This window comes from Oncorhynchus gorbuscha, linkage group LG16 (assembly GCF_021184085.1).
Source record: "Oncorhynchus gorbuscha isolate QuinsamMale2020 ecotype Even-year linkage group LG16, OgorEven_v1.0, whole genome shotgun sequence".
NCBI classification, from domain to species: domain Eukaryota; kingdom Metazoa; phylum Chordata; class Actinopteri; order Salmoniformes; family Salmonidae; genus Oncorhynchus; species Oncorhynchus gorbuscha.
Window position 1 is genome coordinate 1,748,439 of NC_060188.1, and position 72,089 is coordinate 1,820,527.

The following is a 72,089-nucleotide window of genomic DNA, read 5'->3' on the forward strand; positions in this document are numbered from 1 at the left end:
ACAACTAATGCTAATAAGCATTTTAGGACCAAAAATAAAAGACCTCCCTTTACCCCTTTCAGTATGTTTTAAATGTCATGTCCAGATCATCTCTTAAATTGATTGTCACTCAATGACTTGGTTTTACATTATTTTGCAATGATTATGGCATGATTTAATGGGATACTAGGCATTTTGGCAATGAGGCCCTTTATCTACTTCCCCAGAGTCAGATGAACTTGGAGATATAGTGTTTATGTCTCTGTGTCCATCTAGTATGAAGGAAGTTAGAGGTTGTTTCGCCAACTGGAAGTCTATGGGTATCGACTAGCATGGTAGTCGATAACCATGAGAGGTTGACTTGAAAGTAGTGCCAACTGTCATTTGTTAGCAGTGGCTAGTTAATTGAAACCAAATTGTGGATTACAGTTAGTTCTTATTCACATATTGCATTCAAGCTAAGAAAACAAACTATCTAAAAATGTAATTACGCTGAACAATCCCTTTAAGGTGTTCAGAAGTAGTTAACATTCAGATTTATTTCCAGAGTAAAAAGCACATTTTTTAGGTTATTTTATGCTGTAGAATTTAGTATTTCATTTGTGTTAAACTGTTTTACAAATTTTACAACAAACTTTATTGTAATAAAGGTAAATTGTTAATTACCTAGTGTCGTAGTTGATCAGAGTTGTTAAATTGCTTAACTAGTGAAATTGCACAGCTATAACAAACTATGCCAATATGTGTGCTGAAGAGAACAAAGAAGACAGTGTGAAATAAAGAAACACAACTTGCCTTCTCATTATGAGGGGAAATGGGATAACAGCTCAAACGGAGTAGGGCTGCTTGAATTGGGTTTGAACAGCATTTAAAATACAATCATTACTTACTGTATGTGATCTTTATTAAACTTTACAATACCACTTTTAGGGACCTAACAGCTACATATCTGAAACGGAAGAAAAAAATGAAGAAAGCTTAAAGTCATCAGGAACAGCATTTATTGGACAGGTTATAAAGTTTTGGAATAGCTCCTGTGGGTGGGAGTTGACAGAATAGAAGATTACGTGGAAAAGGTACACATCGCCTAATTAAATACACTAATCAAACGCCTAAAATACATTCTCACACATTTAGCACATTTTTGGTTTACTATACATTTCATCAGGTTACAAATGAATTGTTTCCAGAAAAAACATTATTAATTGATCTTGTTATGTTATACATTGTTCATTAATTATGTTATTAATTATTAATGTCTGTTAAAAGTTGCTTCACAGCATCTTTTTCTTAGGTCACATTAATGATGTCCGTCTTCTTCCAACTGACTTCTTTGAGTCTCAAGAGGTGATGGACTATTTAGAAAAACGTTTTCCTAAGACATTCGACAATTACATGTCTCCACCCTGTCAGACTCCATTTTCCATTATTCTGACTTTGGTAAGTGTGTAAATGGAATGTACAGTTGAAGTCGGAAGTTTACATACACTTAGGTTGGAGTCATTAAAACTCGTTTTTCAACCACTCCATACATTTGTTGTTAACAAACTATAGTTTTGGCAAGTCGGTTAGGACATCTACTGTGTGCATGACACAAGTAATTGTTCCAAACATTGTTTACAGACAGATTATTTAACTTATAATTCACTGTATCACAAATCCAGTGGGACAGAAGTTTACATGCACTAAGTTGACTGTGCCTTTAAACAGCTTGGAAAATTCCAGAAAATTATGTCATGGCTTTAGAAGTGTACCTGTGGATGTATTTCAAGGCCTACCTTCAAGCTCAGTGCCTCTTTGCTTGACATCATGGGAAAATCAAAAGAAATCAGCCAAGACCTCCGAAAAAATGTTGAGACCTCCACAAGTCTGGTTCATCCTTGGGAGCAATTTCCAAATGCCTGAAGGTACCACGTTCATTTGTACAAACAATAGTATGCAAGTATAAACACCATGGGACCACGCAGCCATCATACTGCTCAGGAAGGAGATGCGTTCTGACTCCTAGAGATGAAATTTATTTGGTGCGAAAAGTGGAAATCAATCCCAGAACAGCAGCAAAGGACCTTGTGAAGATTCTGGAGGAATCAGGTAGAAAAGTATCTATATCCACAGTAAAACCAGTCCAATATTGACATAACCTGAAAGGCCGCTCACCACTGCTCCAAAACCGGCATAAAAAAAGCCTGACTATGGTTTGCAACTGCACATGGGGACAAAGATCATACTTTTTGGAGAAATGTCCTCTGGTCTGATGAAATAAAAATAGAACTGTTTGGCCATAATGACCATCGTTATGTTTGAAGGAAAAAGGGGGAGGCTTGCAAGAAGAACACCATCCCAACCGTGAAGCACAGGGGTGGCAGCATCATGTTGTGTGGGGGATTTGCTGCAGGAGGGACTGGGATTGGCATCATGAGGAAAGAAAATTATGTGGATATATTGAAGCAACATCTCAAGACATCGGTCAGGAAGTTAAAGCTTGGTCGCAAATGGATCTTCCAAATGGACAATGACCACAATCTTGCTTCCGAAGTTGTGGTCAAATGGCTGAAAGACAACAAAGTCAAGGTATTGGAGTAGCCGTCACAAAGCCCTGACCTTAATCTCATAGAAAATTTGTGGGCAGAACTGAAAAAAGGTGTGCGAGCAAGGAGGCCTACAAACCTGACTCAGTTACATCAGCTCTGTCAGGAGGAATGGGCCAAAATTCACCCAACATATTGTGGGAAAGCTTGTGAAGGCTACCCAAAACGTTTGACCCAAGTTAAACAATTTAAAGGAATGCTACCAAATACTAATTGAGTGTATGTGAACTTCTGACCCACTGGGAATGTGATGAAAGAAATCAAGCTGAAAGAAATAATCCTCTTTACTATTACTCTGACATTTCACATTCTTAAAATGGTGTCTGATCCTAACTGACCTAAAACAGAGAATTTTTACTAGGATTAAATGTTGGGAATTGTGAACTGAGTTTAAATGTATTTGGCTAAGGTGTGTGTAAACCTCCGACTTCAACTGTATTTAACCTGAAGCTTTTGTCCTTGACCAATTTCCACATAATTGTTTTTAGCAATAAACAATGACAATAAAACACATTATATAAAACATGTATTGTCCATGTAGCTTATAATTTGTAGAATATTGCATGTTTCACTTTGTTTGTCTTCAGGCTGTCAGGATTTGTGGTCATGAGAACGAAGATAAAATACAAGAAAATCTTCTAAGTTTCATGGAAGCATTGAAATTGCCCCCCAAAATAAAAGGCGAGAGTAACTACACCAACTACTACACTCTGGAGGCTACTGTCATAGCTGTGTGCTACAACGAAACCCCTGGAGCCCTCAGACCAGTGAAGTACTATGGAGCATCCCTGTCCTGCAGAGGGGAGAGAGCAAGGAGAATTATGATCAATCAGTCATGTCTAAACGTGTGGCATAACTATGTGTCTTATGCAGTGTTGTCATTCAGACATGAACAGGGAAACGGTATCAGCTTCCCTGGCACCGTAAAATGTAGAGCATTCTACAGGAATCACAAGAACAATTGTTATGAAGCCCGAAGGCCGTGCAAGAACTGTGGGGATCTTTTCTCTCTCTCAAACCCTGAGACGGACAGAAATGACTTTCCCTACGGAAAATGTGCCGAAACGGAGTGCCTGAGTAAACTAATTTTAAAAGATAAGGATGTCAGGAGAAAAATGATTTTGGGAATCTACTACACAAGGGAAAACCTGAGAGGTCTTAGAAAAATGGCAGAAATAGCTTTGGGACAGAGTCTTATGGCATAAGTCTACTTAGCACCTCTGAACAGTGTGCATTTGGCCGTCATTTTCAAACCAACTGCAAACTGTGACTGTGTAAACTTCTATTATGTGATCAGGATGTCTGCAGCAATATGAGTTTTGTACACTACACAAGAGAAAATGTCTTAGAAAAATGACAGAAAATGCTTTTGAACATTTAGGTTTTGTTTCACACAGGATTTATACATGGTGTTTTTGCTGTGTTTGACTTGGAAGTTTCCTCTGAAACTACAAGAACAATGGTGTTCTTTAATCACTCAACTGTGATTAAGGCAACTGTGCCATAGTCATAATGCACAAGTAAATGGTTTCTGTCACTGAGAGTTGTGAATTACAGCTCGGATAAACAATACAATTATTACCACTAATAAATAACAGACATAAAAGAAGCCACCTTGAGAATACAGTTGTTTTACTTTTTGGTTTGGTCTTTGTGTTTGGTTGTTTAATTTTAATTTTTTTATTTTGGGGGATGTTTAAGTTTAATTGTAATAAGCTATCAACTTTGTCCCTTGTTAAATAGTCTGCCATGTGCTTTGTGTCACAGTGGAAAATGAATGAAATGAAAATGAACACATTTCTGATGTGACAGGAAACTGCAGAAAGGATGTGACACTGAACTTGTTTGAATGTATTCAGTGAAACCCCAGCTAAAAGAGTGGACTACAACAACAGACAGCACCATGAATATCTAACCTTGTTTGAATGTATTCAGTGAAACCCCAGCTAAAAGAGTGGACTACAACAACAGACAGCACCATGAATATCTAACCTTGTTTGAATGTATTCAGTGAAACCCCATCTGAAAGAGTGGACTACAACAACAGACAGCACCATGAATATCTAACCTTGTTTGAATGTATTCAGTGAAACCCCAGCTGAAAAGAGTGGACTACAACAACAGACAGCACCATGAATATCTAACCTTGTTTGAATGTATTCAGTGAAACCCCAGCTGAAAGAGTGGACTACAACAACAGACAGCACCATGAATATCTAACCTTGTTTGAATGTATTCAGTGAAACCCCAGCTGAAAGAGTGGACTACAACAACAGACAGCACCATGAATATCTAACCTTGTTTGAATGTATTCAGTGAAACCCCAGCTAAAAGAGTGGACTACAACAACAGACAGCACCATGAATATCTAACCTTGTTTGAATGTATTCAGTGAAACCCCAGCTGAAAGAGTGGACTACAACAACAGACAGCACCATGAATATCTAACCTTGTTTGAATGTATTCAGTGAAACCCCAGCTGAAAGAGTGGACTACAACAACAGACAGCACCATGAATATCTAACCTTGTTTGAATGTATTCAGTGAAACCCCAGCTGAAAGAGTGGACTACAACAACAGACAGCACCATGAATATCTAACCTTGTTTGAATGTATTCAGTGAAACCCCAGCTGAAAGAGTGGACTACAACAACAGACAGCACCATGAATATCTAACCTGGTTTGAATGTATTCAGTGAAACCCCAGCTAAAAGAGTGGACTACAACAACAGACAGCACCATGAATATCTAACCTTGTTTGAATGTATTCAGTGAAACCCCAGCTAAAAGAGTGGACTACAACAACAGACAGCACCATGAATATCTAACCTTGTTTGAATGTATTCAGTGAAACCCCAGCTGAATAAAGAGTGGACTACAACAACAGACAGCACCATGAATATGTAACATTGTGTTTCTTTATGACACAAACTTATCTTGTAAATATTTTGAATCCATCAATAAATGAGAATTGTTAAAAGTTGGTTGGATGTTTTAGTTTCTTTCCAGTTTTCTGCTATAACTTGGACCAGATCTCTCTGGCAAAATACATTTGATCTCAAAGTGAAATAAAACCGGTTTTGGGGCGAACTCAAACTCCCACCACCAGTAACAACTACTTGGGTGATGCATTACAGCCATGCTGTAACAGAGAGGACTCACTACTCACTCATTTATTTATTGTAAGTTTAAGTGGTCATCTTTACAAGTGAAGAATGGAGGGCCAAGATAAAATGTCAGTGTGAGTTGATCCCTAACAGCAAAAAATAATAATTGTAGAGTACTCCTACTGTTTCCACAACAAAACAGGAAATGTGGAACGTTTTGATCTGATGTTAGTTAACCTTAAACCGGTTTGGAAAGGCCAACCTAACACAATCAAGAACACCTCTTCTGTCACTGGTCCAGTTTGTACGTTTCCAGATTTTGAACAGGATAAATGCATGTTAATATTTCAAATGTTGTTCAAAGCAAAATAATAAAACAATAACTAAATCCCATGATGTCTTTGTATCAGTGATGACACCATGCACATCAGGGAATAATATTATACCCTTCACCTTTTGGAAGAGAGAGAATGCTGTTTAGTCAGTAACACATTAGTAATAGTTACAACATAATGCATCAGTCGGGAGGAACTCAGGGCATCAGCGGAGCACCAGGTGTTTTGTCATCTGACTACCTTTCCCAGAGAAGTACACACATGCATGACTCAACCTGTTGAGAGGAAAATTACCAAGATGTGTCAGACAGAAACTCAAGGGCAGTTTTGTATTACACATTTTCAGCATATTGGACGATGACTGTATTCATGTTTACCTAATAGTTATTGAGCACTGTGGAACAAATAAATAGACAATATTAACATCAAGTAGAGTTGTTTTTGGTTATAAGAGGACATTTCAGATATATTATATTGACTCAAACAAGAGAGAAGATTGAACCAGTTAGACTCGTCTTAAATGTTATGTTATTGTGTCCATTAGGCCACCAGTTAATGTATTTCAAACATAGTTAGTCTAGTCAGATAAATGTTTTGTGTTATATCTGGATTGTCTGAGATGCCTCAACCATAAAGGGGAAGGTTTAGGCTAAGGCTTTGTAGTCGGCACTCTACAGCACAGTGATAACAACCGGCAACACCCTCATGTTCTCTGCAGTCTGCTGGAGAAACGAAACCTCAGAGCAACAAGCCTCACGTCCTACAGTTAAACACTAGCAGTAAAACAGTGGTAAAATAATAAAAAGCACAGAGATGAGTGATAAAAGGCTGTGTTTGTGTTTGTAATGTAAATGTACTCCCACCTAAAGGTCCATATGAGGGAATTCATCTTTATTGACTCATCATATGAATTTACCAATATCCTGTAATGTACTGTAATCTCTTTCTAAGACCAAACAGGAAGTAGGAAAATAGCCATTGTGGATTTTCAAAAACAAGCTTTTCCATCCATTTATTCTAGGGAAAACCAGGACATAGAGATGCAATTAATTGAAACAAATGCAGTACTATAACATGCTTGATTATTGTTATACTGTACAATGCCAAACACATTTGATACCATTCCTTTTACTCCATTCCATCCATTACACTCCATTCCATCCATTACACTCCATTCCATCCATTACACTCCATTCCATCCATTACACTCCATTCCATCCATTATACTCCATTCCATCCATTACACTCCATTCCATCCATTATACTCCATTCCATCCATTACACTCCATTCCATCCATTACACTCCATTCCATCCATTACACTCCATTCCATCCATCCATTCCATCCATTACACTCCATTCCATCCATTACACTCCATTCCATCCATTACACTCCATTCCATCCATTATCCACTCCATTCCATCCATTCCATTCCACTCCATTCCATCCATTACACTCCATTCCATCCATTATACTCCATTCCATCCATTACTCCATTCCATCCATTTCCATTCCATTACACTCCATTCCATCCATTACACTCCATTCCATCCATCCTCCATTCCATCCATTACACTCCATTCCATCCATTATACTCCATTCCACTCCATTCCATCCATTTCCATTCCATCCATTACACTCCATTCCATCCATTATACTCCATTCCATCCATTACACTCCATTCCATCCATTACACTCCATTCCAGACATTACACTCCATTCCATCCATTATACTCCATTCCAGACATTATACTCCATTCCAGACATTACACTCCATTCCATCCATTACACTCCATTCCAGACATTACACTCCATTCCATCCATTATACTCCATTCCAGACATTACACTCCATTCCATCCATTACACTCCATTCCAGACATTACACTCCATTCCATCCATTACACTCCATTCCAGACATTACACTCCATTCCAGACATTACACTCCATTCCATCCATTACACTCCATTCCATCCATTACACTCCATTCCATCCATTACACATCCATTCCAGACATTACACTCCATTCCATCCATTACACTCCAGTCCATCCATTACACTCCATTCCAGACATTATTATAACTCCATTCCGTCCTCCTCAGCAGCCTCCACTGCTTTAGATGTGTTAATGTCAGAGCTTTAGATAGATGTGTTTGCAACTTAGCCTGTTATCTTCCTCCCAGAATATAGGGCTGTAAAATAGATGAAGATCCCCAACATTGGTTAAATGATCTGTTTATCATGACTAGTTCAGTTATCACACATTACTATCAGTAGTAGTTAGCTCTACAGTACCATGAGGACATCTAGTAGGTATTGTGGTGTGGCTCATTTCAAAAGGTGCCCTGAACACAGCAATACAACAGAACAATGCCACAGTACAAAAGGATCACTCTAACAAAGATAAAACAACCTAAATAAAACACTACAAGTTTCAACTTTCAACATTACAACCACAAAAATCTCTTAATTTAAATCAAAATAACTGCAACTTACTGTATATTCAACACACCTAATAATAGACTGTTAAACTGCCCTGACAACACCAGGGAATCAAGGTGCAATGAGTTCTGCAGGCTATTCCAAGAAAGGGGGGCATCAAAACTGATAGAGGATCTACCTAGATTGGTATGAACTAGTAGAACTTGGAGAGTTAACCATCCCTGTGAAACGGGTTTGGTGTCTCATATTTAAACATCTTACCCGGGAAGTGAGGTAGGTTCAAAGCCTTTTCAGCAGAGATTTGTAAACAAGAAGGGAGTAATGAAGAGATCTAGGGGACTTTAGTGAGGACCAGCCGACCTTCTGATACAGGATGCAGTGACAAGTATTAAACCTGTCACCTGTGATAAAGTGAAGTGCTCTATGGTAGACTGCATCCAGAGGTTTTAGAGTGGTGTCTGCTGCACTACTTTTTATTTAACTAGGCAAGTCAGTTATTTATTTACAATGACGGCCTACCCCGGCCAAACCTGGATGACGCTGGGCCAATTGAGCACCGCCCTATAGAACTCCCAACCACGGCCGGATGTGATACAGCCTTAATTTGAACCAGGGACTGTAGTGACACCTCTAGCACTGAGAGCAGTGCCTTAGACTGCTATGCCACACAGGAGCCCCTTCATTTTTGCCTTAAGTACCCATCTGTTTTATGTAACCATACCAAACGTAACATGTACTAATTTGGGTGTCCCGAACTTACTGTTACTATGATACCAGGCTGGAAGAAAAGGTGTCACTGAACTTATGTAACACAGGACAAATACAGACAGCATGATGAATTATCACATCAGAATTCCTGAAAGTTGGTTACTTTTAGTTTCCTCCTGCTGCTATATCTTGGACCAGATCTCTCTTGCAAAATACATTTTTATCTCAATGGGAGTAAAATAAAGATTTTAAAAAAGCAGATTTTGGGGCTTCCCAGCAGTACGGGGGGGCTAAAGGGGGCTTAGCCCTCCTCAGTTCAAAATGTACTGCCCTCAGTTTTAGTTTTATGTCCCTATAAAAAAAAAAGCAAAAAGTGAAAAATGATTGAGTGCCAGGTTGGCGCAAAAACAATCTGTATCTCTGATGAGCTGTGTCTGTAGAATGGACAAGGAGCCCGCGGAGATATGTGTACGGGGGCTATGGAAAGCCACTGGGCGGTTAGGTGTGACTCCTTCGGGTTTCCGTAAAAATCCTAGAAAAACGCATGAGTTCCTACAACACAGAAGTCAGTCTACAGGGCCATAGCGGCAGGAAGCATTTTTGGGGTGGGGGTGCTGCATTTTTATTTGCATTAGGATTTTTTAGCAGCATAATGTTTTTTTTGCACTACAGATTACATATAAGTCCGCTAATGCAGCACTATTAAACAAACTATGGTCGATCTCCGCACCCCCAAATAAATCTAATTAGCATAATGAAACAATTCCTAATAGAAATCTGTCTGTTTAAGTTAGAGATACCTGTTTTTGCATTGGATGTGTCTCAATCCACCGCATCCGCCTATGTCACACATCCAAATCTACAGTGAAAGGTGACAGAGCTAAAGCGGTGCTTGTCAGACCATGAGACATCCCAAAAATCGGTCTTCTCACAAAATCATCTGTAGCGTCCGAACGGTTTGGCATACACACTATTATGGAAAGATGAGACTCTCCCGACCACAATGGTATTCTCCATTTTGCTCTACGATCCCCTCAAGAGTCTTAGGACTCATCTGAATTGGTTAGAGCCGACCTGTCTCTAGCGTCTGAACAGTGTGGGCTAAACCACACTAATCTGACCCCTCTGGGGAACACGTCGCTTGTCTTGCTCTAGGACGCCCACACGCCTCACAAGACTCGTCTGATGGTGCCCCTGTATCAGTTGACAAAATGAACGGAGGTACAGTATATACAGTGCTTTCAGAAAGTATTCAGACCCCTTGACTACTTTTCCCACAATTTGTTACGTTAAACACTTATTCTAAAATTGATTACATTATTATTTTCCCAATACAATACCCCATAATGACAAAGCAAAAACAGGTTTTTGGAAATGTTTGCAAATGTATTAAAAGTTAAAAACAGAAATACCTTCTATGCATAAGTATTCAGAACCTTTGCTATGAGACTCAAAATTGAGCTAAGGTGCATCCTGTTTCCGTTGATCATCCTTGAGATGGTTCTACAACTTAATTGGAGTCCACCTGTGGTAAATTAAATTGATTGGAGATGATTTGAAAGGCACACACCTGTCTACACTGCATTGGGAAAGTATTCAGACCCCTTGACTTTTTCCACATTTTTCTACATTACAGCTTTATTCTAAAATGGAATAATAATTTTTAAAATCCTCAACAAACTACACACAATGACGCTCTGGATAAGAGCGTCTGCTAAATGACTTAAATGTAAATGTAAAGCGAAAAAAGGTTTTTAGAAATGCTTGGGAAAGGGTAACAAAAAATATCTGCAGCATTGAAGGTCCCTCAAGAACACAGTAGCCTCCATAATTCTTAAATGGAAGAAGTTTGGAACCACCAAGACTCTTCCTAAAGATAGCCGCCTGGCCAAAGTGAGCTATCGGGGTGAAGGGCCTTGGTCAGGGAGGTGAACAAGAAACCGATGGTCACTCTGACAGAGCTCCAGTGTTTCTCTGTGGAGATGGGAGGACCTTCCAGGAGGACAACGATCTCTGCAGCACTCCATCAATTAGGCCTTTATGGTAGAGTGGCCAGACGGAAGCCACTCCTCGGTGAAAGACACATGACAGCCCGCTTGGAGTTTGCCAAAAGGCACCCAAAGGACTCTCAGGACATGAGAGACAGGATTCTCTGGTCCGATGAAACCAAGATTTAACTCTTTGGACTGAATGCCAAGTGTCACGTCTGGAAGAAACCTGACACCATCCCTTCGGTGAAGCATGCTGGTGGCTGCATCATGCTTTGGGGACGTTTTTCAGCGGCAGGGATTGGGAGACTAGTCAGGTTTGAGGGAAAGATGAACAGAGCAAAGTATAGAGAGATCCTTGATGAAAACATGCTCCAAAATACTCAGGACCTCAGGCTGGGGCGAAGATTCCTCTTCCAACAGGACAACGACCATAAGCACACAGCCAATACAATGCAGGAGTGGCGTCAGGGCAAGTCTCTGAATGTCCTTAAGAGTCAGAGCCCAGACTTGAGACAGATCTAACATCTCTGGAGAAACCTGAAAATAGCTGTGCAGTGACGCTCCCTATCCAACATGATAGAGCTTGAGAGGATCTGTACGGAAGAATGGGAGAACCTCCCCAAATACAAGTGTGCCAAGCTTGTAGCGTCATACCCAAGAAGATTCAAGGCTGTATTTGCTGCCTCAGGTGCTTCAACAAAGTACTGAGTAAAGGGTCAGAAATACTTACGTAAATGTGATATTTTAGTTTGTATAAAAAAGAAATTGCATAAATCTCAATAAACCTGTTTTTACTTTGTCACTGTGGGGTATTGTGTGTAGATTCATGAGTAAAAAAAACATTTCATACATTTTAGAATAAGGCTGTAATGTAACAAAATGTGTAAAAGGTCAAGGGGTCTGAATACTTTCCAAATGCACTCTTTATTGGCAAAAATTTGGGGTACATAAAAATCTAAATGTTTCCTTAGCTTCCTTATATCTCTCAGATATAGGACAGACACTTCAGAACAAACTTCCTATAGATTCATTGGGGCGACTATCTGTTCTTCCATGTTGTGAATTTGTTATTCAATGTATGGGCAGTAAATCCAAATAAAAATATTCATCAAATACATTAGTATATATTTTTTCATGTGTCCCACTTGTTGTTGATTCTTCACAAAAAAATACAGTTTTATATCTTTATGTTTGAAGCCTGAAATGTGGCAAAAGGACGCAAAGTTCAAGGGGGCCGAATACTTTCGCAAGGCACTGTATATATATATATATATATATATATATATATATATATATATATATATATATATATATATATATACTGTGGGGAGAACAAGTATTTGATACACTGCCGATCCATCCTCCCCTCAATACGGTGCAGACGTCCTGTTCCCTTTGCAGAAAAGCATTCCCAACTAATGCTTCACAGTTGGGATGGTGTTCTTGGGGTTGTACTCATCCTTCTTCTTCCTTCTCATCCTCCTTCTTCTTCCTCCAAACACAGCGAGTGGAGTTTAGACCAAAAAGCTCTATTTTTGTCTCATCAGACCACATGACCGTCCCCCATTCCTCCTCTGGATCATTCAGATGGTCATTGGCAAACTTCAGACGGGCCTGGACATGCGCTGGCTTGAGCAGGGGGACCTTGCGTGCGCTGCAGGATAGTTAATCCATGACGGCGTAGTGTGTTACTAATGGTTTTCTTTGAGACTGTGGTCCCAGCTCTCGTCAGGTCATTGACCAGGTCCTGCCGTGTAGTTTTGGGCTGATCCCTCACCTTTCTCATGATCATTGATGCCCCACGGGGTGAGATCTTGCATGGAGCCCCAGACCGAGGGTGATTGACCGTCATCTTGAACTTCTTCCATTTTCTAATAATTGCGCCAACAGTTGTTGCCTTCTCACCAAGCTGCTTGCCTATTGTCCTGTAGCCCATCCCAGCCTTGTGCAGGTCTACAATTTTATCCCAGATGTCCTTACATAGCTATCTGGTCTTGGCTATTGTGGAGAGGTTGGAGTCTGGACAGGACACCTGATTGAGTGTGTGGACAGGTGTCTTCTATACAGGTAACGAGTTCAAACAGGTGCAGTTAATACAGGTAATGAGTAGAGAACAGGAGGGCTTCTTAAAACCTGTTAAGTCTACCCCCTACTTTTTCGAACATTCTGTTAAAAATTGTGCAACATTTCAGCGTCCTGCTACTCATGCCAGGAATATAGTATATGCATATGATTAGTATGTGTGGATAGAAAACACTCTGGTGTTTCTAAAACTGGTTAAATCACGGCTATGACTATAACAGAGCCTGCGTTTTATCGAAAAGCGCAAGAAAAACTGATCACTGAAAACTGGAAAAAGTATCAATGCGCCACTTGCATGTATTGTTTATGGGAAACCAAATTACATGGGGCTGAGATTGCAAGTCCTACAGCTTCCACACGATGCCGCCAGTCTTGTCAATTGCCTGGCCTTTGTTTCTTGGTCAAACGAGTGAGAGAGAGCCCATTCCTTCCGGTCTCCGACAGGATGTTTTGGATGAGAAATTTCCGAACATGATTTCAAGACGTGGAGCTATTGAATACAGATCGCCCCGTGATCAATTTGATAGATTATTAACGTTTACTAATACCTAAAGTATTTCGAAGTGTTTTTTGAAAGTTTATCGTCGACTTTTTTAATTAAAAAAAATGATGTTGCGTTTTAAAACGGTCTTTTTTCCTGTATCACACAGTTTATTTTTATTTGATTTATTTCACCTTTATTTAACCAGGTAGGCTAGTTGAGAACAAGTTCTCATTTGCAACTGCGACCTGGCCAAGATAAAGCACAGCAGTGTGAACAGACAACACAGAGTTACACATGGAGTAAACAATTAACGAGTCAATAACACAGGGGAGTCTTGCACTTTTCATAGATCGATATTTAGGGTATATATGGACCGATTTAATCGAAAAAAAGACCCAATAGTGATGTTTATGGGACATCTAGGAGTGCCAACAAAGAAGATAGATCAAAGGTAATGGTAATGAATGTTTTATATTTTATTTCTGTGTTTTGTGTTTTATATTTTAGCGCCGGCTATGCTAATTATTTTGTTTACGTCCCCTTCAGGTATTTCAGGGTGTTGCATGCTATCAGATAATAGCTTCTCATGCTTTCACCGAAAAGCATTTTAAGAATCTGGCTGGATTCACAATGAGTGTAGCTTTAATTCAGTACCCTGCATGTGTGTTTTAATGAACGTTTGAGTTTTAACGAGTGCTATTAGCATTTAGCGTAGCGCATTTGCATTTCCAAATGGCTAGATGGGACGCATGCGTCGTGTCGGGTCGACTTAAGAGGTTAAAGAAAAACGAACAGGTCTGTGAGAGCCGGAATTCTTACTGGTGAGTAGGTGATCAAATACTTATGTCATGCAATAAAATGCAAATTAATTACTTAAAAATCATACAATGTGATTTTCTGGATTTTTGTTTTAGATTCCGCCTCTCACAGTTGAAGTGTACTTATGATAAAAATGACAGACCTCTACATGCTTTGTAAGTAGGAAAACCTGCAAAACCTGTATTCTGTATACTTCTGGCCCTTCTTTGGACACTGTGTTAACCACCCTCCAGGCAAGCTTCAATGCTATACAACTCTCCTTCCGTGGCCTCCAATTGCTCTTAAATACAAGTAAAACTAAATGCATGCTCTTCAACCGATCGCTACCCGCACCTGCCCGCCTGTCCAACATCACTACTCTGGACGGCTCTGATTTAGAATACGTGGACAACTACAAATACTTAGGTGTCTGGTTAGACTGTAAACTCTCCTTCCAGACCCATATCAAATATCTCCAATCCAAAGTTAAATCTAGAATTGGCTTCCTATTTCGCAACAAAGCATCCTTCACTCATGCTGCCAAACATACCCTTGTAAAACTGACCATCCTACCAATCCTCGACTTTGGCGATGACATTTACAAAATAGCCTCCAATACCCTACTCAACAAATTGGATGCAGTCTATCACAGTGCAATCCGTTTTGTCACCAAAGCCCCATATACTACCCACCATTGCGACCTGTACGCTCTCGTTGGCTGGCCCTCGCTTCATACTCGTCGCCAAACCCACTGGCTCCATGTCATCTACAAGACCCTGCTAGGTAAAGTCTCCCCCTTATCTCAGCTCGCTGGTCACCATAGCATCTCCCACTTGTAGCACACGCTCCAGCAGGTATATCTCTCTAGTCACCCCCAAAACCAATTCTTTCTTTGGCCGCCTCTCCTTCCAGTTTTCTGCTGCCAATGACTGGAATGAACTACAAAAAGCACTGAAACTGGAAACACTTATCTCCCTCACTAGCTTTAAGCACCAACTGTCAGAGCAGCTCACAGATTACTGCACCTGTACATAGCCCACCTATATTTTAGCCCAAACAACTACCTCTTTCCCTACTGTATTTAATTAATGTATTTATTTTGCTCCTTTGCACCCCATTATTTTTATTTCTACGTTGCACATTCTTCCATTGCAAATCTACCATTCCAGTGTTTTACTCGCTATATTGTATTTACTTTGCCACCATGGCCTTTTTTTGCCTTTACCTCCCTTATCTCACCTCATTTGCTCACATCGTATATAGACTTGTTTATACTGTATTATTGACTGTATGTTTGTTTTACTCCATGTGTAACTCTGTGTTGTTGTATCTGTCGAACTGCTTTGCTTTATCTTGGCCAGGTCGCAATTGTAAATGAGAACTTGTTCTCAACTTGCCTACCTGGTTAAATAAAGTGAAATAAATAAAAGTATCAAATACTTGTTCTCCCCACTGTGTGTGTGTATATATATATATATAAATAAAAAAAGATTTCTAGAGACTTTAATTTGTGTTAAACTGTTTTTCAAAATATTGTATTAAAGTTTAGTTGTTAACTTAACTTGCTTAATTTTTTAACTTAGCTTAAATTTTCCCGGCATGCAGGGAAATGGGTAGGGCTGCTTGAAAATATATCATTATTTACTGTACATGAACTTTATTCCACTTTATAATACCACTTTTCAGAAGACCACAGCTACTTATCTGAAATGAGAATATGAGAATATATGGAAGCTTAAAGCCATCGGGAACAGCATTCATTAGACAGGTGAGGCTATGGAGTAGAGGTTGACACGGGAACAGCATTCATTAGACAGGCATTCATTAGACAGGTGAGGCTATGGAGTAGAGGTTGACACGGGAACAGCATTCATTAGACAGGTTGTGAGGCTATGGAGTAGAGGTTGTGAGGCTATGGAGTAGAGGTTGACACGGGATCAGGACTCCGGCGGATCTTGTGGGTACCGTGGGATTCTGTCAGGAATGGAGTGAGTTTCTAGAGTCCGGGACAGAACAACAGTCCACAGGAAAAAAGTTGAAATAAAATAAAATAAGAATTTGTTCTTAACTGACTTGCCTAGTAAAATACAGGTTAAAAAATACCTAATAGTTATTGAGCAATGTGGAACAAAAAAGAGACATTATTAACATCAGGTTGATATGGTTATAAGAGGATATATTATATTAACACAAACAAGTGAGAAGATTGAAACAGTTAAGCTACAACATTGATGTTGTAAATGTTATATTGTTGCATCCAATATGCCATCAGTTAATGTAATATAGTTAGTCTTGACAGGATAATTGTTGGTGTTATACCTTGATTTTCTGAGATGCCTCAACCATAAGGTCGTTACAAATCCTTGGTGTTTAATGTCTTCTGTGGTCAGCACTCTGCAGCACAACAATAATGATTGGCAACACCATCATGTTCTGTCCAGTCTGTTGCAGAAACGAAACCTCAGAGCAGCTTCACATCCTGTTGCTAAACCCTGTAATAGCAGCCTTGTCAGTAACAGAAACTGTCAGCACAATAAACAACATGACAAAATTAAACATAACAAAAAGTATGTTTGAATGACACTGAGGGGCAGTGGTTACAGATAATACAGGCATGCCTGAGGCTGATGCTATGCAGGTGTTTGTACACATGCAGTATACACACTCTCATTCAAATGCACACATACACGGACACACACACATGTAAATATTGCCATACAAAACTCAAACATATTCAGTTTGCCTTGCTGTTATGATGTTTGTTGTCCTTTGATGTTTTCTGTTTTCCTTCGTCTTTGTCTTTTTCTCTTTTGTCCATATTGTTGGTTGTTGGTGCATTGAGGAAATGTCTTGAGGGTGGGGAATGGAATTATTATTATTATTTTTTAAATTCTCGGTGGTGGGATTGTCGGGGGCGGGGTATTGGATGGTTACGGGGTAGTTCTTGGAGAATTGTGGGGGTGGGGGTCTTGGAAGGCTGGTGGGAGATCTGTCGACGTGTCATAGGCTACCTGTGCACCACCAAGTCAGAACAGTCGGCTAAGTTCTGAGGGTGAAAGGTTTCGCTGATGGCCAGGTGTAGCGGTGGTAAGGATTCACTCCATGGTGCTGAAAAAGAAATCTCTGCTGTTGGGACAGCTTTATGTAGGCCCTAACAGTTTGGGACAATTTGGGCTTAATCTAGGCCCTAACAATTTGGGACAGCTTAATGTAGGCCCTAACAGTTTGGGACAGCTTAATGTAGGCCCTAACAGTTTGGGACAGCTTATTGTAGGCCCTAACAGTTTGGGGATAAACGTTTGTCACCTTGTAGTGACATGCATCTAAAAAAAAAAGTTGAGTTTGCCCAACTAAGATTTATCTGCTAAAATCGCCATTGAACACAGCGATAATGATTGGCAACACCCTCATGTTCTCTAGTCTCTTGCAGAAACTAAACCTCAGAGCAACAAGCCTCACGTCCAATAGTTAAACACTAGCAGCAAAAACAGTGGTAAAATAATAAAAAAACGCAGCAACGAGTGATAAAAGGCTGTGTTTGTGATGTAAGTCTGGCCTAGAGGTCCATGTTTATCATATCAATGTATCAATAGCCTGCAATGTACTGTGCCATGTGCACCATACATACATTGGACAGTAGATGTGTTCATGTCAGAATAAATAGAGGTTTTCAAAATAACCTGTTTTATGTTGTTGCAGAGCATGAGGAGGGCTTTTCCCCAATAACAATAACGGACAGTTCTGAACGATCAGTTGAAGAACGATGTGATTATATAGCCCAGAGGGCGATTTAGTATGACATGCTGCATACGTTTTGAGATTCCAATGGTCACACCCATATCGAACAGGTCACATCCGGTCACACCCACTGAACAAGAGCAAACATACCAGTAAGACTGTTGAATGGTACAAACCGTTCTGCGCTCGACTGAATACCCAGCTGGCATAAAATAAACCACTTGTATATTTATTTACATTTTATTTAACTAGGCAAGTCAGTTAAGAACAAATTATTTTCAATGACGGCCTAGGAACTGCCTTGTTCAGGGGGAGAACGACAGATTTCTACCATGTCAGCTCAGGGATTCGATCTTGAAACATTTGTTACTCGTCCAACGCTCTAACCACTAGGCTACCTGCCACCCGTATGTGAAGATAGTGCCCTCTGCTGGAGAAGTTTAAACTTTACTACACTAACGATGGGAAAATCTCAATGAGATATTCTCCCTTCCTCATGTCCTCTACTCTCCTCCTTTTGAAAAAGGTCAAAGGCAATTGAGGATCGGAGGCGAGGAACTGTAGAAACAAGTGCGCTTGTATGAAATGACACTGCTCCTACACTAGTGTCATCCAAAAATGTGTAAAGTGTTCAAAAGAAACACGGCTACTTGTGCTAGACTTTTTTATTCATAAAAGGACAAGTAGAGTACTGTTTTTAAATGTGTGCATGTTTTTCTTATATGGCGAAATATAGAAATGTGTCTCTAGCTAGTCAATAAACTTAGGCTGGCATATAGATTTAAAGAAGCCACAGAAATTGACAAACAGTTTGAGGTTGAAGTTTCTTCCTTTTTATTTTCAAAGCATGTACAAAATCAGTACACGGTGGTAAAAAGACAGGCTACACATCTTGAGCAAATCATTAGTACTAAAACAAAGCCTGAGCTCTGATTGGATAACAAAGGACATGACGATCAACAAGTAATCTGAACGACTGTTTGGGAACCTTAAAATGAAAACTGGAAAAGCGTAATGAGACAAACAAAACAACGACTGTTCACTTCAGAAAAATTGTATTTCCTTGATTCCTTTCATCCTCTCTTCTCGCCACCTCAAAGCACATTGGATGAGAAGGAACATTCCGATTTTGTCCTCCAATGCATTTTAAGGTAGAGACAGGATGCAAGAAATCATGGAAAATACATTCACCCTGGGTTGTTGGGGTGGGCGGGCAGGGGGGTAGCGTTGTTCCTCTACCGTGAGGAGTTGGAACTGGAGCGGGAACGATGACGTCTGCGCCCCGGGGACCTGGAGCGTCGGCGCACCGGGGACCGTCTCCTTGGTGACCGAGACCTGCAGGTAAACAAAGCATCACTTGTGTGTCAGTAAAGTACCTATATATTGCGTCATTTGAAGAAACTATCAACAGGTCAACATATTACACGACAAGGAGCTAGAGAGGCACTAGGAGTAGAGAATTAAACACTACAGTAATGTTCTCAGGACAGTAGGTCAGATTGGGGGATTCAAATTACTGTTGAAATTGGTGATTGAACCAAGTATTTGTTACCAGTATTGTACTATAAATCCAGGACGTCCAGGTCACCATAACATGGGCTAGGGCCATCAGACCCAACAGGGCCATCAGACCCAACAGGGCCATCAGACCCAACAGGGCCACCAGGGCTCGGGCCATCAGGGCTCGGGCCATCAGGGCTCGGGCCATCAGGGCTCGGGCCATCAGACCAGGGCCAACACTGACCTTCTCCTCATGCGAGGTGGGGTGCGGCGCCACATGGGGGGAGGTGGGGGCATTCTGCGTGGGGGTGACTGTCTACGAGGGGGAGGGCGTATCCTTGGAGCCAACACGGCAGAGGTGGTGATCTCCTGACCATCAATCTGACCTGGGAACAACAGAAAGACGCACAAACCTCAAAGTCATACTAGAAACACCTCTGTTAAAATGTATATAAACTCCAGGACATTGAGATTTCAGACTGACACAAAGCAGTACAAGGGGTTAGCCAGCAGTACAAGGGGTTAGCCAGCAGTACAAGGGGTTAGCCAGCAGTACAAGGGGTTAGCCAGCAGTACAAGGGGTTAGCCAGCAGTACAAGGGGTTAGCCAGCAGTACAAGGGGTTAGCCAGCAGTACAAGGGGTTAGCCAGCAGTACAAGGGGTTAGCCAGCAGTACAAGGGGTTAGCCAGCAGTACAAGGGGTTAGCCAGCAGTACAAGGGGTTCAGCCAGCAGTACAAGGGGTTAGCCAGCAGTACAAGGGGTTAGCCAGCAGTACAAGGGGTTAGCCAGCAGTACAAGGGGTTAGCCAGCAGTACAAGGGGTTAGCCAGCAGTACAAGGGGTTAGCCAGCCAGCAGTACAAGGGGTTAGCCAGCCGTACAAGGGGTTTACAAGGGGTTAGCCAGCCGTACAAGGGGTTAGCCAGCCGTACAAGGGGTTAGCCAGCCGTACAAGGGGTTAGCCAGCCAGTACAAGGGGTTAGCCAGCAGTACAAGGGGTTAGCCAGCAGTACAAGGGGTTAGCCAGCAGTACAAGGGGTTAGCCAGCAGTACAAGGGGTTAGCCAGCAGTACAAGGGGTTAGCCAGCAGTACAAGGGGTTAGCCAGCAGTACAAGGGGTTAGCCAGCAGTACAAGGGGTTAGCCAGCAGTACAAGGGGTTAGCCAGCAGTACAAGGGGTTAGGCAGCAGTACAAGGGGTTACAAGTACAAGGGGTTAGGCAGCAGTACAAGGGGTTAGGCAGCAGTACAAGGGGTTAGGCAGCAGTACAAGGGGTTAGGCAGCAGTACAAGGGGTTAGCCAGCAGTACAAGGGGTTAGCCAGCAGTACAAGGGGTTAGCCAGCAGTACAAGGGGTTAGCCAGCAGTACAAGGGGTTAGCCAGCAGTACAAGGGGTTAGCCAGCAGTACAAGGGGTTAGCCAGCAGTACAAGGGGTTAGCCAGCAGTACAAGGGGTTAGCCAGCAGTACAAGGGGTTAGCCAGCAGTACAAGGGGTTAGCCAGCAGTACAAGAGGTTAGGCTCTGCACTGAGATGATACATTGGGGACGTAGTGTTCGCATGAAACAACGCCATCATTGTAGGTTTTTAGCTGCTCCACCGGAAGATGACATCACAGACGAAGCACAAACCACTTTCAGCGTTTACCCTTCGTGAGTCATGCATCGACTGGGAGAAAATTAAACAGCCCCTCACAGCTAATCTCCAGGCACGTGCTGTTTGTGCAACAGCCAGGTTTAATTGGCTACAATGGGAATGTATTACTTGTAGCTCAAAAAAGTATGTACCGGGTCTGTTATTGTTACAGTCTACAAGATTGTGTTCAGTAGGCACAAAACGACCAGAAACCAAGAGGAACCATCTGAACATGTCCAATAAGAATTGCTCATTTTCATTTGCAAAACATTATACTACGCTGTGGCCTAATGAACATGCCCAAGATGCCCTCGTACCACCATCCATGTGTTTCAGGGCCTTCTGGGCCTCCTCTGGAGTCTCGAACTCCACATAGGCGTAGCCCCGGGACAGGTTTGGGTGGAGCCTCTCCACTGGCATGTCAATCATCTTGATCTTGCCGTAGGTGGCAAAGATCTCCTGGATGTGGTCCTGTTCAACAGAAGATAAAAATGGACTTCCAACATGTATCTCTGATGGCATGGTCTCGACATACAACCCATTCAAAGAGAATAAGTACACTTTTACTTTAAGGCTCAATATGTAGAAATCACTCCGCTATACATAGTTGCTAAAATACTAAAATGATCAACTAATTTCAGTTTGTGACAAAACAAGCAATGTAGGCTATAGTGTAGAGAATCAGGGTACCATCTAAACCGCTGTGAAATAGATTTTACATATCCCAAAATATCAATATATAAAGTTTTAGAACACCTACTCATTCATGGCTTCTTATTTATTTTTACTATTTGTCATTGTAGAATAATAGTGAAGACATCAAAACTATGAAATAACATATGGAATCATGTAGTAACCAAAAACAAAAAAAAGTAACAAAAAAAAGTAAAAAAATAAATATATAGATATATATTTTTTTTTTCTTTGCACACCCATGGCATTCTCTCAACCAGCTTCATGAAGTAGTCAACTGGAATGCACTTCAAATAACAGGTGTGCCTTGTTAAAAGTTAATTTGCAGAATTTCTTTCCTTCTTAATGTGTTTGAGCCAATCAGCTGTGTTGTGACAAGGTAGATATATATTGACAAGAAGATATATATTTGGTAAAAGACCAAGTCCATATTATGTCAAGAACAGCTCATAAAAGCAAAGAGAAACAACAGTCCATCATTATGTTAAGGCATGAGGGTCAGTCAATACGGAACATTTCAAGAACTTTGAACGTTTCTTCAAGCGCAGTCGTAAACCATCATGCACTGTGATGAAACTGGCTCTCATGAGAACCGCCACAGGAAAGGAAGACCCAGAGTTACCTCTGCTGCAGAGGATAAGTTCATTAGAGTTAACTGCACTTCAGGTTGCAGCCCAAATAACTGCTTCAGAGTTCAAGTAACAGACATCTCGACATCAACTGTTCAGAGGAGACTGTGTGAATCAGGCCTTCATGGTCGAAATTGCTGCAAAGAAACCACTACTAAAGGACACCAATAAGAAGATACTTGCTTGGGCCAAGAAACACAAGCAATGGACATTAAACCGATGGAAATTTGTCTTTTGGTCTGGAGTCCAAATTTGAGAATTTTGGTTCCAACCGCCGTGTCTTTGTGAGATGCGGTGTGGGTGAACGGATGATCTCTGCATGTGTATTTCCCACCGTGAAGCATGGAGGAGGTGGTGTGATGGTGCTTTGCTGGTTACACTGTCAGTGATTTATTTATAATTCAAGGCACACTTAACCAGCATGGCTACCACAGCATTCTGCAGCGATATGCCATGCCATCTGGTTTGGACTAAGTGATACTATCATTAATTTTTCAACAGGATAATGACCCAACACACCTCCAGGCTGTGTAAGGGCTATTTTACCAAGGAGAGTGGAGTGCTGCATCAGATGACCTGGCCTCCACAATCACACGACCTCAAAAAAGTTGAAATGGTTTAGGATGAGCCCGACCGCAGAGTGAAGGAAAAGCAGCCAACAAGTGCTCAGCATATGTGGGAACTCCTTCAAGACTGTTGGAAAAGCATTCCAGGTGAAGCTGGTTGAGAGAACGCCAAGCGTATGCAAAGCTGTCATCAAGGTAGGGTGGCTATTTGAAGAATCTAAAATATATTTTGCTTTGTTTAACACTTTTTTTGTTACTACATGATTCCATGTGTTATTTCATCGTTTTGATGTCTTCACTATTATTCTACAATGTAGAAAACTGTAAAAATAAAGAACACATGCATTAGTAGGTGTTCTAAACTTTTTGACCGGTAATGTGTGTGTGCATACATCTTTATTTATCCACTGTACAACAATAATATGTATTTTTACAGCCACAGTACCTAACCCCCTAATGTTCCTGGCTTATTTTGTAAAAGAACATGTTGTAAGCCTAACATACAATTGGTGCTTCAGAATTCACTCTAGGCCAGTTACTCTGTTAACTCCAGAACTGCCTTCTCCCGGATATCTTCAAAGAGTTCATAATTCAATACAATAATATTGACAATTCCAAGCACCCTGCAAAATTGTGAGATCATGAGAGGATACACAACTGCTACTAACCGCTAACACTGTTAGCCTGTTATTTTTTTTTTTTTTAACTAGGCAAGTCAGTTAAGAACAAATTCTTATTTTCAATGACGGCCTAGGAACAGTGGGTTAACTGCCCGTTCAGGGGCAGAACGACAGGTCAGCTCGGGGACTTGAACTTGCAACCTTTCAGTTACTAGTCCAACGCTCTAACCACTAGGCTACCCTGCCGCCCCCCGCCCCATGTCAACAGCCGTGTCGTGTAGTCCCTCACCTTGGTCACATTTCTGGTCAGTCTTCCTAAGTGAACTTTGGTGGGCTTGGGGCTCGGGCTCCTTCTCCTTCGCTCCTTGTCATCTCCCTTCTTCTGTGTTTTGGACCTGTAGCACAATGGACAGTCATTACAAAACCATGAGAGTTTACGAAGTGAAGAGATACTATTTAAAGCGGGACAAACTTGTAGTTTTTCCCACAACTGAACCATTTTGATCATGATAAAATGGCATTCTCAACCAGACCTAGGGTTCAAATAGTATTTGACATATTTCAACTATGTTCAGTGTGTGCCACTGGTTCCATTGTCCTAGACGAAGATAAAACATTTGGACGATTTCAAATACTATGTGAACCCAGGGAATTTCCCAATGAACATACACTGTTTAGGACCACAATCACAATGTATCAGCTGGTACTCACGCGGAGCGGGAGCGGCGGCGGTTGTCGTGGCGGCGGCGGCTGGGGTCAGGTGACCCAGAGGAACTAGATGAGCTGGAGGAGCTGGACCGGGAAGACCCAGAGCGGCTGGTGCCAGAGGAACTAGAACCGCTGGAGGAACCAGAGCTGGAGCCAGAGCTGCTGCTGGAGCTGGGTAGTAAGATATACATACACAAACAGGCCAGCAACAAGGGTTGTGTTCATTAGGAACACAATCGAAGGAAACTGAGTAAAACAGGGAAGTACCATCTGAAATTCATGTCCAATTAAACTCTTGGCCCACTTTGGAACATAGGGCATTCCAGCAAGGCTTAGCGTGAAAAGACCTAGCTAGTGTGTCATAAAGCACTGTTTGAGGTAGTTAAAGACTGTACAGAGTCTGAAAGAGCAATTGGGGGCATCTCACCTGCTGCTGCTCCCAGTGGATGCACTGCGTCGTTTGTGGCCCTTCTCCCTGCCTCTCTCCTTGTCCCCCCCTTCCTTTGTGGCAGTCTTCTCTTTTCCCCTGTCCTTTGACTTTTCCTCCTCCTTACGCTTTGTGGGTGACGGTGCCCTAAGTAAGTGAAAAAAATATGGAAGTTAAGAACAGCATTATTATTAAGTTCCTCATCTTCAAACTAACTGTTTATATGTTGCGTTTATGCTACCGCCATTGCCTTCCTCCATTCATAGAACAAGCGAGGCCAGAAACGATAGCTAATTAGCAACGTTGTGCCCTGCTCTGTTTATGTAGCTCAAGCATTAAAATGTATCTAATGTAATGCCAAAATGGTCAACATTGAGAAGATCATAACATGGAATAGAAATAGTTGTATAAACCCATAATACGTACATTTCGTTCGAGTCAGATGCAGGCTCAACCACTCGTTCCGCTGTGCTAAATCTGACGCGTAATGATGACGTGGTCGCCTAAATGACGTTTTACACTGTTTCTCTTTGGTCAACATTCATACGAAAATCTTTAGCTAGCTATCAACCCTCGACCACTGGTTCTACCAGTAAGGTTAGTTAATAGTTACTTGTTAAAAATGTATGTTTTCCCCTAGCGATTTAGCTTGCACACTAAAGGAAACGATATGGGTCATTTTCAAATGAGCTGAAAACGTGCAGAATCGTATTGAGGTGAGTTGGCACCGCGATCAAATATTCTTAGCTAGAACTAGCTCACGTTAGTTATCTATTTAGATCAAATAATTTCATTTTTTCAACGTTGAGGTAGGGCCGTTAGGCTATGTGTTCACATTGTGGGACAGGTTTGATGCTATCTAGCTAAAATATTTACTTGCTAGACAATGGACAGTACACTGTCCCAACGTTGATGCTAGACTGTTGGTTCCGGTGGAGTAATGAAGATAGACTACGCTACGGCATCCAAGCTTAGTTCAGGTGGAAGTCTGTGGCAGAGGTTAGGATACACTGCCAGCCATGTTCTATTGGCTTATTTATTATGGTTATTTAGCTTACTAAATCTAGCTAATCATTTATGTATTTTGCCAAAAATAATCAGTCAATTTTGTCTGGAGTCCTGTCCTTCACAAGTTAAATTGCTTTTAATGTCAGTCTAGCTATCAATGTGAGGTTTCATGTGAATACGATTATGTGATAGAATTGGTGCCATCTGTGTGATTTCTGATCAATTTAACTACACTAGCTTAATGTATTTATGTTTGAAAGTATAATTCCAAATGCCCTATTTAGTACAGTTAGTAGTGAATTCTCTGTCTCTCAACAGATAGACTACTTCTAAGTCCCGATTGGAGAAGGGCTCTTCCAGTGGAGCAGCCTGGAGTGAGTGACCACCATGGGCCGTCTGGACGATGCTGCCAAGCGCAAGGTGGTGGAGCTGCGGCAGGCGGGTCTGAGCTTCCGCAAGATCAAGGCGGTGCTGGAGCTGGAGAACATCCGGGTGTCTGCCCAAGCCATTTACCTGTACCTCAAGGAGTTCCAGAGGAAGAAGGTTCAGAGGGGTGGTGAAAGTGCTGCAGCCACAGACCCACAGACCACACCTGGGGTTGGAGCAGGGAGGGGAGATGGTGGAAGCCGGGAGGGCTGGAACGACCAGCAAATACGGAATCTACTGAGGGAGGCGTCACGCCACGCAGGCTATGTTGCAGCGTCAGAGTTCGCCAAGCAGTGTCCTGGCTCCAATCCTCCTGAGGTCAGGGGTCAGGGGCCGTCTGGGACAGGAAGCGAAGGCGCCAGCAGAGGACAGAGCAACAGGACAGAGAAACCGGAGGAAGGGAACAAGAAGGAGGATGAGGATAAGGACATCCAGATTGTCAGTGTCACATCATTGGCTCAGAACTCTCAACAGAGAGGTCTTCCACCCGCAGGAGCAGCGGCTGTGACTGTGACAGGCGCCTACATGCGTAAGAGAGCCACGCCCTCGCCAGCTACTAACCCCATACTGGCAGCACGCAAAAGGCTTCTGGATAAGGCTTTGTCTCATAGAGCAAAGGTAGGCACGTCTCATAGTCGTGTGATTCACTAAGACCAAAAAGGGTGCAGAGACATCAAGTTTGAGTAGATATATACAGAAAGGGTTGGTAACAGGCGACTGGTGGGCCAAATTGAGGCCGCAAGCAATTGTATTTGGCCTACAGTTTTTTATATTAAAAAAATATAAATTTCAGAAAAATATAAGAAAATTTGCTCCCAAATATTCAGACCAATAAATAGAGATGTGATAGTGTCTCAATGTAATGGAGGTATTTCATTCTGATATTGTCAAATACAATATCGGTTTGGGATTACTTCAGGTCATTTTGCAGTGTACAAATGGATATTATTAGGCCTATGTTCCTGTACAGAGTACAGCATATTGAGTTCATCAACGAGCCTCGGCATTTATGCGCTCTGCACAATTAGCCTGGGGATAGCTTCGGAAGCCCTAATACTCCAAAGTGTGATCAATGAGTTAGCCAGCTAGCTTTGATAAACCAGAACTGACATTCTGGTTCATTAAGAAATCTAAAGGTAGATGTTTTTGTTTGTCAATTAGACCATGCCCATTTCAAGCTTATCTGTCTAAAAAAATACGTTATTTCAAGTTGCTGACTAAGTCATTAATCCTGCTTTGTAGTATACCGCTCAGGCTTCTCACGCTCTGTTTGAAAGCCTGGGGAAGATCTCATAAGCGAAGACGATAAAGGGCTGTAGTATGGTGGAGTCTACATGCTTGTGTAAATCTTTCAGAACAGTTTCATTTACATAAACATCCAGAACCTGTTTTTCTAACATTCCACTCCTTGTACACTTCTTATTTTGCATGTCAATGATTGGCAAGGAGTAGAGTGTAGCAGAAACAGACTGGTAACCAGGCTCTAATTTTATAATCCTTTTCAAATGTTTCAGTAAAAGAAATGGCATTTTTTGTTGTACATGTTCAGGTCTGGGGCGGCAGCGTAGCCTAGTGGTTAGAGTGTTGGACTAGTAACCGGAAGGTTGCGAGTTCAAACCCCCGAGCTGACAAGGTACAAATCTGTCGTTCTGCACCTTAACCCACTGTTCCCAGGCCGTCATTGAAAATAAGAATGTGTTCTTAACTGACTTGCCTGGTTAAATAAAGGTAAAAAAAAAAAAAAAAAAATTAAAAAATTAAAAGGTAGTACCCACACGGTACACTCAGTTTCAAAATGTTTCCACTTTCTGAACAACCCTGGGTTGAAACAAATGATCACATGAGAGGTGTTATTACTGTGGTCATGTAATGTCTAGGCTTTGATTGGATCTTTATTTTTCCCCAGATAAGAGACTCTTCTTATCAGTCCTACCAGCAAGTAGCAGCTCTGCTGAGAAGAGAACAGTCTAATGCTTCTGGTTCTGATGTTCAGAGACCTGTGGCAGCAGATCAACCACAGTCCTATGACCCAGTCACTCAGAGGCTTACTCAAGTGGTGAGTACAAGGCGAAGGAAACTCACCATAATATACACAATTATTATAAATAGTGCCGATTCAATGTCACAAACCGGCTCGAAGTTCCTAACAAAAAGGGAGACAGCGTGGAGATAAGGAATAACAAAATATATTTATTAATTGAACTAAATACAATTAACAATGGTGTGTGTAGTCGGTAGTGTGAGTGGTTGCGTGCATAAATGTGATGAGGTGTGTTGAAAGGTGCCAAAGCAAACAAAACCGCCACAACCAAAGTCTAACTGTCTGCATGGAGAGAGTCTCAATGAATGGGGAAGAGGCGTATTTATCCCGGGACACACCTGAGCCCAGGTGTGTCCCATTTCGCTTAAGACCCTCCCGGGCTCCCACCGACATCCTATTAAGGAAAACAAGAGCAAAGAATTTGGCAGACAGAGTGGGAGGGTGGTCGTCACCCCCCATAAAACCGGGGACCAACAAGGACGGTTAGAATCAGGCCAACTCCTAGCATCAGCAACACGTTCAAACAATGAAAAGAACTAAGTTTCCAACAATATCAAATGTGTCCGGGGCACGACCAAAAGAGGAACAACCCCTAGGTAAATCTAGGTCAACTTCCCAGAGCAAACTCTCTCCTGAGATCTTTCCTTCCCTAACCAACTCAAGCCGCTCTTGTTGCAGCTTTATTTTTGCACGCTCCAAATCCTGTTTAAATTGCAACTCCTTTTCATACTTTAGCTGTAACAGAAGCAGTTCTTTCTGCTGTTCAAAAAGAATACTAGGGCTAACAGATGGTGCCGCCATCGTAATGAAATGGGGAGATGGCGAGTCCTCGGCAGAAGCTGCCCCAGTGGTAACTTCAAGAATACCACTCCAGAGTGGCCTTCAATATCAACCTAAGAATTTGACATTTATCACCAATTTCAACCTTGTAGTGTTAAGCAATCTTCAACAGCTGTTCCTTAGGACATAACTCTAACAGTTCCTCTGATGGAAAGCGAATGAACGTGAGATGCCATAGTCACAAGTAAATACAAAAAAAATAATCTCGCTCTTCCCCTCTGCTGAGAACACCAGACCACAAGAGAAATGAATCACACTGGGCACCACAGAAGAGAGATGATATATGGAGCTTCCCCAAAACCTACAATAACTCAACCCTAGTCTTAGTGAAACCAGAAACTGAATAGCTGACTATATATAAAACTAAATTTAGTATTAACGTTCAAATAAAATATATATTGTTTTTTCATTTTTTTCAAAGGTTTTATCATAGTTTGTTGCATTGCCAAAGTTGTTGTAAAGAAGTGACATTTGATATAAATATGTTAATGTGTTTAAAAGCTATATAATTTTAGGTAAAGGGGTAAGTTGTAACAATGAGTTACAACAACTAACCCCAGTCATGGGAGCCTTGTGAAAAAACATGATTATTGTCATCAACTATACCAATCAAAAGGCCTGATCTTACTGATAAAATATGTGTCGATACATAGAGAATGTTCCAAAGGTCAATAATGAAAATAGAGGGGCAGCAAAAATATATTTTAAAACATGGCCTCAAAACAAATCTGTCAATGAAACCAAAGATTGATGGATAAATTTGTTTTTAAATTAAACTTCATAGTTATGTAAAGACTAACCAATCATTGGCACATGGAACATCTTTCTAAGTAGGTTTTAATTTTATATATTTAGCCTGTTACAACTGACCCATGTTACAATGGACTTGTACTCTGCAGAGGAATTTGGATGGCCAGCAAGGAGGCAGTGTTCCCAGACAGATGTTCCAGCAGAGAGTCGGTGGCCAAGCTGTCCGCTCCCCACACCCTGCTCCTCCCCGTGTGGGCATCCGGCTCCCCAACCCCCCACCACCACCCACCTCCCAGGGTAGTAGCCCTGTCATCCGCCTCCAAAGCCCTGGGAGCCAGGGCATGAACCAGGGCCTTCTCAGGAGAGACAGGAACCCCAGCCCTCAGCAGGCAGCTCACCAGGAGGCTGGAGGGAGAAGCGGGGGAGGGGGTGGTGGAGGTGGGGGTCTCCAGGAGCAGGTCCAGACCCTGGGCTCTGAGATCCACAGCCTGAGCCTGGCGGTGCGCATGCTGGTGGAGCAGCAGTACCGGCTGGAGAGGGAGCAGGTCCAGCAGACCCAGGTCCAGAAGCAGATTCTCAGCACCCTGCAGACCCTAGCCTCCAGACTGGAGGCACCCTGTACCAGCCTTCACCAGCAGCGACAGCATCCCAAAACTCCCCCACCCCCGGTCTTACCTGCCTCAGGCTCTGCCTCCTACTGCCAGGACACATTCCCCTTCAGCCAAGGAGGGTATGCTCAGTGCAGCCAGGCCCAGCCCAGCTACAACGGGATGGACAGCTCCAGTCTGGAGACCATAGAGACCTTCAAACTGTCCAGACAGAGCCCCCATGGCATCAACGGCTTCCAGACGGGCAGCAGCAGTAGTACCACCGATAGCCTCCTGCTCACACACACCCCTACATACACGCTGGCGCACACACAGCCTTACTCGTCAGCCTACACACAGCAGCCACACACTCAAACACACATGCCCTCATGCACACAGTCTTACGCCACCACTTACACACAGTCCTATAGAGGAACAGACAGTACAGACGGTCCCAGCACCAGCACAGAGGGAGCTCTCCAGGACTGCATGGTCCCCACCCAGGCCTCTGTTGACCTGGACTCAGACATCACAGTCTCCCCACAAGAAACCCAGCTCAACATCATTAAAGTGGAGGCACTCTAACATGCTGACCAGACCGTGCGTGCGCCATCGTGGGCATGTTGATTTTGTCCACCCACACCAGACGCAATCAGGGCACGCAGGTTGAAATATGAAAACAAACTCTGAACCAACTATATTCACTATATTCAGACTTATAGGGACAGTTTTCTAGACACAGATTAAGCCTAGTCCGAGACTTAAAAGCATGTTCAATGTATAATGGAAATTCTGGAAAAGGTGCTTTAGTCCAGAACTATGCTTAAATTGGTGTCTAGGAAACCAACCCATATAGGGTTCAGTTCCATAGTTTAAATCCAAAGTAGCTTCTGCTCTGTTCACATTTGTACATTTAATTATCCACTACCTCTCCTTTAGCCAAATGTTTCAGTACATGTTATGTCTTGGGTTTTTAAGGGATTTCTTATGTTTTTGAAGTATGTGTCATTATTTTTAGAACCGTGAATATCCCCATAGAAATGAATACCACTTCATTGTCCATTCTGAAAGGAACATTTGTCCTCGAGTCTATCTACCATTTTTACATGAAACACTTATTATCAAATCACAAAGAGCAATACAGAAGAAGCATGTCTTATCGTTTTAATAATGCCTTTGGATTATGTTGCCATCAGTCTTTACAGAGCATCAAACTCTTCACCAATGCAAGGTCTCTGCTGCCTTCTGCTAGATCAGCCTTAAAGTGCAGAATGTCCTGTCTGTACATAACTAAATGTACTTGAATAAAGTGCTACATAATATCCAACAAATTAGGAAGTTATTAATATTTATGGCAGTGTTACAGTGGAACTGATAGCCTTTTAACTACTTTGCAAATATGAAACAAACGGACAATCACATCAGTCAAAAATATCAAATTCCCAGTCATGCTTCATAACCAACTTTACAAGACCTTTTAAAAATAGGTTATATTTTACTAAAAAATACATGACCTAAGGCATTGTTTGCAGAATATATGAATGCAGTTCAATGCATAATTAATATAATTCACCAATACATTTTTTGGTAGTCCAAAATATATTGCTATCAGGTTGTAAATGACAGCTGGTCTGGTACATCGTTTGCTACCGCCACCCATTCGGGATGCACCGTTTCAGTTTCAATGACTCAATAGGCTGGGAATGTCAATACAAGGGCAATGATCCCAATTCAGTCATAACGTGGCTAATAGCCTATCGTACATGTGGCAAACACAAGGCCCCCTAGAACACACAAGCGAGTAAATGAGTCGAGCTGTCATTTACTTTATGAAATTATAGCCGGCTGTGCTCACATTGGTGTGTCCGGTTTACAGTGCGCAGCGTGGGGGGGAAGTGACAGACATGCCACAGTCCAGGCTAGGCTTCTCAAATGTTGCAGTCTGGCTTCGGGTTTTTAAAGCTTGACAATGATTAACTAAAAAACTAAACCTTCAACAAAACACAACACGAAAGAGTTACATGTATGCCTATTACAGCAACATTTGAGCAGTAACCTGGCTACTCAACTACAATATACAGTATTTTGAGTGCTGCAGTCAACTGCACCGGTGATCCATGCAGTGCAAAAAAAGGAATAACATGTTTTAAGTTGAAATGTTACAACAATCCAAAGCTAAGTTGTCATTTGGAGTTAATACTTTTTGATATTGGTTGCAGCATATTGTGCACATCTGCAATCATAGTACCACGGCTAGAATAATATGATTTATCTCTGGTTTTAATATGCTAAATTGCGACAGCATCCTATGTACATAAGTGGACATTATAAAAGGCCATATTTCAGTTTGGGTTGCAGATGCACGAAGAAAACTAAAAACAAATAGGCAATGTCTGGTCCGTGATTTCATTGGAGGAGTGGGCGAGTGACCGGCTTTCCCTCCTCATGTTGTTTTTCTTTGGCGACAGCTAGAGATGCTGCAGCTGTTATTTGGTTAGCTAGCTATGCTGAACTTCAACGACTGTTATCCACAGTTAGCATATCTCTTAGTTGTCAAATGTATTTGGCATCGATCAAAAGGGTGGACAGGCCAGTTCCCATTCCGTAGTCAAAACGTGGGTAGGGACATGCTTGGATTGACAGGTAAGCTGCAGAAGGACAAGCAGGCTACTATTCCCCAACTTTTATCTGGGCAATTTTGACGGCCAACTAGCTGAAAAAGTTTGAGAGCGTTTATCTAATGTTCCCTCATTAGATTAGAGCTCATCTTACTATGGCTAGTATTAGTTGTTGATGTGCATAGGTAATTGAGGGAGAGCGAAAATACAGTTTCATGGCTGTTTGATCAAAATTATTGTTTAGTTCCCTAATGTAAGAGGACTCCTGTGCTATTTACATTTTTGCAGAAATCCATTCAGTGGCTTTTGGCGAATGTGTTCAAATGATCTAAAGTCGTGCTGTTGCTACACGCTGTGGGAGAGATAAAAAGTGAGTAAAAAACACCCTAAATATGTTTAGAACTACAAATGAACTTTCCTCTGTCTATTCTTTTTTTTAACGTCACAATTCCAACCCTCATCCTTTATCCGGGCTTGGGACCGGCAAGTGACCCAAAAAAGACACTCTGGCAGAGTTACTTATTTATTTTTTAAAATCTTAATTTAATTTGGTTTGGTTTGGTTTTGAACCTTATGGTCCACTTAGGAGCCTACAACAAGTCACAGTAACATTTTTAACCATCAGTTTTTAAACATTTTTTTGTATACAATCTGGACCAAAAAGAGACAATAGAATAAAATGTCAATGGCAATTTGAGAAAACGCTGGTAACTCGTCTGGCCCTATATTTCAGGTTAATTGTTTTTTAAATGTAAGCCAGGGCGGGATCAACCAGCTGGGGCATTCAGCACGCGCGATTCATTTGCAGTCTGGACGCAGAGGGTTGAGCATCTCCTGCTCTGACTGCAGCGCGAGGACTGGACTGCCTGTGAGTGCTTTGGGACAGCACCCGCTGCTCGTTGAGAAGAGTAAGAACGAATCATGCTTTCGCGTCAGTCTCCAATAACACCATAAAAAGTCACTAGATTCGTCGCTAGAGGGTTCTGAATACTCGCTAAATATAGTGACAAAGTCGCTAAGTTGGAAACACGGGCCTTGTGGCAACTGGCTTATTTGCATATAGGCCTACTGTAGCTCTGGTTGGCTATGGAGCACCATTCTGTAGTATCCGATCCTGGACAGGACAGACGTTTTTATTCGGTTTTATTTAATGCCGTGTCTATTCATTGTCCAAACGCACGGCCGCTTTCTGACTATTGCTATATTATTTTCACAAATGCCTTACTATGCGTCATTCCCAAACATTGTATACATTTATGCTAATGTGAAAATGACCATATCTAAGTACTCGCTTGTCAGAATATTTAAAAAAGGTGTTACAAATATTTCATGTTGCTAAATGCTTTTAACAGTTTTGATAATCTTCTAGTTGAATGTTCTACATAGTGATTGCTTTCCACTGAGCGCAGACAGCAATTGAACATCTATTGCACGTTGGTTCAATGTAATTTATCAATGGACAAGGAGAAGATTAAATTAGCCACCAGCCAGCCAGCTAGAGAACCGTTAGTAAACTATTTTACTTCAAGCAAGACTTATTGGCTGCGTTTACACAGGCCGCCCAAATCTGGTCTTTCAAAAGAGCTGATCTGATTGCTCAAAAGACCAAATAGTGGAAAAATATCGGAATAGGGCTGCCTGTGTAAATGCAGTCTTTGTTTCAAGTGTCCTTTCATAACTGGTACCGCTCACGGAGAGAAAGTAGGCAGCCATACTTCCACTCCTGCTGGTTCTAGCTAGTTAGTGTTAACCATATTTGCTACCTAAAACTAAGAAGTACGCTTGCTAGTCATATATACATATACACTGCTCAAAAAAATAAAGGGAACACTAAAATAACACATCCTAGATCTGAATGAATTAAATATTCTTATTAAATACTTTTTTCTTTACATAGTTGAATGTGCTGACAACAAAATCACACAAAAATTATCAATGGAAATCAAATTGATCAACCCACGGAGGTCTAGATTTGGAGTCACACTCAAAATTAAAGTGGAAAACCACACTACAGGCTGATCCAACTTTGATGTAATGTCCTTAAAACAAGTCAAAATGAGGCTCAGTAGTGTGTGTGGCCTCCACGTGCCTGTATGACCACCCTACAATGCCTGGGCTTGCTCCTGATGAGGTGGCGGATGGTCTCCTGAGGGATCTCCTCCCCTACCTGGACTAAAGCATCCGCCAACTCCTGGACAGTCTGTGGTGCAACGTGGCGTTGGTGGATGGAGCAAGACATGATGTCCCAGATGTGCTCAATTGGATTCAGGTCTGGAGAACCGGCGGGCCAGTCCATAGCATCAATGCCTTCCTCTTGCAGGAACTGTTGACACACTCCAGCCACATGAGGTCTAGCATTGTCTTGCATTAGGAGGAACCCAGGGCCAACCGCACCAGCATATGGTCTCACAAGGGGTCTGAGGATCTCATCTCGGTACCTAATGGCAGTCAGGCTACCTCTGGCGAGCACATGGAGGGCTGTGCGGCTCCCGGTCATGCTGGAGGATGTTGCAGGCAGCAGAACGTTCTCCACGGCGTCTCCAGACTCTGTCACGTCTGTCACATGTGCTCAGTGTGAACCTGCTTTCATCTGTGAAGAGCACAGGGCGCCAGTGGCGAATTTGTCAATCTTGGTGTTCTCTGGCAAATGCCAAACGTCTTGCACGGTGTTGGGCTGTAAGCACAACCCCCACCTCTGGACGTCGGGCCCTCATACCACCCTCATGGAGTCTGTTTCTGACCGTTTGAGCAGACACATGCACATTTGTGGCCTGCTGGAGGTCATTTTGCAGGGCTCTGGCAGTGCTCCTCCTGCTCCTTCTTGTACAAAGGCGGAGGTAGCAGTCCTGCTGCTGGGTTGTTGCCCTCCTACGGCCTCCTCCGCGTTGTTAGAGTTGCGTCAATTCGAATCTGGTATCAGGATAAATATGACAATGAGTCACCGATTTGTATACTATGTATTTTTTATTAGCTAAGCAATACGTGGTAAATGCAATTTTCGTATATACGGCTCTCTGTCCCACCTCGCAGGGCAAAACAGAGAACTGACAAGATGTATGTAAACAGTATTCTTTATACTGTGATAGGCCAACAGACGGGTTGGAAATGTCTTATCACAGTAGAGACTGGGCGTGGTTTAAACTTGCTCAGCCTATTGCAGACACTCAGGCGGGTCCCCGCCTCTTGGCGCTTCTGTTGATAGATGTAACTGTTGCTGCGAAGAACATCCATGCAGTCATACCGTTATCTCGCACCTGGCTCCTGTTATCTAACAAAAGACCGCTTGTTCTCGCAACACACCGCTCTGAATGTGCCCCCCTCCCAACTCATTGAACAGTTCCTGTCTTCATGCTACTTTTCCATCATGAGAAAGGCCCATGGCCTTGAACTATTAACAATGTTTCAAGTCAGCTATGTTGCATAACACATACATGCATCCACACAAGCCAACAGCAGATAATATTCAATCACATATATGGTAACGGGCTATAGTGCATAACACAGAAACCTCATAACGTCTCCTGATGTACTGGCCTGTCTCCTGGTAGCGCCTTCATGCTCTGCACACTACGCTGACAGACACAGCAAACCTTCTTGCCACAGCTCGCATTGATGTGCCATCCTGGATGAGCTGCACTACCTGAGCCACTTGGGTGGGTTGTAGACTCAGTCTCATGCTACCACTAGAGTGAAAGCACCGCCAGCATTCAAAAGTGACCAAAACATCAGCCAGGAAGCATAGGAACTGAGAAGTGGTCTGTGGTCACCACCTGCAGAACCACTCCTTTATTGGGGGTGTCTTGCTAATTGCCTATGATTTCCACCTGTTATCTATTCCATTTGCACAACAGCATGTGAAATTTATTGTCAATCAGTGTTGCTTCCTAAGTAGACAGTTTGATTTCACAGAAGTGTGATTGACTTGGAGTTACATTGTGTTGTTTAAGTGTTCCCTTTATTTTTTGAGCAGTGTATTTCAAGGCCTACCTTCAAACTCAGTGCCTCTTTGCTTGACATCATGGGAAAATTCTAATAAATCAGCCAAGACCTCAGAAAAAAAATTGTAGACCTCCACAAGTCTGGTTCCTCCACAAGTCAGCAATTTCCAAATGCCTGAAGGTACCACATTCATCTGTACAAACAATAGTACGCAAGTATAAACACCATGTGACCACGCAGCCATCATACCGCTCAGGAAGAAGATGTGTTCTGTCTCCTAGAGATGAACGTACTTTGGTGTGAAAAGTGCAAATCAATCTCAGAACAACAGTAAAGGACCTTGTGAGGATGCTAGAGGAAACAGGTACAAAAGTATCTCAATCCACAGTAAAAACGAGTCCTATATCGACATAACCTGAAAGGCCGCCCAGCAAGGAAGAAGCCACTGCTCCAAAACCGCCATAAAAAAAGCCAGACTACGGTTTGCAACTGCATATTGTACTTTTTGAAGAAATGTCCTCTGGTCTGATGAAACAAAAATAGAACTGTTTGCCCATAATGACCATTGTTATGTTTGGAGGAAAAAGGGGGAGACTTGCAAGCCGAAGAACACCATCCCAACCGTGAAGCAAGGGGGTGGCAGCATCATGTTGTGGAGGTGCTTTGCTGCAGGAGGGACTGGTGCACTTCACAAAATAGATGGCTGCATGAGGAAGGAAAAGGATGTGGATATATTGAAGCAACATCTCAGGACATCAGTCAGAAAGTTAAAGCTTGGTCGCAAATGGGTCTTCCAAATGGACAATGACCCCAAGCATACTTCCAAAGTTGTGGCAAAATTGCTTAAGGACAACAAAGTCAAGGTATTGGAGTGGCCATCACAAAGCTCTGACCTCAATCCTATATAATTTCTTTGGGCAGAAGTGAAAAAGCGTGGGTGAGCAAGGAGGCTAACAACCCTGACTCAGTTTCACCAGCTGTCAGGAGGAATGGGCCAAAATTCACCCAATTAATTGTGGGAAGCTTGTGAAAGGCTACCCGACAGAAAGAGGAGTGAGAGGCCCCGGTGCACAACTGGGCAAGGGACAAGTACATTAGTGTCTAGTTTGAGAAACAGACGCCTCAAAAGTCCTCAACTGGCAGCTTCATTAAATAGTACCCACAAAACACCAGTCTCAACGTCAACAGCGAAGAGGCGACAACGGGATGCGTCCTTCTAGCCAGAGTTCCTCTTTCCAGTGTCTGTTCTTTTGCCCATCTTAATCTTTTCTTTTTATTGGCCAGTCTGAGATATGGCTTTTTCTTTGCAACTCTGCCTAGAAGGCCAGCATCCCGTGGTCACCTCTTCACTGTTGACGTTGAGACCGGGTGTTTAGTGGGTACTATTTAATGAAGCTGCCAGTTGAGTACTTTTGAGGCATCTTTCTCAAACTAGACAATAATGTACTTGTCTTCTTGCTCAGTTGTGCACCGGGGGCCTCCCACTCCTTTCTATTCTGGTTAGAGCCAGTTTGCACTGTTCTGTGAAGGGAGAAGTACTCAGTGTTGTACGAGATATTCAATTTCTCGCATGGAATAGCCTTCATTTCTCAGGACAAGAATAGACTGACAAGTTTCAGAAGAAAGGTCTTTGTTTCTGTCCATTTTGAGCCTGTAATCGAACCGACAAATGCTGATGCTCCAGATACAACTAGTCTAAAGAAGGCCAGTTCTATTGCTTCTTTAATCAGTACAGCAGTTTTCAGTTGTGCTAACAATTGCAAAAGGGTTTTCTAATGATCAATTAGCCTTTTAAAATGATAAACTTTAATTAGCTAACACATGGCATTGGATCACAGGAGTGATGGTTGCTGATAATGGGCCTACGTAGATATTCCATTTAAAATCAGACGTTTCCAGCTGCAACAGTCATTTACAACATTAACAATGTTACACTGTATTTCTGATTAATTTGATGTTATTTTAATGGACAAAAATGTGCTTTTCCTTCCAAAACAAGGATTTCTAAGTGACCCCAAACGTTTGAACGGTAGTGTATATATTTATTTATTGAGGGGACCTTTTCTAGAGCAAACTCAGGGTCAGGAATACAGGAGACAGTGGTTTTATCAGAGTAGAACATGTTATGTAAAAACCCTTCAGCAGAAACATTTTAAAAAAGTCTTAATTAAACCATGATTAGTGTTTTGCAGTGTCATATCTCTAATACATCCTATAGGACAATTATCACTGAGATCATATGCAAATACTCCAATACACAAATATTTATGGGGGTTATTAGTAAGAATGAACTCAATCAATGAAGAGTTAACAGGGCCATGTGGGTTTTGAGATCAATTGAGTAAGATAAAAATCTATGCATATAAACTTAAATTGATCTGCATCCAGGGATAGCTAATCCAGATTCAAATCCCCTAAAATGACCCAGTCCGAGGACAGAACAGGTGTTAAACATTCAAAATATAGCACCAATAGCATCCGTTATGGCAGCAGGGTGGCAGTACATACCAGCAACAAATACATTTGTATTTTGGTTTATCGACAACCAGGTCGTCAAATTTGTTGGGAATAAAAATATGTATTTAATAAGTCACTTTCTGAGCACTTTTACAATTGGCAAATATGTATGGCAGGTTTCGTTCAAATCAAAAGGGGTGTTGTCAAAAAAGCATTTGAATTCTAGTGATTTATCCTGTTTTAATAGGCACTGTTAGAACAGGATAACACCCTGTTTTAATAGGCACTGTTAGAACAGGATAACACCCTGTTTTATTAGGCACTGTTAGAACAGGATAACACCCTGTTTTATTAGGCACTGTTAGAACAGGATAACACCCTGTTTTATTAGGCACTGTTAGAACAGGATAACACCCTGTTTTATTAGGCACTGTTAGAACAGGATAACACCCTGTTTTATTAGGCACTGTTAGAACAGGATAACACCCTGTTTTAATAGGCACTGTTTGAACAGGATAACACCCTGTTTTATTAGGCACTGTTAGAACAGGACAACACCCTGTTTTATTAGGCACTGTTAGAACAGGATAAGACCCTGTTTTATTAGGCACTGTTTGAACAGGATAACACCCTGTTTTAATAGGCACTGTTAGAACAGGATAACACCCTGTTTTATTAGGCACTGTTAGAACAGGATAAGACCCTGTTTTAATAGGCACTGTTTGAACAGGATAACACCCTGTTTTAATAGGCACTGTTAGAACAGGATAACACCCTGTTTTAATAGGCACTGTTTGAACAGGATAACACCCTGTTTTAATAGGCACTGTTTGAACAGGATAACACCCTGTTTTAATAGGCACTGTTAGAACAGGATAACACCCTGTTTTAATAGGCACTGTTAGAACAGGATAACACCCTGTTTTAATAGGCACTGTTAGAACAGGATAACACCCTGTTTTATTAGGCACTGTTTGAACAGGATAAGACCCTGTTTTAATAGGCACTGTTAGAACAGGATAAGACCCTGTTTTAATAACCCATGGAATTTACGATGCAATGATTGAAACGAAGGAGAAGCTTTATAAACTTTGTTGCTTTATTATTAACAGGAATATCTTATTAACAGACAGGTGGATGCAACTACCCTCAGAACGTGTTGGACTGCGTCGCAATACTTAGCAATTTAGCAATACTGCAGACCGATGATGAAAATAGACTTCACTCTATAAAAATATGTTCCACAACCATAGTCTTCAGTGTTATTAAATGTAAAAGATATTGGAAGTAGCCTATGAACCGATCATAAACTAAATATAATAATGTTTGTGTGTCGCGCAAGCTCATTTCTGTGATAATTTTTTATAATTGTACATTTAATGTGTAGTGATTTTGCGGCATTTTAGCTTTTTTGATTGAGTTTTTGCCCCACCAATATTTTCATGTTCAAATCTCAGTCCCGGCTCACAGCACACAGCTGGTGAGGTGAAGGGTGGAGGGTGAACCCCGGTAATGGTGTGAGATCCAGATCATCCTCTGTTACTCCAGGAGGAGGAGAGAAACGAAAGCGCTGCAGGAGGGAGGTGAAGAAGAGGAAGAGCTCAATCCTGGCCAGACCCTCCCCCAGACACACTCTACGACCTGCGAGAGAGACCAAAGATACAGAAAATAGCATGAAGTCTGTCCAAAAGGCAACATGAATTGATCTACTTCTTACAATGAAACAATTTGTTATATAATGAAGTTAATCTACCTGCAGAAAAGGCCATGAAGGCGTCCCTCTTGACAAATCCTCCCTGCTCATCCAGAAAGTGTGAGGGGTTAAAGGTGTGGGGGCTCTCCCATTCGCTATCGTCCTGTAGGACCGACGTCAGTAGAGGAATCACAGACGTCCCCTGCAGTAAGGGTGAAGCATAGGACCCCTTATTTTCAGAGTAAAAGTGATGAAATTTTGTTTAACCTCTTGCTCCTACCTGGCACGCAGGTGTCCCATCTAGAGCTCTGGAAATGCAAATGTGCTACGCTAAATGCTAATAGTATTAGTTAAAACTCAAACGTTCATTAAAATACACATGCAGGGTATTGAATTAAAGCTACACTCGTTGTGAATCCAGGCAACAAGTCAGATTTTTAAAATGCTTTTCGGCGAAAGCATGAGAAGCTATTATCTGATAGCATGTAACACCCCAAAAGACCCGCAGGGGACGTAAACAAAATAATTAGCATAGTTGGCGCTACACAAACCACACAAATAAAATATAAAACATTCATTACCTTTGACCATCTTCTTTGTTGGCACTCCTAGATGTCCCATAATCACTATTGGGTCTTTTTTTTCGATTAAATCGGTCCATATATAGCCTAGATATCGATCTATGAAGACTGTGTGATAAACGGAGAAAAAAATAGCGTCTTATAACGTAACGTCATTTTTTTAATTAAAAAAGTTGACGATAAACTTTCACAAAACACTTCGAAATACTTTTGTAATGCAACTTTAGGTATTAGTAAACGTTAATAAGCGATCAAATTAATCACGAGACGAAGTGTTTTCTATAGGGGTCCGTCTTGAAATACTGTCCGTGTATTTCTCAACCAAAATATCCGGTCGGAGACCTGAAGAAAAAGCCTGTCTCTTGTTCGTTTGACCAAGAAACAAAGAATTGGCAAATGACAATATATATATTAAGACTGTTGACATCGTGTGGAAGCTGTAGGTACTGCAACCTCAGCCCTAATTTAATGTCGTTCGCCCATAACAATGGGTTGAAGCGGTGGATGGATATATTTTTCCAATTTCAGTGATCAGATTTTCCTGCACTTTTCGATGAAACGCACGTTCTGTTATAGTCACAGCCGTGATTTAACCAGTTTTATAAACGTCTGAGTGTTTTCTATCCACACATACTAATCATATGCATATACTATATTCCTGGCCTGAGTAACAGGGCGCTGAAATGTTGCGCGATTTTTTTAACAGAATGTTCGAAAAAGTCGGGGGTAGGAGTAACAGGTTAATAGGAATGGATTGCAACTTCAGGCAGAAATATACACTTATGGCATGCCCATACTCCAATATTTCACAATAATGTGTTGTGATCTGGATGCCATCTTTTTGCATCCCCCAAATGTGGAATCCTTACCGATATCATGGACAGAAATGGTTTGAGAACAGAAATGGTTTGAGAACATTCCAAGATTTGAAAGATACATACAACTCCTTTTTTCTATATTTACTACTGAAGTCAGCTATGCTGCTACAGAGTCCCTTGGGAAACCCAACTACCAAACCTTTTATTGTTTTTGAATCGGTAACTTCCCTTCAGAAAAAAATAAGACAATTTGAAGCTGGTCACAAAATAAACACAGAGATTTGGATATCCAGGTATCTGACCTTTTTAATGAAATATCCCTGGAAGGTGACATCTCGGCTGGTGGTGTGAGGGACGGACATGGGTGCAATGCTGGCCAGTCTCTGGGTCTCATGGATCACTGCATCAGTGTAGGGCAGGTTCTTCCTGTCCTCTACCAAGGGCTGACGACTTCCTATGACCCTGCTGATCTCCTCCTGGACCCGGTCTGAGACAGAAAGGAGGGAGGGTTGGAGTTAATACAGTGAAATGTACACTGAGTATACAAACATTAACAACCCCTGCTCTTCGTTCCATGACAGACTGACCAGGTGAAAGCTATGATCTCTTACTGTCTCTTGTTAAATCCACTTCAAATCAGTGTAAATGAAGGGGAGGAGACAGGTTAACAATGGAGTTTTAAGCCTGAATACAATTGAGACTTTATTTAACCAGTTAAGAACAAATTCTTATTTACAATGACGGCCTACCAAAAGGCCTCCTGAAGGGACAGGGACTGGGATTAAAAATAAGTTAAATATAAATATAGGACAACACACACCACGACGAGAGAACACAACACTACATAAAGAGAGACCTAAGACAACACAGCATGGTAGCAGCACATAACATAGTACAAACATTATTGGGCAGACAACAGCACAAAGGGCAAGGTAGAGACAATAACACATCACGCAGAGCAGCCACTGTCAGTAAGACTGTCCATGATTGAGTCTTTGAATGAAGAGATTGAGATAAAACTGTCCAGTTTGAGTGTTTGATGCAGCCCATTCCAGTCGCAGCCCGTTCCAGTCGCAGCCCGTTCCAGTCGCAGCCCGTTCCAGTCGCAGCCCGTTCCAGTCGCAGCCCGTTCCAGTCGCAGCCCGTTCCAGTCGCAGCCCGTTCCAGTCGCAGCCCGTTCCAGTCGCAGCCCGTTCCAGTCGCAGCCCGTTCCAGTCGCAGCCCGTTCCAGTCGCAGCTCGTTCCAGTCGCAGCTCGTTCCAGTCGCAGCTCGTTCCAGTCGCTAGCTGCAGCGAACTGAAAAGATGATCGACCCAGGAATGTATGCGCTTTGGGGACCTTTAACAGAATGTGACTAGCAGAATGCGTGTTGTATGTGGAGGATGACGGCTGCAGTAGTTATCTCAGATAGGGGGGAGTGAGGCTTAAGAGGGTTTTATAAATAAGCGTCAACCAGTGGGTCTTGCGACATGGATTGTGTATGTGTGCCATTCAGAGGGTGAATGGGCAAGACAAAAGATTTAAGTGCCTTTGAACGGGGTATGGTGAAGGTGCCAAGCGCATCGGTATGTGTCAAGAACTGCAACGCAGCTGGGTTTTTCACACTCAACAGTTTCCAGTATGTATCAAGAATAGTCCACCGCCCAAAGGACATCCAGCCAATTTGACAACTGTCAAAAGCATTGGATTCAACATGGGCCAGCATCTCTGGAATGCTTTCGAAACCTTCTAGAGTCCATGCACCAACAATTTGAGACTATTCCGAGGAAGATGTTCCTCAGTTAACGTTTAACCTTCATTAACCAAGCCATCCTTGTCTAGTTTCATAATATGTTCTTTAATCTGGCTCTTGTTTATAACTTGTAACACCCTGAGTGCTTTACTGTTTAATGTCTGTGTGTCACAGGTGGCACCTTAACCTCTTCAACCTATGGGGGCGCTATGTCATTATTGGATAAAAAAACGTGCCCGTTTTAAGCTCAATATTTTGTCACGAAAAGATGCTCGACTATGCATATAATTGGCCGCTTTAGAAAGAAAACACTCTGACGTTTCCAAAACTGCAAAGATATTATCTGTGAGTGCCCCAGAACTGATGCAACAGGCGAAACCAAGATGAAACTTCAAACAGGAAATGAGCAGGATTTGACGCTCTGTTTTTCATTGTCTCCTTATATGGCTGTGAAAGCTCCACGAATTAGCCTGCCCTTTCTATCGTTTCTCCAAGTTGTCTGCAGCATTGTGACGTATTTGTAGGTATATCATTGGAAGATTGGCCATAAGAGACTACATTTACCAGGGGTCCGCCCAGTGTCCTTTGTTGAAATTGTTGCGTAATCTCCAAGCTGCTCGCATTCATCCATGTGATTGAGACAGAGAGGAGACTTCCAGGAATGATATATCATGAAGAGATATGTGAAAAACACCTTGAGGATTGATTCTAAACAACGTTTACCATGTTTCAGTCGATATTATGGAGTTAATGTGGAAGAAAGTTTGGATGAATGAATTTTCGTTTTTTTTTGGTAGCCAAACATGACGCAGAAATCGGACCGTAAATGATTTATTGAATGTTTTTGCTGGTTTTTGTGAAAATGTTGCCTGCTAATGCTAATGATAAATGCTAATGCTAATGCTAAATGCTAGTTTGCTATGGTTGAGAAGCATATTTTTGAAAATCTGAGATGACAGTGTTGTTAACAAAAGGCTAAGCTTGAGAGCTAGCATATTGATTTCATTTCATTTGCGATTTTCATGAATAGTTAACGTTGTGTTATGGTAATGGGCTTGAGGCTGTAGTCATGATCCCGGATCCGGGTTGGCTCGACGCAAGAAGTTAATTGGGGAGGACGGGCTCATAATAATGGCTGGAATGGAATCGAACACATGGTTTCCATATTTTTGATACCACTCCACTCCACAGCAGCCTCCTGTGGTGTGTGTGCGTTCATGTGTTTGTGTTTATAACAATCCTTACCCTGTATATGGGGGTACTTGGCCATTAGCAGCAGACCCCAGCGCAGGGTTGTCCCGGTGGTGTCGGTCCCAGCACCAAACAGGTTACCAACACTAAATACCAGGTTGTCGTCATGGTAGAAAGATTCCATATTGCCAGATTCCTAACAGAAACAAACCCTCAGATGACATGAGTTATGTACAGTCAGTCTTTCCTCAACTCTTAGCCAAGAGAAACTGACATGCATATTATTGATATTAGCCCTCTGATTACAATGAAGAGGTAAATGTGTCATGCTGTTCTGGGCAGCTTAAGTTGGCCCTTCATTTATCTGGACAATAATTAAGATAAGATAAAACTAGAGCTTGCTTTGTGGAGAGTGGTGCTTCTCCACCTGCATTGCTTGCTGTTTTAGGCTGGGTTTCGTTACAGCACTTTGACATCAGCTGATGTAAGAAGGGCTTTATAAATACATTTGATTGAAAAAAGCAGAGCATCTATTTATCACGGACAGTCCTCTTCAAATCTTTACAATCATTGAATCAATATGTTCTGACCATGAGAGTTTACAATCTAAAGTAACACCAAGTAATGTAATATCCTCAGCCACACCATTGATTACCAGATTCAGCTGAGGTCCAGAACTTAGGGAATGATTTTTATCAATACAATGCTTCATTTTGGAGATGTTCAGGACCAGTTTATTACTGGCCACCCATTCTCAAACTGACTGCAACTCTTTGTTTAGTGTTGCAGTGATTTCACTAGCTGTGATTGCTGACGGGTCGAATCATTCAGAGCTGAGGTTGAAAAGCAATAACACATAGGATTATTCAACACGTTATGGTCACTAATATTAAAGGCTGCACTGAAATCTTTCTATTATACATTTCTTTAAACCAATCATCAGTCATCTGTGCCAGTGCATGTTCAGTACTCTTCTCTATAAGCATTCTGAAAGTCTTCATTTGTTTACAGAGAAATAGCATTGTATTTGGTCAAACACCATTTTTTCCAACAGTTTGCTAAGAGCTGCCAGTAAGCTGACAGGTTGGCTGTTAGAACCAGGCCTGAGGACAAACACTTATCTAGGCTCAGATTAAAGGCATGACAGTTGTCAATGCCAGGAGCTTTGTCATTATTGATCGACAATAATTTCTTCACCTCACCTTCAGCCAGTCAGATGTGCAGCCAGACTTATTAGCCACTCCTTTTGCCCCATCTCTATCAACTATACAGTTATTCAATTCCTCATCAATCCATGGAGCCAGTTTCTTAAAAGGTACATGCTTATCAATAACTAGAAGAAGCAATTTCATAAATGCAATCAAGTGCAGCGTCTGGATGCTCCTTATTAATCATATCAGACCAACAAATATTTTTTAACATCATCCACATAAGAGTCACAGCAAATGTTTTTTTTCTTCTTTTTTTTCTTCTTAAAACTGCATTACTGATTAAGGGCTTGTAAGTACGCATTTCACTCCAAGGTCTACACCGGTTGTATTCAGCATGTGACAAATACAATTTAATTTGAATTGAAAATCGTTTGTATAATCTCATACACTATTTTAGTCCCATCTTTGATTATTATTAACCATGACCGCGTACCCCGGCCAAACCCTAACAATGCTGGCCCAATTGTACGTCGCCCTGCGGGACTCCAATCAAGGCCAGTTGTGAAACAGCCTGGAATCGAACCAGGGTCTGTAGTGATGCCTCTAGCACTGAGATGCAGTGCCTTAGACCTCTGCGCCACTCAGGAGCCCCCATCAAGCATTTCACACACATTATCTGGATACTGACAGTTAGAACTTGGTGGCCTATAGGAGCTACACTAAAATAGGCTTTAGAGGAGGCAGGTGAATCTGCAATAACACGAGATCCTCTCTAAGCATTTCAGGGATATGGCTCTGAATATGTACAGCAACAACTCCCCCATATGCATTCCTGTGTCTTCTGTAGATGTTATATCATTGTATTGCTAATGATGTACCAAATTAATTATCTATGTGAGTCTCATAAATGGCTAATATATGAATATATATCTGATGTTAGCAAGTTATTAATTGTATTAACCTTATTTCTAAGGCTACATATATTAAAACGTCTTATGGGCAGGTGGGACGGTAGTTACATCACAAATGGTCCTTTTGTTCGATAATGTCCTTTATATCAATAAAAACTCAGTTTAGCTGGCACGCTTCAGTCAATAATCCACCCAGTTTCCCTCCATCAAAATGCATACAAAATGAATCCCAAACATTACTAATAAACTTTTCCAAACAAGTCAAACAACGTTTATAATCAAACCTTAGGTACCCTGATACGTAAATAAACAATTACATTTAAGACGGAGAATCGTTATTGTCTTTACCGGAGAAAAATACCAAAGAACGCGCTCACTTCCACACTCTTGGAAACACTATAGCGAAATGGGAACCACCTAGAAAAAATATAAATTTCTGGCTCATTTTTCCAAAAACCCAGCATGAAACTCTTTCTAAAGACTGTTGACATCTAGTGGAAGCCCTAGGAACTGGAATCTGGGAGGACTTATAATAAAAGTGATAGCCATTGAAAATAATGGTAGGCTGAATTTATTTTTTTTGGGATGGTTTGTCCTCGGGGTGTCGCCTGCCATATCAGTTCTGTTATACACAGACATAATTTGACAGTTTTAGAAACTTTAGAGTGTTTTCTATCCAAATGTACCAATACAATTATATGGTTAATATAATGTGCTATTTTTTGCCATTTCCTGTGTAGCTTATCAGAGATAGAAATAATATGGAAAATAACACAAGCAAACAAAACAGATAATCAACACATTCTTTTAAATCAGCCTGAAGAACTGTTTTAGTGTTTGAGTCTGAGTTTACATGTGATTCTACTGATACAGAGAACTAGTTAGATCCTCCCTCAGCTGGCATTCAGTCAAACTGGTTGAATCAACATTGTTTCCACATCATTTTAATTAAATTATGTGGAATCAACATCGAATATATGTTGAATTGATGTCTGTGCCCAGTGGGATGTTAGTGTTGGACAAGTTACTTGTGTTTTTCAGCAGTAAAGTGAACCACAAGGTGGTGTAATAGGTACTATAAACCTGGCAGTTTGGTTCCTGGATACTGATTATCCGAATGTCTTGGTAACTTAGACAATATACCACTAGTGTGATGCAAAATTACTTATTTACTGTTCTAATTATGTTGGTATCAAGTTTATCACACCAGCAAGGCACCTCTGGGTTTTGTGGAATATGGCCAATATACAAGGACTGTATACAGGCACTGCACTTCGCATCATGCAGTGCCTTAGCTGTGGTAAATTGACCAGATACCACACCCCCTCTGACCTTATTGATTAATTCTATTCTGTATAGTCATACTGAACAATATTAATGCAACACTTTGTTATGAATGAGTGAGATGCAGATTCTGCATGAAGTCTTCATACCTCCAGGGTCTGCTTTCGGACGAGGAACGAGTCCACAAAGCCTCTACACATATGAGGGTTCAGAGTCTCCTTCAGGCCCCTCACCAGCTCTGTCACCTCCATCTTCATATCAGTAACATTCTTTTTCAGATGTGTCAGGTTGTTTATCCACGGACCCAACCAGGGAAACATGTTGTACATCTACACAGAGATTCAGGTAGAATACACATAAAACAATATTATATTCATTATAACACACCACAACTATGATTAGATCATTAAATACAAACGTGATGCACATAAATCTGTAATTATTAGTTGTGACCACCAATAGTGATATTCAATATTATTTGATATCGATATGAGCAAGGCATATTGTAATGTCAGTTTATTATTTTTACTATTCTGTAAAAAGAACACATTACTTTTCCTGCATACACAAAACCCTCAAACAGACCTCACAGGCTCTAAATTTAGCATATTAAATTAATTGCCTGTTGATGGTCCTATAATATAGGCCTCCCTAACTAACCAGTTTGAATACAATATTATAATACCAGAATATTCACACCTGGCCCAACGGACAATCTGCTAACAGTTGTCTGAACTTCAAAGAGCCATGGAAGTGAACAGATAAGTGAACATACACAGGTGCAATATATTTTATGCAAACCAATACAATATGGAATCACAAAAATGGTACTGATAGTGATATAATTTTGTATATCGGTGCCCATCACTAGTGATTATTTAACCATATTATATATAATAATTAAAATGATAATTATGTACAAAATATTTTAGCAATTTAGCAGACGCTCTTATCCAGAGCGATTCACAGTTAGTGCATTCATCTTAAGATAGCTTGGTGGGACAATCACATGTCACAGGCATAGTAAGTGCACTTTTCTCAAAGTAGTTTTGAGGAAAAAGTCAGCCAAGTCAGAGCTAGAAACCTGTTGTTCAGGAACTTTTTTGGGTAGGTGGGGGCGAGGGGTTTATTTAAGATACTTTTTGAGGAGATGGAGTTTCAGGTGTTTTTGGAAGATGGGCGGGGACTCTGCTGTCCTAGCTTCAGGGGGAAACTGGATCCACCATTGGTGTGCCAGGACAAAGAGCTTGGACTGGGCTATGATGATTTTATTTGATATGTTATACGTATACATCATGAATATTGTATATAATTTATATAATAAAACATTTTAATTTGCAAGAATTCATAACAGGTGTTCTGTTTCCTTGTTTTATTGATTGCACTGAGACAGACATTATTAACTCAGAAAATACAGTAAAAACAAAATGGTCTGAATAAGCAGACTACCTGCAATGATGCAGAACCTATAAGGTGACCATTCTCTTTGACCCTGTTCACCATGCCTGTGAATAGGGGGTCAGTGTATTCAAACCTGCTGCCATAGACAATGGCCGAGATTATGTTGGAGACGGCATAAAGCACAGGCTGTGCTGTGTCAAATGCCTTACCTGTAATAGACAAAACATCTAATTAATTACAAAATAAGCTTTCCAGAACCCACACAATCACTTAGCAAGCCAATTAGCTATTTACTAATAATGTGGTTTGCCTGATTAACCAGGCAATTAAGCCTAGGCATCCCGTATAAATACATCATACTACTTCTGCTACTAGTGTAGAGATACTGATTCTCTTACCCTCATGTTTTTCCAACACTTCAATCAGGTAGGGGATTTCCTCTAAGATTTTCTCCTCACTCCCTTTCTTGCCCATCCCAAAGTCTCTAAGGTTTGTCAGGGCAAAGCGCCTCATCTCTTTCCATGAGTCTCCATTAGTAAACAGAATCCCTGTAGAGAACGTGGTTTGTTTCCATGACAAAGTGTAATATTAATAAATTATATTTACTATGATATGCCATTTAATAATGATCATGTACACACACACACACACACACACACACATATTATATATATATATATACACACACATAATCTGCCAAAGTATCTCTGCATCCTTTCTGGTCATGATCATCTGTAACTATTTTAGACATTTATATTATTTGCAGAGGATGACAGCCTGACCTCTGCATTCACCATTCTAGCCTGACCTCTGCATTCACCATTCTAGCCTGACCTCTGCATTCACCATTCTAGCCTGACCTCTGCATTCACCATTCTAGCCTGACCTCTGCATTCACCATTCTAGCCTGACCTCTGCAGTCACCTAGCCTGAACTCTGCAGCCTGACCTCTGCAGTCACCATTCTAGCCTGACCTCTGCAGTCACCATTCTAGCCTGACCTCTGCAGTCACCATTCTAGCCTGACCTCTGCATTCACCATTCTAGCCTGACCTCTGCATTCACCATTCTAGCCTGACCTCTGCATTCACCATTCTAGCCTGACCTCTGCATTCACCATTCTAGCCTGACCTCTGCATTCACCATTCTAGTCTCAAATGTCAGAAATTAGTGGTATTATTAAAAATGTATTTGTCAGCTATTGGATCACTTTCAACCAATCAGAGGACAGCCTAATTCAAACACAGTATTTGGCAACATTGTTTGTAAACCCAAACACTGTTTCTGTGAGGGCACTGATTGGACCAGACATTTTCTGGCTTATTCCAAAAGCCAATCTACTGGATAAAGGGCAGGCTGATACATGCAGCAAAACAGAATGGTGAATGCAGCAATCAGACTCGTTCCACCAGGCTAGAATAAGACTTTCAACAGATTGTAATGCATTTAAATTCCAACTCATCTCAAAGTGTCTGAAATTAATTGTGTATCTCAATAAAGTTTATTTAAAGTAACTGTTAGGTGGAAATCTTACTTTTAAAAGTTCATAATTTGTTAACTCATACCCACAATGTTGTTGACTCATCCTATGCTCATATTTGTGGCCAACACATACATTGGAGAACAAACGCATGGATTACTGTTTTAGCTTGTTCACAGACTGCTTACAGATTAAGGAAAACAAGACAGGTTGTCATTATGGTGAACTATCCCTTTAAGAATAGGACATAGCCAGCAGAACAGTAAAATATCATTACCATGTCCTTGGTTGAAATCATAGAACACAGGAGTGATGTCCCTGTCCCCAAAGTCCTCTGCCTGGTTGACCAGCGCCTGCTTGACCGTCTTGTATCCTGCCAGAACAACCACTTTCTTGGGTCCAAAGTGAACCGTGAATATGGAACCATATTTCTTGGAGAGCTGGACAGATAAAGTATACATAAAGTACACCATAGACTCAGTTATGTCTCTTAATATTATATGACTAAGCACATAACTGGACATCACATACAACTTGTTTAACATGTTTCAGTCAAGAAATAGACAGTGGTTTACAGTTGATGTCAGACCTACGTTCAAATACCAGTCAATGTAATTTAATTACTTACAAACAATTAGTATTTAGACAAAGTTTTTTGTTGGAAATACATTTGGAAAGTATATGTGTCAAGCTCCCACTCCCAATGTCACCGGTCTACTAACCACTGGTCCTGGCAACCCATCATTATGCACACCTGGCAACCCATCATTATGCACACCTGGCAACCCATCATTATGCACACCTGGCAACCCATCATTATGTACACCTGGCAACCCATCATTATGTACACCTGGCAACCCATCTTATTGCACACCTGGCAACCATCATTATGCACACATGGCAACCCATCATTATGCACACCTGGCAACCCATCATTATGCACACATGGCAACCATCATTATGTACACCTGGCAACCATCTTTATGCACACCTGGCAACCATCAATGTGCACACCTGGCAACCCATCATTATGCACACCTGGCAACCATCATTATGCACACCTGGCAACCATCATTATGTACACCTGGTAACCATCATTATGCACACCTGGCAACCCATCATTATGCACACCTGGCAACCATCATTATGCACACCTGGCAACCATCATTATGCACACCTGGCAACCCATCATTATGCACACCTGGCAACCGTCATTATGCACACCTGGCAACCATCATTATGTACACCTGGCAACCATCTTTATGCACACCTGGCAACCAACAATGTGCACACTTGGCAACCATCATTATGCACACCTGGCAACCCATCTTTATGCACACCTTGCAACCATCATTATGCACACCTGGCAACCATCATTATGCACACCTGGCAACCATCATTATGCACACATGGCAATCATCATTATGTACACCTGGCAACCATCTTTATGCACACCTGGCAACTATCATTGTGCACACCTGGCAACCATCATTATGCACACCTGGCAACCATCATTATGCACACACGGCAACCATCATTACGCACACCTGGCAACCCATCTTTATGCACACACGGCAACCATCATTATGCACACCTGGCAACCCATCTTTATGCACACACGGCAACCATCATTACGCACACATGGCAACCCATCTTTATGCACACACGGTAACCATCATTACGCACACCTGCGACTCATCATCAGTCACACCTGGACTTCATTACTCCCTTGATTACCTACCGTTTAAAAAGCACTATTTTATAATCCGTCATCAGATAGTATTGTTTGTCTGGTCATGTCATTAACTGCACCGGTCATTAACTGCTCCTATGTTACAAGTGGCATGTATTTACAACTACTTGTTGTTTTTATTTGATGTAGTTGTTTTTGGCTGTGTATTACTAAATACTCAAACACAAAATGTCAAATACTTCAGTACACTATGTATTTGAACCCAGGTCTGTTATAACAAGATCCCTGAAGGGATATTTCTAGGGTGCATCTCGGACGCCGAAGACGTGGATGTCGATTATGGCAGCCCCCCGCACCTCTCTGATTCAGAGGGGTTGTGTAAAATGCGGAAGACACATTTCAGTTGAATGAGTTCAGTTGTACAAACGACCAGATATCCCCTTTACTTTCAATATTCTAAAGTGACCTCATCTCTTTCCTTGCAACACATTGGTCACTGTCACAAAGTATTTTGTCCATAGCCTGGTTCCCAACAAAAAACATCTGGGACCAGGCTACTTGGGCAGGACATATCTATTGAAATACACTACAGAATAGAACACTAAACAACATTAACCAGGTAAAAGCATGTACAATGTGCCAGAGTTCATTCATCAGTTTGCTTACTGAACTTTTCAAACCTGGTAAAATAGCAAAAAACAGATCAAATCTCACAGATCAAGTCAACCTCAACATGTTTTGTTCTGAAAGCAAAGGATGACTTCATCTTACCTCGCAGAGAGTGCAGTAGGGCTTCTTGAGGTCCAGCTGGAGCATGTTACCAAGCAGGGGCAGCGGCCTCGGTCCTGGAGGCTCCTTCCCCTGTTCCTCAGAGCTGGAACCAGAGGAGCGGAGGTAGAGGACCAGTAGAAGCAGCACAGTACCCAGCAGTGTCACTGTGCTTGATGTCTGTAGAAGACCTTCTATAAGAGACATATTCAGACTGAGCTCATACACCTTATACTGGGCTAAAAATACAACACACTAATGCTCCTTAATGGAACAAGTGTGTGTGCTCAGAAAACTTCCACTACAACAGAACTCCAATGAATGCTATTTGTATAACCTCCCCCACCCCACCCTATTGGAGCAAGATGAGAAGAGGGATGTTACAACCTCAGAGGAGGAGCTAAACAATGCAACTCCAGCAGCTCTGTCTACATATCATATAATTGTGAAACTCACATGATCTCACCTGCAGGTCATTGACAAACTCTCCATATGATTTGTGTCCTGGTCTTTCCAAAAAAGGTAATACATCGAATGCCATGCAGATGCCATTAATAAGTACAAATTCACAGCGCCGACTCATCCAAGTAGGAGAGGAAAGGCTGCCAGATTTGATCAAATGTTGATAATTTATTGTTCAGAATATATCTAATTCTTTCAAAGTGTACAGTGTTTGCCAATTCACTGAGACATAATTTGGTAGAGGGCACTTCCCTCCTTTTCCAAAACAACAAGATTCGTTTTTTTGCCGAAATGAGACCGTAAGAGATGAGTTGTTTTTGGGGGTTGGTTAATCCGTTTAGGGACTCAGATACTCCCAGGATTATCAGAAGAGGGTCTGGGTCTATTGAAGTCTCCAAAAATTCAGAGAGGATCCCAAAAATTCCACACCAATAACCATGCAAGCTAGAGCATAGGGCAAAGCAGTGGAGTAGTGTACCCTGTGCAGCCTGACATTTATCACATGTAGGGGATGTGTCAGGAAATATCCTATGCAGTTTAGTTATGGAATAGTGTAATCTGTGTAATACCTTGAATTGTATGAGACGATGTCTGGAGTTAATGGAGCATGTGTGGATATACTCCAAGCTCTCTTCCCAGTCTGCCACCCAAATGTCAGTCCCTAGTTCTTCCTCCCATTTTGTCTTAATGCACTCTCAATTGTAATATATTAATCTACCTTTGGGCAAGATGTGCTGGCCCTGCCACGTGAGCAGTTGGGAGGGGGGGGGATAGGGGGGAATAAGTGACATCTACCCTCTTTCTTTCTACATGTCCTTGTTCTGTATGTCGTGTTTTGTATTATTTGTTTTGTACCTTGAACTCTGTACCTTGAACTCTGGGTCTTGTTGTTTCTGTCTGCTCTTTTATGTTTAGATAAGAATTGTATACCTGTCTTGTATATACACCATTCTTGTGTGTGTTCAATAAAACATATTAGAAACATAAAACTATCTTCAGTGCAGACAGTGGGAGGAAGAACAGGTCAGGCTGGATCCCAATAATCCCTCTGCCACGAGGTTACAAAGGTCAGTTTACACATTCCAAAGACAGAATACATCTCCAATCTCTGCAAAAGTCTGAAAACCTCTTCTTGAATAGAGGGAAGCATAACTAACAGAAGTCACCTTAGCCCTTCATATACAGATACTTCATTAAAATACAACATTTAAAAATATGCTTATTCATCATAGTCCTATATTTGTATATCATGTGTAGTCTAAGCCAGATGTCGACCCACGATTTAATTTGCTCCCCAAAAGGTTTTTGCCATTTCTTTTTTAAGATTTTCAAGGATTTGAGTGGAGATCTGCTTCCCCAACCTCCCACTCTCAATGTGTTAGTATTTCTCATCTCTCCTTTAAATTGAGGTTCACTACCCATGGTGCTACTTACAAATCTACAAAGGTATGGCAGCTTTTAATTTAATTTGTAATCAGATCCACATCTCTGGCTTTTGAGTGACTAGAGATTTTTCTTCCCGAGAACTTCATGACTCAAGCATTGCATTTGTTAATAAATGTTGAAGTGGCAAATGCATAGTGTTCCATTTGCTACAGTTTAAAAAATAAATGTTTGTTGACAGAAGAGACCTCTGACACATTGCATCCACAAAACATAACTTGTGTTCTTTAACCTCAAAAGTAAACTGACTTCAAGTTGTCTTTATCAGTATCTATAGAACGTGTCAAGTAGTTTCTGTGGACCTCCCCTCAAGGTCTGAATACCCATACTTGCATCCTAAATATACTGAACAAAAATATAAGCGCAACATGTAAAGTGTTGGTCCCAAGTTTCATGAGTTGAAATAAAAGATACCGGAAACGTTCCATACACAGAAAAAGCTTATTTTTCGCAAAATCTGAGCACAAATGTGTTTACATCCCTGTTGGTGAGCACCACAAATTCCTGAAGCTTCCGCGGTTGTGTTCAAATGTAGGCCTTAGCACTCATTCTGATCTCATTCCCGACTGTCCACGTTGTTCTGTGCATTAGCCATTTGATTTGAAAAGTTTTAGTGTTTGTACTAGGCTATTTGATTTCATGTATATACACTATATATACTAAAATATGTGAACACGCCTTCAAATTTGTGGATTTGGCTATTTCAGCCACACCCGTTGCTTACAGGGAAATAAAATCGAGAACACAGCCATACAATCTCCATAAACAAACATTGACAGTAGAATGGTTCTTACTGAAGAGTTCAGTGACTAAACATGGCACCGTCATAGGATGCCACCTATGATTGTCACATTTCTGCCCTGCCAGAGCTGCCCCGGTCAACTGTAAGTGCTGTTATTGTGAAGTGGAAAGACCTAGGAGCAACAACGTCTCAACTGCGAAGTGGTAGGCCACACAAGCTCACAGAGCGGGACCGCTGAGTGCTGAAGCGCATAGCGTGTAAAATCCTCTGTCCTCGGTTGCAATTACCAAGTTCCACACTGCCTCTCGAAGCAACGTCAGCACAATAACTGTTCATCAGGAGCTTCATGAAATGGGTTTCCATGGCCGAGTACCCACACACAAGCCTAAGATCACCATGCGCAATGCCAAGGCTAGAGTGGTGTAAAGCTCACCGCCATTGGACCGGAGCAGTGGAAACGGGTTATCTGTATTGATGAATCACGTTTCACCCCCTGGCAGTCCGACTGATGAATCTGGAGTTGGCAGATGCCAGGTGAATGCTACCTGTCCAATGCATAGTGCCAACCGTAAAGTTTGGTGGAAGTGGAATAATGGTCTGGGGCTGTTTTTGATGGTTCAGGCTTGGCTCCTTAGTTCCAGTGAAGGAAATTCTTAACGCTACAGCATTCTGCATTCAGATAATTCTGTGCTTCCAACTTTGTGGCACAAGTTTGGGGAAGGCTCTGTCCTGTTTCAGCATGACAATGCCCCCATGCACAAAGTGAGGTCCATACAGAAACGGTATGTCGAGATCGGTGTGGAAGAACTTGACTGACCTGCACAGAGCCCTGACATCAACCCCATCGAACAACTTTGGGATGAATTGGAATGCCGACTGTGAGCTAGGCCTAATCGCGCAACATCAGTGCCAGACCTCACTAATGCTCTTCTGGCTGAATGGAAGCAAGTCCCTGCAGCAATGTTCCAACATCTAGTGGAAAGCCTTCCCAGAAGAGTGGAGGCTGTTATAGCAGGAAAGGGGGAACCGTTAAGGGATTTTTTAAATCAATAATGACTAATTATGTATACAGTTCAATCAGGACTGACTAATCAGAATACTATTATGTTACTGTATAGATGTATGACTTTTCTTTTAATCCTAGTACTGAATATAATGTGTGTAAATATAATCAAGAATTAGAACAATGACTGTCTGTTCCTTGGTAGAAATGAATGAATTTATCGTCAGACTGGCTAGAATGCTTATCTACACAGGGAGACCTTGGCTCGGTCATAAATTATATTAAATTGGTCAGATACGATGTGGGAAGGCTTGAGATACTGCCTTTGTACCAGGGTGGGAGAGGAGACGGGACAGTTCGAAAACTAATGACGTCATTTTCAGTTTATAACCTGTGGTAAACTGTATCGTGTTCAGTACTCTCGAGAATAAACGCTACAGATTGGTTTTGAGACTGGTCTCTGTCCATTTTATGCAAATAATAGTCTTACAAATTCTTAGGAGTGGACAGAGTGTTTAATTTAAATGGGTATTAAAACATATCGGAATTTAATTCCCGTAACAATTGGTCCTTCGAACCGGGATCTAAAATACCCGTCTCTGTCATCTGAAGGTCGTACGCCGAAAATCGTGCACGAGCGGGTCTGGTCCCGTTATTTAAGAACTGGCCTCTAAATTGAGGTTAAAGACCAGGCTGGTGTACACCCCAGACCGACAGGGACGGTGACTAGATCCAACGAACATTGCTTTTCCCAGTTGGCAACAAGGTCAGTAGCCTATATTCTCGATTCTGGGGGGAATGATTTAAGTTATCTTTGATTTGATGTTCTAAAATTTCTAGAATTGATCAATAATGGGAGCTTTACTATTCCCACAGGGTTTGTATGACCAACATACACTGGGTTTTGTAAAATCGCCTTTTCTATCATGTATTTTCCTGCCCTATTGGCTTAATAACGGTGTCCTGTCCAAACCTCAAAGGACCATCCTCCCCCATTTATTATCGATGATTAATATGATATCCGTTCCTGTTGCAGTACTATAAACTCCATTTTAATACATTTACCTTAAAAACCAGTATCACCCATGACCGTAAAGTCATTATTCAAATGGCTCCCCCCTGCGGCTGATCAGACCAACTGGGAGAGCCATGGAAACTTGGTCAAAGGTTACACCACCCCTTTACATTCGTGTTCCACACCATATTAGACATATTAAAGAACCCTTTATCTTTAAAAAAAATAATTCACTTGTCTAATTAAAACTCAGAAAATAAAACTCCTAATATTCCATATGTGAGTGTACCCCTTTAAAATATCTTGTCTCTGGGAACAGGGAAATCCCCTTAACCCAAACGTTTACAACAACAACAAAAAACTAATTATTATGATAATCCCCTCAAATCATTTGTTTTAAATTTCCTCTATGTTTCATGTAACTCATTCAGTCTTTCTCCAAATTGCCTCCCCAAAATACTTTATATCCTGCCAATACACTCACACAACTGTGATAAACGTGCTCTGTCCCTTTAAAATAAAACACGCCCAGCCAGCCATACCCTATTGTAGACCTTTCATTGTTGCCCGTAATGAAAACACATCATGTTTAGAATACGTTAACTTCTTGTTCGAATTCACTGGCGTTAGTTACCTAACCAAAAATCAATACCCGGGAAACAACCACAACTTTTTACGATACAACTATTCTTACCTCCCTATATTATAGCCAAATATAGCCCAATGGACTGCCTAGCAATTCTGTTGCTAGCTGTAGCATCTTTTCAGACTATCCTGACGATATTCAGCTACTTTTAAAAAATGGATTTGGAACTTTTAGCCACTATTGAAAAGTGACTCAAAGCTATAATGCACGCATTTTCCCTCTAAATGAGGCAAGATCTTACCTCGCAGAGAGTGCAGTAGGGCTTCTTGAGGTCCAGCTGGAGCAATTTTAATTTTAAACCCCTAATCTATTTTGCATGAGGAAACAACCTGTCATTCATCACAAACTTTGTGAGTTTTCCCTCTTCACAGTGCAGTATGACTGAATTTAATCAGTGGACACTCGTTTTTATTACAACACCTGTCATAATTGTTTTCTTTACTAAAGCAGAGGTTTATTATTATTGTTATTATTGCTAAAGGTACTGCATAGGTGTAAACAAATTCTTTAGCAAGAGATAGTGTCACGCCCTGACCTTAGTTCCTTTTTATGTCTCTATTTTGGTTTGGTCAGGGCGTGAGTTGGGGTGGGCATTTTATGATGTTTTTCTATGTTTTCTATGTGTGTGGCCTGGTATGGTTCCCAATCAAAGGCAGCTGTCTATCGTTGTCTCTGATTGAGAACCATACTTAGATAGCCTGTTCCCACCTGGTGTTTGTGGGTAGTTGTTTTGTGTTGTGTCACCTTTCAGGGCTGTTTAGATTTTCGTTGTTTCACTTTGTATTTCGTGTTCAGTGATATTCAATTAACATGGACACTTACCACACTGCATTTTGGGCCGATCTTTCCTGTTCCTCAGATGAAGAAGATCATTACAGAACTACCCACCACCAACAGACCAAGCAGCGTGGTAAGGAGGAGCAGAGGGTTCAGGACTCCTGAATTTGGGAGGAGATATTGGACGGTAAGGGACCCTGGAGTCAGGCTGGGGAATATCGCAGCCCGAAAGCTGAACTGGAGGCGGTGAATGCAGAGAGGCGGCGATATGAGGTAAGGCAGCGCAGCAGGCACGAAAGGCAGCTCCCAATTTTTTTTCGGGGGGGGGACACGGGGAGATTGGCGGAGTCAGGCGGTAGACCTGAGCCAACTCCCCGTGCTTACCGGAAACAGCGTAGTACTGGTCAGGCACCATGTTATGTGGTGAAGCGCACGGTGTTGCCAGTGCGCGCTCATAGCCCGGAGCTCTATAGGCCAGCTCCCCGCAAGTGCCATGCGAGAGTAGGCATCCTGCCAGGGCGGGTTGTGCCAGCCCAGCGTGTTTGGTCTCCGGTGCGCCGTTTCGGCCCAGGGTATCCTGTGCCGGCTCTGCGTACCGTGTCTCCGGGGCGCTGAAAGGGTGCTGTTCGTCCTATGCCTGCGCTCCGCCTGTGCCGGGCGAAAGTGGGCATTGAGCCTAATGGAGAGGTGCGAGTGGAGCCCAGTTCGACCTGTGCCTGCATTTTGGAGGGGCCGGGCTAAAGTGGGCATTCAGCCTGGAGGATGGTGGTGCCAAGGCTGCGCACCAGGGCTCCCCTACAGCCCGGTTTATCCGGTGCCTTCTCTACAAACCAGGCCTGCTGTAGCTCTCCCCAGGCTGGTGGGCCCTGTGGCAGCCCCACGCACCAGGCTGTCTCTGAGTCTTCTCCTTCCAAAGTCTTCCTCCTGTCCAGACCCTCCAGAGTCTTCCTCCTGTCCGGAGCCACCAGAGCCTCCCGTCAGTCCGGAGCCGCCAGAGCCGCCCGTCAGTCCGGAGTCGCCCATCAGTCCGGAGCCGCCCGTCAACCCAGAGCCGCCCAGAGCCGCCCGTCAAGTCCGGAGCCGCCCGTCAGTCCGGAGCCGCCCGTCAGTCTGGAGCCGCCCGTTCTCCTTCCAGAGCCTCCCTCCTGTCCGGCGCCGCCAGAGCCTCCCTCCTGTCCGGCGGCGCCAGAGCCTCCCGCCTGTCCGGCGGCGCCAGAGCCTCCCGCCTGTCCGGAGCCGCCCGTCAGTCCAGAGCCGCCCGTCAATCCGGAGCCGCCCATTCTCCTTCCAGAGCCTCCCTCCTGTCCGGCGTCGCCAGAGTCTCCCGCCTGTCCGGCGCCACCAGAGCCACCCGTCAGTCCGTGTAAAAATGGGCATTCAGCCTGGAGGAGTGGTGCCAAGGCTGCGCACCAGGGCACCAGTGCTCCCCCACATCCCAGTTTATCCGGTGCCTTCTCTACAAACCAGGCCTGCTGTAGCTCTCCCCAGCCTGGTGGGCCCTGTGGCAGCCCCACGCACCAGGCTGTCTCTGTGTCTTCTCCTTCCAAAGTCTTCCTCCTGTCCAGACCCTCCAGAGTCTTCCTCCTTTCCGGAGCCACCAGAGCCTCCCGTCAGTCCGGAGACGCCAGAGCCGCCCGCCAGTCCGGAGTCGCCCGTCAGTCCGGAGCCGCCCGTCAGTCCGGAGCCGCCCGTCAGTCCGGAGTCGCCCGTCAGTCCGGAGCCGCCCGTCAGTCCGGAGTCGCCCGTCAGTCCGGAGCCGCCCGTCAGTCCGGAGCCGCCCGTCAGTCCGGAGCCGCCCGTCAGTCCAGAGCCGCCCGTTCTCCTTCCAGATCCTCCCTCCTGTCCGGCATCGCCAGAGTCTCCCGCCTGTCCGGCGCCGCCAGAGCCACCCGTCAGTCCGGAGCCGTCCGTCAGTCCGGAGCCGCCCGTTCTCCTTCCAGAGCCTCTCTCCTGTCAAGCACCGCTCCAGAGGCTCCAGAGGCCAAGACTAAGGTGGTGTGGGGTCCACGTCCCGCGCCAGAGCTGCCACCGCGGATAGATGCCCACCCAGACCCTCCCCTATGGGTTTAGGTTTTGAGGCCGGGGGATACTGTCACACCCTGACCTTAGTTCCTTTTTATGTCTCTATTTTGGTTTGGTCAGGGCGTGAGTTGGGGTGGGCATTCTATGTTGTTTTTCTATGTGTGTGGCCTGGTATGGTTCCCAATCAGAGGCAGCTGTCTATCGTTGTCTCTGATTGAGAACCATACTTACATAGCCTGTTCTCACCTGGTGTTTGAGGGTAGTTGTTTCCTGTTTTGTGTTGTGTCACCTTTGAGGACTGTTTTGATTTTCGTTGTTTCGCTTTGTTATTTTGTATTTCGTGTTCAGTGATATTAAATTAACTTGGACACTTACCACGCTGCGTTTTGGTCCGATCTTTTCTGTTCCTCAGATGAAGAAGATCGTTATACAGATATGCTATAGAAATGCTAAGAATGTAGCAGAAATGTGCAGAAAGTAGTTTTGAAATCATTTTATTGAAGGGAAACAATAACAGTATTTTTTTGGCAACATAGTAATATATTCTTACATACTGTACAATGAAAAATACAAAATACTAGTCTTCTCCCATTTTTTTAAACCATTACCCCCACCCACAAGGTGTATAAACAACAACAATAAATATGAATTAAATAAGATAATAGATACAAAAACGTAAAGAACGTTAATAAATCAACTCTAGTACATGTAGGACAGTATGCACATGTGTTTGCACAGACTTTCTAGGTGTATTTCTCACGGGCAGCGCATAGTATTGGTTTATAAAGTCCTTCTTTGAGGGGTAGAATTGGCATCTCCTCCTCTTGTCTGCTGCAGCCTCAGGTGGATATTATAATATTCAGCTCCTGAACAGCTAATGATGCTAAAAGCATCCAGGTAGGGTTGATCTTGTTCTATATCACGAAGGCATTGTATGACACATCAATGATGTTATGGAAGATGACCAGGGGCCAGTGGGCAGTCATCCTCCTGCAGTTGTAAGTTCCAATCCAATCACCAATTATTTTAAATGTTACTGGAAATAATTGCATCTGCTATTTAGATGAAAGAATAGTACATTCTCAGCAACTTCTCAGTCATGCAAACACTTTTGATGGCATCTAGCACTTCGGATTTGGAAGGAATGTTATATACCAAACTTTCATAGCACCTTGGCACAAACCGAAACGATCATCAAAATCCAGTCTGAAAATGCAAATTAATGGTGGAGATCTTATAACTCTATGCCTTCTCTTATCTGTTGATATCCATCAATGCCCTGGACCTCACTTTATCACGAACCCCATCAAACGGATTATGCACCCATGCGGTGGATAAAGAGTAACAGCAAAGCTTTGGTATGTTTGGAATGCGCGCAGTGGATTAATTTCAAATGCAGCGATCCTAGCTTTGGGCATGGGGCCAATGAAGCCTACCGTTGCTGTCGGTGTGCTGTACCCGCGGGGTGTGTGAGCATTGAAGGTGGAGTGGGACCAGAGGACTTACCGAGGGTGGAGAGTGCACCGGAGTAGGGGGGGTCCACAGCAGAGTGGAAGCAACCAGAGGCGAGTGACGGGGGACACGGTGGTGAGGACGATGGAGTGGCACCTGGGGAGAGGTGCTCCATAGGGACAGAGAGGCCACCGGAGGCAGGGCAGTGGGAAGATGGCAGGGCAGTGGGAGGCGAATTACAAATGGATCGGGAATTCAATGAGGCCTTTGGGAAGAAGGGCTTACATTTTGTGTACATCCGAAGCCTACTACCGAAGATTGATGAGCTACGCCTGTTGGTTTGCAAATCAGAGGTGGGTGTCTTATGTTTTATTGAGACATGGTTGGATTCATCTGTTTGTGAATCAGAAATTGAGAAGGATTGTCAGGAAGGATCGGAATTGGAAAGGTGGGGGAATATGTGAGTTTGTAAGACCAGACATTGCTTTTAACGTCAGATCGGACTTAACCGGATTCCAATACTCTACTCGGCAAACTGGATGCAGTCTATCACAGTGCCATCCGTTTGGTTACCAAATCACCTTATACCACCCTCCACTGCGACCTGTATGCCATAGTCGGCTGGCCCTCGCTACATATTCGTCGCCAGACCCACTGGCTCCAGGTCATCTATAAGTCTATGCTAGGTAAAGCTCCGCCTTATCTCAGTTCACTGGTCACGATAACAACACCCACCCGTAGCACACGTTCCAGCAGGTATATCTCAGTGATCATCCCCAAAGTCAACACCTCATTTGGCCGCCTTTCCTTCCAGTTCTCTACTGCCAGTGACTGGAACGAATTGCAAAAAAAATCGCTGAAGTTGGAAACTTTTAACATCAACCAACTGAGCAGCTAACCGATCGCTGCAGCTGTACATAGTCCATCTGTAAATAGCCCACCCAATCTACCTACCTCATCCCCATACTGTTTTTATTTGATTTACTTTTCTGCTCTTTTGCACACCAGTATCTCCACTTGCACATCATCATCTGCTCATTTATCACTCCAGTGTTAATCTGCTAAATTGTAATTATTCACTCCTGTGGCCTATTTATTGCCTACCTCCTCATGCCTTTTGCACACACTGTATATAGACCTTCTTTTTTCTACTGAGTCATTTTCTTGTTTATTGTTTACTCCATGTGTAAATCTGTGTTGTTGTCTGTGTCTCACTGCTTTGCTTTATCTTGGCCAGGTCGCAGTTGTAAATGAGAACTTGTTCTCAACTGGCCTACTTGGTTAAATAAAGGTGAAATATAAAAAATAAAAAAACACTGATCTGGAGATTGTCTGGCTGGATATCTGCCTTCCCAAAACCAAGCCAATTTTGTTGGGGGTGGTATAGGCCTCCCAAGCAGAATGCATTCTATGGTCTTGAAATTGTGTTGTCAAACTGTAATGATTCCCTGTTGAAGGAAATCATTTTGTTGGGGGATTTCAATACTGATGTCTGCAAAAAGAATAGCCCAACCCACAATGTATTTATGCACTTTTGTAGATCACTTGCTCTGACCCAAATGATAAAAGATCCCACCAGGATATGTGAAACAGTGCAAAGTACAATTGATTTAATATTAGTGTCTGATAAATCAAAAATATCGCAGAGTGGAGTAATAGTCTATGGAATCAGTGATCATTTTATTACATTTTGCACAAGGAGAATTTTTAATGATATATTTAAGTGTCACAAAACCGTTATAATCTGAGGACTCAAATAATAATGTGTAGAAAAGTTTAGTAGGAAGTGGGTAAAATTGATGGGTCACCTGTGCTCGATAGTGTAGGGAAAGACAGTGCCTGGGAAGCCTTTAAATGTAGATTCCTCGATGTGGTGAATGTGATGGCTCCCATTAGATGGGTCAGGGTAAAGCAGAGATCTAGCCCTTGGTTTAATCATGAGATTCTAGAATCTATCCAAGCAAGGAATAAGGACTTTCAAAAATGCACAAGAGCAGCATGATTTTGTCCTATATAAAAGTCACAGAAATGAAGCATAGAGCAGGATGGATGAAGCACAGAGGAGGATGGATGAAGCACAGAGGAGGATGGATGAAGCACAGAGCAGGATGGATGAAGCACAGAGCAGGATGGATGAAGGTAAGAGGGGTTACTTTGCTGACAAAATCATTGAAACCAAAATGACCTTAAAAAGCTTTGGAAATCATTTAAGGAACTAGGCTGTAGTAGTACTACCAAAAACAATTCAACAGTATTGGACTGAACATCAAAGGGGAGATGGTATATGAAAAAGCAGAGGTTGCCAATGAACTCAACTCATATTTTACTTCTGTTGCCAGCAAGCTGGTTAGCAAGCTGCCCACCAGTTCTGGTTTGTATGGAAGCAACCAACTCAATACGTATTATGTGGAGTTAGGGGTTCAGCCAAACTCTTTTTATTTTGCAAAGGTAGCAACAGCCAGAATAGTCAGTATGCTGGCAGAGTTTAAATGCTCCAAAGTCACAGGCCTGGATAATATTCCTGCAAGGTTTCTAATCGATTCTGCTGAGCAAATTGGCCCTTGTATTACGCATATTATTAATCTCACTCTTGAACAAGGCACCTTTCCCAGGGACATGAAACAAGCTAAAGGTATACCTCTGTATAAGAAGGGGATAAAGTCTGACCCTGGGAATTATAGGCCTGTATCTATCCTCTGTGTAACATCAAAGATCCTGGAGAGGTTGTACATGAGTAAATGTATGAATATGTTAACAAACAGGGTCTAATGTATGATTTTCAGTCAGGTTTTAGAAAAACATACTCCACTGATTCATGTCTACTTTACTTGACTGACTTCATCAGGAAAGAGATTGATGGGGGAAATCTGTGTGAAATGGTACTGCTTGACCTACAGAAGGCCTTTGATACAGTTAACCACTGTCTCCTAATCTCCAAACTGGAGGCAGTATCCCTCTTCTAGGCTGGGTGAAGTCCTATTTATCAGTAGAGGTTAATGGTTCACCGTCTCAGGCAAAACCAATGAGTTGTGGCGTTCCGCAGTGGAGCGTGCTTGGGCCTCTGCTGTTTTTATTGTATATTAACCATATGAAAGATGCTTGTTCTTACCGTCTTTTTCTTTATGCGGATGACTGTACACTTCTGGTGTCTCACAAAAGTAAAACTATGTTGGAGAGCATACTTAGCTCAGAGCTTACTAACATTAGCAAATGGCTGGAAGATAATAAGCTATCTCTGCACTTAGGGAAAACTGAAGCAATTATTTTTGGATCCAGACCTAAAGTGTGTAGGTCGTCTGAAATCAGAGTGGAGTTAGGAGGTGAGGTGCTGACTACTAAAACCTCTGTTAGCTACCTGGGATGTATCCTTGATGGAAGCTTGGGAGGTGTGAGCATGGCCAATAAGGTGCTAGGGAAGGTTGCCAGGACTAAGTTTTTGGCTAGAAAGTCCAAGCTGCTTGATAAGGACTCCATGAAAGTGCTAGCTACTGCCCTCATTCAATGCCATTTTGATTATGCTAGTACTTTCTGGTTTGGGGCTTATCTAAACTTATGAAGAGGAAGCTCCAGATTGCCCATAATAAGCTGATCAGGGTAGTATTGAAGGTGAGTCCACGTTCTCACATAGGCAGGAGCTGCTTTCAGAAACTAAACTGGCTGCCTGTTGAGGCTAGGGTGTCCCAGATTTGACTAGGTTTGGTTTACAGGAGTATTTATGGTCCTGCGCCCAGATATCTAAGTGATTACTTTCCTCATGTTAGGGATGCACACAATCCCAGCACCAGATCAGGTGTTGCTGATGTGTGCTTATACAGGTAGTAATAATACAGGTAGTAGTAATGCTGGGGAAGGTACTTTCTTGTATACTGGAGCCTCAGAATGGAATGAGTTGCCTCTGCCTATCTAAACAACGTCCCCTCTGGACAGCTTTAAACATAAAGTAAAAATATGTTTGATGTCTTCTGTGCCCATATGAATAACCCCTATGATGTAACTGGAATGATGAGATAATGTTCTTCTTCTATGTTTTTGACTGCCATACTGTGTTTGATCTTGTCTAGCCATCTTGGCTCAAGAGGACCACAATGGAAATAAGTCCCAGGCTTCATTGTGTGTTATCCTCGATTATTTTATTAATGTGCAAGTATGGCTTTTAAGTTTTGTGTGCTTGTTTTTTAATTAATAAACTAAACTTAACTAAACACCTTGCCCAGGTTGTCCATGCCTCCTTTGTTGTGGTTGTAGTCCAGGCTGATGGCTGTGCTCCGGAGGACCACAATCTTATTCCTCTTTGGGAGGTGAGAAACTAGAGTGGTGGTGGGGTTGGACGCAAACTTTGATGAGAAGGCCTCGCTTTCCCTTGTTGTGAGAAGTGTAGAGGGAGCTCAGGCTTGTTCTTTCTAACTGTGCCAACCATGGTGATCTTCCTCTTCAGGAGCTGCTGGCTGAGTTCATAAAAGGTGAAGCAATTGTCACACGTGACATTGTGCCTCCTCAGTCCATCTGTCACATCAAGCACAACCAGGATCCCCTGGTTCTTCTCCTGGCCTCCACTGGTCGGGTTCCCTATGTACTGTAGACTTGCATCTTCCAAGGGTAGCTGGATTGTGCGTCACAGGCCACCCATTTCTTGATGCCATACTTTGCCGGAAAGGACAGTGACCTTTTGACAAAAGAGATTGCTGTCAGTAATTAGTATCAGACTCACAGAAAACAGTCTGTGCATATTTGTAAACAACAGCTGGTGCACAAAATCTAAGGAAGTCTCTAGATTTTGCTCGCCTGAAGTAGAGTATATTGTGATAAATTGCAGGCCACACTACTTGCCTAGAGAGTTTTCAGCTATACTTTTCGTGGCTGTTTATTTACCACCACAGACAGATACTGGCACTAAGACCGCACTCAGTCAGCTGTATAAGGAAATAAGCAAACAGTAAACCACTCACCCAGAGGCGGCGCTCCTAGTGGCCGGAGACTTTAATGCAGGAAAACTTATATTAGTTCTACCAAATTTCTATCAACATGTTAAATGTGCAACCAGAGGGAAACACATTTTAGATCACCTGTACTCCACACACAGACGCACGTACAAAGCTCTCCCTCGCCCTCCATTTGGTAAATCAAAACTCTATCCTCCTGATTCCTGCTTACAAGCAAAAATTAAAGCAGGAAGCACCAGTGACTTGGTCTATAAAATAAGTGGTCAGATGAAGCAGATGCTAAACTACAGGACTGTTTTGCTAGAACAGACTGGAATATGTTCCGGGATTCCTCTGATGGCATTGAGGAGTACACCACATCAGTCACTGGCTTTATCAATAAGTGCATTGAGGATGTCGTCCCCACAGTGACTGTACGTACATACCCCAACCAGAAGCCATGGATTACAGGCAACATTGACACTGAGCTAAAGGGTAGAGATGCCTCTTTCAAGGTGCGGGACTCTAAACCCGGAAGCTTACAAGAAATCCTGCTATGCCCTGCGACAAGCCATCAAACAGGCAAAGCGTCAATAGAGGGCTAAGATTAAATCATACTACACTGTCTTTGACACTCGTCTCATGTGGCAGGGCTTGCAAACTATTACAGACTACAAAGGGAAGCACAGCTGCGAGCTGTCCAGTGACGCAGGCCTACCAGACGAGCTAAATCACTTCTATGCCCTCCTGTACTCCCTGGTCACCCACGACTACAGGCCAGGCACAACTCCAACACCATCATTAAGTTTGCAGACGACCCAACAGTGGTAGGCCTGATCACCGACAACGATGAGACAGCCTATAGGGAGGAGGTCAGAGACCTGTCCAGTGGGGGCCGAATAACAACCTATCCCTCAATGTAACCAATACTAAGGAGATGATTGTGGACTACAGGAAAAGGAGGACCAAGCACGCCCCCATTCTCATCGATGCGGCTGTAGTGGAGCAGGTTGAGAGCTTCAAGTTCCTCGGTGTCCACATCAACAACAAACTAGAATGGTCCAAACACACCAAGACAGTTGTGAAGAGGGCACGACAAAGCCTATTCCCCCTCAGGAAACTAAAAAGAGTTGAAATGGGTCCTGAGATCCTCAAAAGGTTCTACAGCTGCAACATCGAGAGCATTCTGACTGGTTGCATCACTGCCTGGTTCGTCCATTGCTCGGCCTCTGACCACAAGGAATTACAGAGGGTAGTGCGTACAGCCCAGTACATCACTGGGACTAAGCTGCCTGCCATCCAGGACCTCTACACCAGGCGGTGTCAGAGGAAGGCCCTAAAAATGTGCATTATGTGCCCCCCCACACCCCTTCCCCCAAACCCTCTTTTTACGCTGCTGCTATTCTCTGTTTATCATATGCATATTCTCTTTAACTATACATTCACGTACTTACTACCTCAATTGGGCCGACCAACCAGTGCTCCCGCACATTGGCTAAATATAAAATAAATAAATATATGCCATTTAGCAGACGCTTTTATCCAAAGCGACTTACAGTCATGTGTGCATACATTCCAAGGGTAGCTGGATTGTGCGTCACAGGCCACCCATTTCTTGATGCCATACTTTGCCGGAAAGGACAGTGACCTTTTGACAAAAGAGATTGCTGTCAGTAATTAATAATAATATAATATAATAATATATAATAATAATAATAATATAATATAATATATGCCATTTAGCAGACGCTTTTATCCAAAGCGACTTACAGTCATGTGTGCATACATTCTACGTATGGGTGGTCCCGGGGATCGAACCCACTACCCTGGCGTTACCCTGGCGCGTTACAAGCGCCATGCTCTACCAACTGAGCTACACAGGACCAATTAGTATCAGACTCACAGAAAACAGTCTGTGCATATTTGTAAACAACAGCTGGTGCACAAAATCTAAGGAAGTCTCTAGATTTTGCTCGCCTGAAGTAGAGTATATTGTGATAAATTGCAGGCCACGCTAACCGGGGTATCTGCATTGTGTCCCACCACCCACCACCTGCCAACCCCTCTTTTACGCTACTGCTACTCTCTGTTCATCATATTTGCGTAATCACTTTAACCATATCTACATGTACATTCTACCTCAATCAGCCTGACTAACCGGTGTCTGTATGTAGCCTCGCTACTGTATATAGCCTGTCTTTTTACTGTTGTTTTATTTCTTTACTTATCTATTGTTCACCTAACACCTTTCTTTCACTATTGGTTAGAGCCTGAAAGAAAGCATTTCACTGTAAGGTTTCACCTGTTGTATTCGGCGCACATGACAAATAAACTTTGATTTGATTAGTTCTTTATATTTTCTGGGTCAAAGTTTGGCTTTTTCAAGAGAGGCTTTATTACTGAAACTTTTAGTGAGTTTGGTACACATCCGGTGGATAGAGATCCGTTTGTTATGTTCAACATAGCAGGAAGCAGCTCTTTCAGTAGTTTTTCAGTAGATTTGTTGGAAAAGGGTCCAGTATACAGCTTGAAGGTTTAGAGGCCATGATTATTTTCTTCAACGTGTCAAGAGGTACAGTATTCAAAAAGTTGAGTGTCTCTCTTGATCCTAGGTCCTGGCAGAGTTGTGCAGACTCAGGACAACTGAGATTTGGAGGAATACACAGATTTAAAGAGGAGTCCGTAATTTGCTTTCTAATGATATTTTCATCAAAGAAGTTCATGAATTAATCACTGCTGAAGTGAAAGCCATCCTCTCTTGGGGAATGCTGCTTTTAAGTTAGCTTCAGATCCACAACATTTATTCTTACAGGACAAAACTAGGTCCAGAGTATGACTGGCAATGAGTAGGTCGGGAGACATGTTGGACAAAACCCACTGAGTTGATGATGGCTCAGAAAGCCTTTTGGAGTGGGTCTGTGCACTTTTCTATGTGAATATTAAAGTCACCAAAAATGTGAATATTATCTGCCATGACTACAAGGTCCAATAGGAATTCAGGGAACTCAGTGAGGAAGGATGCAGGCCCAGGAGGCCTGTAAACAGTAACTATAAAAAAAAGTGATTGAGTAGGTTGCATAGATTTCATGACTAGAAGCTCAAAATACGAAAACGCAGTCTTTTTTTTTGTAAATTGAAATTAGCTATCGTAAATGTTAGCAACACGTCTGCCTTTGCGGGATATGGTCACTAGTGTAACCAGGAGGTGAGGCC

General features: G+C 42.4%; 4 protein-coding genes and 1 long non-coding RNA gene across 7 annotated transcripts in view; 2 read left to right on the forward strand and 3 right to left on the reverse strand.

Annotated features, from left to right (window-relative positions):
- The first annotated feature begins 1,012 nt into the window (after positions 1-1,012).
- LOC124000594 lies at positions 1,013-4,163 on the forward strand. The gene is made up of 3 exons (XR_006832634.1): positions 1,013-1,055; positions 1,249-1,419; positions 3,155-4,163. It is a non-coding gene; the product is annotated as an uncharacterized LOC124000594 (long non-coding RNA).
- A 14,904-nt stretch (positions 4,164-19,067) lies between these two features.
- LOC124000110 (RNA-binding protein with serine-rich domain 1-like) lies at positions 19,068-25,614 on the reverse strand. Its single transcript, XM_046306251.1, has 7 exons — positions 25,454-25,614; positions 25,028-25,174; positions 24,604-24,771; positions 24,182-24,287; positions 21,702-21,855; positions 19,995-20,136; positions 19,068-19,585 (listed from the first exon to the last, which is right to left on the reverse strand). Coding segments are annotated over exons 1-7 (819 nt in total). The 5' UTR covers positions 25,456-25,614; the 3' UTR covers positions 19,068-19,485.
- On the forward strand, positions 25,519-31,739 carry LOC124000109. 3 transcript variants are annotated; one of them, XM_046306248.1, is made up of 4 exons: positions 25,519-25,743; positions 26,358-27,079; positions 28,368-28,517; positions 30,242-31,739. In XM_046306248.1, the coding sequence occupies exons 2-4, from the start codon at positions 26,423-26,425 to the stop codon at positions 31,262-31,264; spliced, it is 1,830 nt and encodes a 609-aa protein (XP_046162204.1). In that variant the 5' UTR covers positions 25,519-25,743; positions 26,358-26,422; the 3' UTR covers positions 31,265-31,739. The 3 variants fall into 3 exon arrangements, with proteins under 3 accessions (XP_046162204.1, XP_046162203.1, XP_046162205.1); XM_046306247.1 differs by having other exon boundaries at positions 25,520-25,743; positions 26,354-27,079; XM_046306249.1 differs by having other exon boundaries at positions 25,529-25,624; positions 26,354-27,079.
- A 9,030-nt stretch (positions 31,740-40,769) lies between these two features.
- LOC123998816 (cytochrome P450 2K1-like) lies at positions 40,770-54,714 on the reverse strand. Its single transcript, XM_046304002.1, has 9 exons — positions 54,399-54,714; positions 52,212-52,374; positions 50,854-51,003; positions 50,504-50,664; positions 49,204-49,383; positions 45,763-45,904; positions 43,088-43,272; positions 41,447-41,588; positions 40,770-41,334 (listed from the first exon to the last, which is right to left on the reverse strand). The coding sequence occupies exons 1-9, from the start codon at positions 54,600-54,602 to the stop codon at positions 41,147-41,149; spliced, it is 1,515 nt and encodes a 504-aa protein (XP_046159958.1). The 5' UTR covers positions 54,603-54,714; the 3' UTR covers positions 40,770-41,146.
- A 10,323-nt stretch (positions 54,715-65,037) lies between these two features.
- Positions 65,038-72,089, reverse strand: part of LOC123998814 (cytochrome P450 2K1-like) — a 46,663-nt gene continuing 39,611 nt past the window's right edge. Inside the window, exons 13-14 of the mRNA XM_046303998.1 lie at positions 70,433-70,524; positions 65,038-68,620 (exon numbers count right to left, since the gene is read on the reverse strand). The gene's annotated coding sequence lies outside the window, so the exon portion shown is untranslated. The remainder of the gene's footprint in view (positions 68,621-70,432; positions 70,525-72,089) is intronic.

Excerpts from the sequence above, each read along its gene's own strand:
- LOC123998816 (XM_046304002.1), bottom strand. The coding sequence starts at position 54,602 with ATGTCTCTTATAGAAGGTCTTCTACAGACATCAAGCACAGTGACACTG. Across the intron at positions 52,375-54,398 it reads CCTACTGCACTCTCTGCGAG|CTCTCCAAGAAATATGGTTC; the intron begins GTAAGATGAAGT and ends TTATCTGTCCAG. Across the intron at positions 43,273-45,762 it reads CAAGTACCCCCATATACAGG|ACCGGGTCCAGGAGGAGATC; the intron begins GTAAGGATTGTT and ends TTTCTGTCTCAG.
- LOC124000109 (XM_046306248.1), top strand. The coding sequence starts at position 26,423 with ATGGGCCGTCTGGACGATGCTGCCAAGCGCAAGGTGGTGGAGCTGCGG. Across the intron at positions 27,080-28,367 it reads CTTTGTCTCATAGAGCAAAG|ATAAGAGACTCTTCTTATCA; the intron begins GTAGGCACGTCT and ends ATTTTTCCCCAG. Across the intron at positions 28,518-30,241 it reads CTCAGAGGCTTACTCAAGTG|AGGAATTTGGATGGCCAGCA; the intron begins GTGAGTACAAGG and ends TGTACTCTGCAG.
- LOC124000110 (XM_046306251.1), bottom strand. Across the intron at positions 24,288-24,603 it reads CGCCGCCGCTCCCGCTCCGC|GTCCAAAACACAGAAGAAGG; the intron begins GTGAGTACCAGC and ends ATTGTGCTACAG. Across the intron at positions 21,856-24,181 it reads TGACCAGAAATGTGACCAAG|GACCACATCCAGGAGATCTT; the intron begins GTGAGGGACTAC and ends TCTGTTGAACAG.